The sequence below is a fragment of the Castor canadensis genome, chromosome 2 (assembly GCF_047511655.1).
Source record: "Castor canadensis chromosome 2, mCasCan1.hap1v2, whole genome shotgun sequence".
Taxonomy (NCBI): domain Eukaryota; kingdom Metazoa; phylum Chordata; class Mammalia; order Rodentia; family Castoridae; genus Castor; species Castor canadensis.
Genome location: NC_133387.1, coordinates 154656676 through 154728764, shown reverse-complemented (window position 1 = coordinate 154728764; position 72089 = coordinate 154656676).

The following is a 72089-nucleotide window of genomic DNA, read 5'->3' as shown; positions in this document are numbered from 1 at the left end:
CGGCTTGTTTTGTTCCAAATACGCCTGTTCAGCTGAGCAGACAAAACACATGTATGACTCGCAAGAAAACCATATGTTTTCGAAGTAGGAGCACTAGCACATTGTATCCCTGGGAGAACTGGTTTAGTTTTGAAAGCAATCCTTCCTGAAAATCCTAATTTCCAGGTGAGGAAAGGCTCATTTTGTTCCAAAGAAGCCTACTCAGCTATGTTATCAAAACACATGTATCTCATAAATGAAAACCGTCTGTGTTAGAAGCTTTAGCATGTGGCCCATTGTTTAACTATGAGAATTGAGTTCTTTTTTGAAAGGACTACTTCCTGAAACAGGTGTTTCAATGAGGAGATACGCTCTTATGTCCAAATTGACATATTCTGCAGAGCTGACAAGACGCATGTATCCCTTGGAAAAATAACCATGTGTGTTAGAAGCAGAGGCGTCTAGAAGCTTGTTCCCCTGTGACAATTCAGTTAATTCTTGAAAGGACTATGTCCTGTAACTAGGATTTTTCAACATTTAGAAAGGCTTTGATTGTTGCAAATAGGCCCATTCTGCTCAGCAGAAGAAAAATATATAACTATCCAAAGAAAGATACGTCTGTGAGAAGCTGCAACATCAAGCACATGGTTTCCCTGTGAGGATTGAGTTTGTTTTTGAAAGGCATACTTCCTGCATATCAGAGTTTTCAAGGTGGGAAAGGCTCACTGTGCTCCCAATAGGCCTATTCAGCTGAGTTGTGGAAGCACAGGTACCTCTCGATAGAAAACCATCTGTGTTAGAAGTAGCAGCATCTAGTATTTGTTTCCTTGTGAGAACTGAGTTAGGCTTTGTAAGGAATCCTTCCTGCAAATCATAATTGTCAACTTGGAGAAACACTCATGTTGTTCCCAACAGGCCTATTTAGCTGAGTTGAAGAAACACATATATCTCTCTAAGGAATATTTTCTGTGTTTGAAGCAGGAGTATGTTCCACATGGGTTCCCATTGAGAACTGAGTGATTTCTTGAAAGAACACTTCCTGCAAATCGAATTGTTCAAGGTGGAGATAGACTCATTTTCTTTCAAACATTCCTATTCAGCTGAGTTGACAAAACTCATGTATCCTCACACCAAAGACAAGCATATGTGTTAAAAGAAGGAGCATCCAGCACACACTTTCGCTAGGAGAATCGCATTAGTTTGGAAAGGAATACTTCCTGGGAATGTTAGTTTTCCAGGTGTAGAAACCCTCACTTTCTTCAAATAGGCCTATTCAGCTAACTTGAAAAAACACACACAGAACTTGAAAGAAAACCATCTCTGTTCAAAGTATTCGAATCTAGCGCATTGTTTCCCAGTGCGAATTGGATTATTTTTTGAAAGGACGACTTCCTGCGACATAGGTGTTTCAAGCTGGAGATAGGATCTTTTTCTCCACATTGGCATTTTCTGCTTGGTTGACAAAACACAGGTATCTCTCCCGAGAAAACAGTCTGTGTTTCAAGCAGGATGTTCTAGGACATGTTTTCCTGTGAAAATTGAGTTAATTCTTGAAAGGAATGTGTCCTGTCAATTAGGTTGTTCAACATCGAGATGGGCTTTTATTCTTCCCAATGGGCCGATGTATTCAGGTGAGTCGAAGGCATAATATATCTATTCAAAATAATATGCGTATATTGGAAGCAGGAGCATCCAGTACATGGTTTCTCTGTGAGAATTGCGTTAGTTTATGAAAGGCATACTTCCTGCAAATGAGAGTTTTCCAGGAGAAGAAACGTTCATTTTGTTCCAAATAGGCCTATTCAGCTGAGTTGTCCAAACATGTCACTCTCGATACAAAACCATCTGTGTTAGAAGTAGGAGCATCTAGCGAGTTCTTTCCTTGTGAGAGTTGGTGTAGTTTTTGAAAGGAATACCTCCTGAAACTGATGGGTTTCAAGCTGAGATAGGTTCTGTTTGCTGAAAACAGGCCTATTCTGCTGAGTTCAAGAAACACATGTATCTCTCCCAAGAAAACCATCTATGTTAGAAGCTGCAGCATCTAGCACACCATTTCCCTGTAAGAATTAAGTGCATTTTGAAAGAAAAAATCCCTGCAAATCGCAGATTTCAAGGTGGAGAAAGGCTCATTGTGTTTCAAAGAGGCCTATTCCCCAAAGTTGAAGAAACACATGTATCTCTTGAAAGAAAACCATCGGGTCACAAGCAACAACATCTAGTTCATTGTTTCTCTGTGACAATAGAGTTATTTTGGAAATTGAGTACATCCTGCAAATCATAGATTTCAAGAAGGGGACAGGCTCATTTTGTTCTAAATAGACCTAATCGTCTAAATTGAAGAAAAATATGTATCTCCAAAAAGAAAACCATACATTTTACTGGCAGGAGCCTCTAGCACGTTGTCTCCCAGTGACAATTGATGTAGTTTTTGAAAGGAATGCTTCCTGCAGAACATAATTTTCAAATTGGAGAAAGACTCATTTTTGCAAGTAGTCATATTCGTCTAACTGGAGGAAAGGCGAGTATCTCTCGAAACAAACCATCTGTGTTAGAGCCTGAGCTGCTCACACATTGTTTTCCTGGGAGTATTGCCTAACTTCTTGAAATGCATACTTCCTGGAGGTCACTGTTATCAAGGAGGAGAAAAGGTCATTTCGTTATATGTAGGCCTATACAGGTGAGTTGTAGAAACACATGCCGGTCTCGAAAGAAAACCATGTATGTGACAAGGTGCAGCATCAAAATTATTGTTCCTGGTGAGAATTTCGTTAGGCTTTGAAAGGAATAGTTACCGGAAATCACAGTTTGAAGGGGGAGAAAGGCTCATTTTGTGTCACTTATGCCTATTCAATTTAGGCAAAGAAAAACATGTAACTGCCAAAGGAAATCCATATGTGTGAGAAGCAGGAGCATTTAGCTTGTGCTTTCCCTGTGAGAACTGAGGAACTTTTTGTAAGGAATACTTCCAGAGAATGTTCGTTTTCCAGGAGGAGGAACACTCATTTTGTTTAAATAGGCCTATTCAGCTTAGTTGACAAAACACGACTATAACTTCACAGAAAAACATCTGGGTTACAAGTATTACCATCTAGGAACTCTGTTCCCCTGTGAGAATTGAGATATTTTTTGAAAGAAATACTTGTGACCATATGGGAGTTTCAAGGTGGAGATAGTCTCTTCGTCTCCAAATAGCCTTACTCTGCTGAGTTGAAGAAAGACATGTATCTCTCGAAGAAAACCATGTCTGTCAGAAAGTGCAGCATCTCGCACATTGTTTCCCTGTGAGAATTGAGTAAGTTTTCCAAAGCAATCCTTGGAGCAAATCATTATGTTAAGGTGGAGATAGGCTCATTTGGTTCCAAACAGGCCTATTCAGATCACGAGTCGAAACACACGTATCTCTCAAAAGAAAAACTTAGGTATTAGAAAGAGGAGAACCTAGTGAATGGTTTCCCTGTGAGAACTGAATAGGATTTTGAAGAGAATACTTCTTGCAAATGAGCGTTTTCAGCGTAGTGATAGACTCATTTTGTTCCTAACAGGCCTGTTGCTGAAAGTTGAAGGAACACAGGCATCATGCAAAAAAAACCATCTGTGTAAGAAGCAGCAGAATCAAGCACATTGTTTCCCTGTGAGAATTGAGTTAATTCTTGAAAGGAATACATCCTTCAAAATGAAAGGTTTCAAGGTGGACATCGGCTTGTTTTGTTCCAAATACGCCTGTTCAGCTGAGCAGACAAAACACATGTATGACTCGCAAGAAAACCATATGTTTTCGAAGCAGGAGCACTAGCACATTGTATCCCTGGGAGAACTGGTTTAGTTTTGAAAGCAATCCTTCCTGAAAATCCTAATTTCCAGGTGAGGAAAGGCTCATTTTGTTCCAAAGAAGCCTACTCAGCTATGTTATCAAAACACATGTATCTCATAAATGAAAACCGTCTGTGTTAGAAGCTTTAGCATGTGGCCCATTGTTTAACTATGAGAATTGAGTTCTTTTTTGAAAGGACTACTTCCTGAAACAGGTGTTTCAATGAGGAGATACGCTCTTATGTCCAAATTGACATATTCTGCAGAGCTGACAAGACGCATGTATCCCTTGGAAAAATAACCATGTGTGTTAGAAGCAGAGGCGTCTAGAACCTTGTTCCCCTGTGACAATTCAGTTAATTCTTGAAAGGACTATGTCCTGTAACTAGGATTTTTCAACATTTAGAAAGGCTTTGATTGTTGCAAATAGGCCCATTCTGCTCAGCAGAAGAAAAATATATAACTATCCAAAGAAAGATACGTCTGTGAGAAGCTGCAACATCAAGCACATGGTTTCCCTTTGAGGATTGAGTTTGTTTTTGAAAGGCATACTTCCTGCATATCAGAGTTTTCAAGGTGGGAAAGGCTCTCTGTGCTCCCAATAGGCCTATTCAGCTGAGTTGTGGAAGCACAGGTACCTCTCAATAGAAAACCATCTGTGTTAGAAGTAGCAGCATCTAGTATTTGTTTCCTTGTGAGAACTGAGTTAGGCTTTGTAAGGAATCCTTCCTGCAAATCATAATTGTCAACTTGGAGAAACACTCATGTTGTTCCCAACAGGCCTATTTAGCTGAGTTGAAGAAACACATATATCTCTCTAAGGAATATTTTCTGTGTTTGAAGCAGGAGTATGTTCCACATGGGTTCCCATTGAGAACTGAGTGATTTCTTGAAAGAACACTTCCTGCAAATCGAATTGTTCAAGGTGGAGATAGACTCATTTTCTTTCAAACATTCCTATTCAGCTGAGTTGACAAAACTCATGTATCCTCACACCAAAGACAAGCATATGTGTTAAAAGAAGGAGCATCCAGCACACAGTTTCGCTAGGAGAATCGCATTAGTTTGGAAAGGAATACTTCCTGTGAATGTTAGTTTTCCAGGTGTAGAAACCCTCACTTTCTTCAAATAGGCCTATTCAGCTAACTTGAAAAAACACACACAGAACTTGAAAGAAAACCATCTCTGTTCAAAGTATTCGAATCTAGCGCATTGTTTCCCAGTGCGAATTGGATTATTTTTTGAAAGGACGACTTCCTGCGACATAGGTGTTTCAAGCTGGAGATAGGATCTTTTTCTCCACATTGGCATTTTCTGCTTGGTTGACAAAACACAGGTATCTCTCCCGAGAAAACAGTCTGTGTTTCAAGCAGTATGTTCTAGGACATGTTTTCCTGTGAAAATTGAGTTAATTCTTGAAAGGAATGTGTCCTGTAAATTAGGTTGTTCAACATCGAGATGGGCTTTTATTCTTCCCAATGGGCCGATGTATTCAGGTGAGTCGAAGGCATAATATATCTATTCAAAATAATATGCGTATATTGGAAGCAGGAGCATCCAGTACATGGTTTCTCTGTGAGAATTGCGTTAGTTTATGAAAGGCATACTTCCTGCAAATGAGAGTTTTCCAGGAGAAGAAACGTTCATTTTGTTCCAAATAGGCCTATTCAGCTGAGTTGTCCAAACATGTCACTCTTGATACAAAACCATCTGTGTTAGAAGTAGGAGCATCTAGCGAGTTCTTTCCTTGTGAGAGTTGGTGTAGTTTTTGAAAGGAATACCTCCTGAAACTGATGGGTTTCAAGCTGAGATAGGTTCTGTTTGCTGAAAACAGGCCTATTCTGCTGAGTTCAAGAAACACATGTATCTCTCCCAAGAAAACCATCTATGTTAGAAGCTGCAGCATCTAGCACACCATTTCCCTGTAAGAATTAAGTGCATTTTGAAAGAAAAAATCCCTGCAAATCGCAGATTTCAAGGTGGAGAAAGGCTCATTGTGTTTCAAAGAGGCCTATTCCCCAAAGTTGAAGAAACACATGTATCTCTTGAAAGAAAACCATCGGGTCACAAGCAACAACATCTAGTTCATTGTTTCTCTGTGACAATAGAGTTATTTTGGAAATTGAGTACATCCTGCAAATCATAGATTTCAAGAAGGGGACAGGCTCATTTTGTTCTAAATAGACCTAATCGTCTAAATTGAAGAAAAATATGTATCTCCAAAAAGAAAACCATACATTTTACTGGCAGGAGCCTCTAGCACGTTGTCTCCCAGTGACAATTGATGTAGTTTTTGAAAGGAATGCTTCCTGCAGAACATAATTTTCAAATTGGAGAAAGACTCATTTTTGCAAGTAGTCATATTCGTCTAACTGGAGGAAAGGCGAGTATCTCTCGAAACAAACCATCTGTGTTAGAGCCTGAGCTGCTCACACGTTGTTTTCCTGGGAGTATTGCCTAACTTCTTGAAATGCATACTTCCTGGAGGTCACTGTTATCAAGGAGGAGAAAAGGTCATTTCGTTATATGTAGGCCTATACAGGTGAGTTGTAGAAACACATGCTGGTCTCGAAAGAAAACCATGTATGTGACAAGGTGCAGCATCAAAATTATTGTTCCTGGTGAGAATTTCGTTAGGCTTTGAAAGGAATAGTTACCGGAAATCACAGTTTGAAGGGGGAGAAAGGCTCATTTTGTGTCACTTATGCCTATTCAATTTAGGCAAAGAAACACATGTAACTGCCAAAGGAAATCCATATGTGTGAGAAGCAGGAGCATTTAGCTTGTGCTTTCCCTGTGAGAACTGAGGAACTTTTTGTAAGGAATACTTCCAGAGAATGTTCGTTTTCCAGGAGGAGGAACACTCATTTTGTTTAAATATGCCTATTCAGCTTAGTTGACAAAACACGACTATAACTTCACAGAAAAACATCTGGGTTACAAGTATTACCATCTAGGAACTCTGTTCCCCTGTGAGAATTGAGATATTTTTTGAAAGAAATACTTGTGACCATATGGGAGTTTCAAGGTGGAGATAGTCTCTTCGTCTCCAAATAGCCTTACTCTGCTGAGTTGAAGAAAGACATGTATCTCTCGAAGAAAACCATGTCTGTCAGAAAGTGCAGCATCTCGCACATTGTTTCCCTGTGAGAATTGAGTAAGTTTTCCAAAGCAATCCTTGGAGCAAATCATTATGTTAAGGTGGAGATAGGCTCATTTGGTTCCAAACAGGCCTATTCAGATCACGAGTCGAAACACACGTATCTCTCAAAAGAAAAACTTAGGTATTAGAAAGAGGAGAACCTAGTGAATGGTTTCCCTGTGAGAACTGAATAGGATTTTGAAGAGAATACTTCTTGCAAATGAGCGTTTTCAGCGTGGTGATAGACTCATTTTGTTCCTAACAGGCCTGTTGCTGAAAGTTGAAGGAACACAGGCATCATGCAAAACAAAACCATCTGTGTAAGAAGCAGCAGAATCAAGCACATTGTTTCCCTGTGAGAATTGAGTTAATTCTTGAAAGGAATACATCCTTCAAAATGAAAGGTTTCAAGGTGGACATCGGCTTGTTTTGTTCCAAATACGCCTGTTCAGCTGAGCAGACTAAACACATGTATGACTCGCAAGAAAACCATATGTTTTCGAAGCAGGAGCACTAGCACATTGTATCCCGGGGAGAACTGGTTTAGTTTTGAAAGCAATCCTTCCTGAAAATCCTAATTTCCAGGTGAGGAAAGGCTCATTTTGTTCCAAAGAAGCCTACTCAGCTATGTTATCAAAACACATGTATCTCATAAATGAAAACCGTCTGTGTTAGAAGCTTTAGCATGTGGCCCATTGTTTAACTATGAGAATTGAGTTCTTTTTTGAAAGGACTACTTCCTGAAACAGGTGTTTCAATGAGGAGATACGCTCTTATGTCCAAATTGACATATTCTGCAGAGCTGACAAGACGCATGTATCCCTTGGAAAAATAACCATGTGTGTTAGAAGCAGAGGCGTCTAGAACCTTGTTCCCCTGTGACAATTCAGTTAATTCTTGAAAGGACTATGTCCTGTAACTAGGATTTTTCAACATTTAGAAAGGCTTTGATTGTTGCAAATAGGCCCATTCTGCTCAGCAGAAGAAAAATATATAACTATCCAAAGAAAGATACGTCTGTGAGAAGCTGCAACATCAAGCACATGTTTTCCCTTTGAGGATTGAGTTTGTTTTTGAAAGGCATACTTCCTGCATATCAGAGTTTTCAAGGTGGGAAAGGCTCACTGTGCTCCCAATAGGCCTATTCAGCTGAGTTGTGGAAGCACAGGTACCTCTCGATAGAAAACCATCTGTGTTAGAAGTAGCAGCATCTAGTATTTGTTTCCTTGTGAGAACTGAGTTAGGCTTTGTAAGGAATCCTTCCTGCAAATCATAATTGTCAACTTGGAGAAACACTCATGTTGTTCCCAACAGGCCTATTTAGCTGAGTTGAAGAAACACATATATCTCTCTAAGGAATATTTTCTGTGTTTGAAGCAGGAGTATGTTCCACATGGGTTCCCATTGAGAACTGAGTGATTTCTTGAAAGAACACTTCCTGCAAATCGAATTGTTCAAGGTGGAGATAGACTCATTTTCTTTCAAACATTCCTATTCAGCTGAGTTGACAAAACTCATGTATCCTCACACCAAAGACAAGCATATGTGTTAAAAGAAGGAGCATCCAGCACACAGTTTCGCTAGGAGAATCGCATTAGTTTGGAAAGGAATACTTCCTGTGAATGTTAGTTTTCCAGGTGTAGAAACCCTCACTTTCTTCAAATAGGCCTATTCAGCTAACTTGAAAAAACACACACAGAACTTGAAAGAAAACCATCTCTGTTCAAAGTATTCGAATCTAGCGCATTGTTTCCCAGTGCGAATTGGATTATTTTTTGAAAGGACGACTTCCTGCGACATAGGTGTTTCAAGCTGGAGATAGGATCTTTTTCTCCACATTGGCATTTTCTGCTTGGTTGACAAAACACAGGTATCTCTCCCGAGAAAACAGTCTGTGTTTCAAGCAGGATGTTCTAGGACATGTTTTCCTGTGAAAATTGAGTTAATTCTTGAAAGGAATGTGTCCTGTAAATTAGGTTGTTCAACATCGAGATGGGCTTTTATTCTTCCCAATGGGCCGATGTATTCAGGTGAGTCGAAGGCATAATATATCTATTCAAAATAATATGCGTATATTGGAAGCAGGAGCATCCAGTACATGGTTTCTCTGTGAGAATTGCGTTAGTTTCTGAAAGGCATACTTCCTGCAAATGAGAGTTTTCCAGGAGAAGAAACGTTCATTTTGTTCCAAATAGGCCTATTCAGCTGAGTTGTCCAAACATGTCACTCTTGATACAAAACCATCTGTGTTAGAAGTAGGAGCATCTAGCGAGTTCTTTCCTTGTGAGAGTTGGTGTAGTTTTTGAAAGGAATACCTCCTGAAACTGATGGGTTTCAAGCTGAGATAGGTTCTGTTTGCTGAAAACAGGCCTATTCTGCTGAGTTCAAGAAACACATGTATCTCTCCCAAGAAAACCATCTATGTTAGAAGCTGCAGCATCTAGCACACCATTTCCCTGTAAGAATTAAGTGCATTTTGAAAGAAAAAATCCCTGCAAATCGCAGATTTCAAGGTGGAGAAAGGCTCATTGTGTTTCAAAGAGGCCTATTCCCCAAAGTTGAAGAAACACATGTATCTCTTGAAAGAAAACCATCGGGTCACAAGCAACAACATCTAGTTCATTGTTTCTCTGTGACAATAGAGTTATTTTGGAAATTGAGTACATCCTGCAAATCATAGATTTCAAGAAGGGGACAGGCTCATTTTGTTCTAAATAGACCTAATCGTCTAAATTGAAGAAAAATATGTATCTCCAAAAAGAAAACCATACATTTTACTGGCAGGAGCCTCTAGCACGTTGTCTCCCAGTGACAATTGATGTAGTTTTTGAAAGGAATGCTTCCTGCAGAACATAATTTTCAAATTGGAGAAAGACTCATTTTTGCAAGTAGTCATATTCGTCTAACTGGAGGAAAGGCGAGTATCTCTCGAAACAAACCATCTGTGTTAGAGCCTGAGCTGCTCACACGTTGTTTTCCTGGGAGTATTGCCTAACTTCTTGAAATGCATACTTCCTGGAGGTCACTGTTATCAAGGAGGAGAAAAGGTCATTTCGTTATATGTAGGCCTATACAGGTGAGTTGTAGAAACACATGCTGGTCTCGAAAGAAAACCATGTATGTGACAAGGTGCAGCATCAAAATTATTGTTCCTGGTGAGAATTTCGTTAGGCTTTGAAAGGAATAGTTACCGGAAATCACAGTTTGAAGGGGGAGAAAGGCTCATTTTGTGTCACTTATGCCTATTCAATTTAGGCAAAGAAACACATGTAACTGCCAAAGGAAATCCATATGTGTGAGAAGCAGGAGCATTTAGCTTGTGCTTTCCCTGTGAGAACTGAGGAACTTTTTGTAAGGAATACTTCCAGAGAATGTTCGTTTTCCAGGAGGAGGAACACTCATTTTGTTTAAATAGGCCTATTCAGCTTAGTTGACAAAACACGACTATAACTTCACAGAAAAACATCTGGGTTACAAGTATTACCATCTAGGAACTCTGTTCCCCTGTGAGAATTGAGATATTTTTTGAAAGAAATACTTGTGACCATATGGGAGTTTCAAGGTGGAGATAGTCTCTTCGTCTCCAAATAGCCTTACTCTGCTGAGTTGAAGAAAGACATGTATCTCTCGAAGAAAACCATGTCTGTCAGAAAGTGCAGCATCTCGCACATTGTTTCCCTGTGAGAATTGAGTAAGTTTTCCAAAGCAATCCTTGGAGCAAATCATTATGTTAAGGTGGAGATAGGCTCATTTGGTTCCAAACAGGCCTATTCAGATCACGAGTCGAAACACACGTATCTCTCAAAAGAAAAACTTAGGTATTAGAAAGAGGAGAACCTAGTGAATGGTTTCCCTGTGAGAACTGAATAGGATTTTGAAGAGAATACTTCTTGCAAATGAGCGTTTTCAGCGTGGTGATAGACTCATTTTGTTCCTAACAGGCCTGTTGCTGAAAGTTGAAGGAACACAGGCATCATGCAAAACAAAACCATCTGTGTAAGAAGCAGCAGAATCAAGCACATTGTTTCCCTGTGAGAATTGAGTTAATTCTTGAAAGGAATACATCCTTCAAAATGAAAGGTTTCAAGGTGGACATCGGCTTGTTTTGTTCCAAATACGCCTGTTCAGCTGAGCAGACAAAACACATGTATGACTCGCAAGAAAACCATATGTTTTCGAAGCAGGAGCACTAGCACATTGTATCCCTGGGAGAACTGGTTTAGTTTTGAAAGCAATCCTTCCTGAAAATCCTAATTTCCAGGTGAGGAAAGGCTCATTTTGTTCCAAAGAAGCCTACTCAGCTATGTTATCAAAACACATGTATCTCATAAATGAAAACCGTCTGTGTTAGAAGCTTTAGCATGTGGCCCATTGTTTAACTATGAGAATTGAGTTCTTTTTTGAAAGGACTACTTCCTGAAACAGGTGTTTCAATGAGGAGATACGCTCTTATGTCCAAATTGACATATTCTGCAGAGCTGACAAGACGCATGTATCCCTTGGAAAAATAACCATGTGTGTTAGAAGCAGAGGCGTCTAGAACCTTGTTCCCCTGTGACAATTCAGTTAATTCTTGAAAGGACTATGTCCTGTAACTAGGATTTTTCAACATTTAGAAAGGCTTTGATTGTTGCAAATAGGCCCATTCTGCTCAGCAGAAGAAAAATATATAACTATCCAAAGAAAGATACGTCTGTGAGAAGCTGCAACATCAAGCACATGGTTTCCCTGTGAGGATTGAGTTTGTTTTTGAAAGGCATACTTCCTGCATATCAGAGTTTTCAAGGTGGGAAAGGCTCACTGTGCTCCCAATAGGCCTATTCAGCTGAGTTGTGGAAGCACAGGTACCTCTCGATAGAAAACCATCTGTGTTAGAAGTAGCAGCATCTAGTATTTGTTTCCTTGTGAGAACTGAGTTAGGCTTTGTAAGGAATCCTTCCTGCAAATCATAATTGTCAACTTGGAGAAACACTCATGTTGTTCCCAACAGGCCTATTTAGCTGAGTTGAAGAAACACATATATCTCTCTAAGGAATATTTTCTGTGTTTGAAGCAGGAGTATGTTCCACATGGGTTCCCATTGAGAACTGAGTGATTTCTTGAAAGAACACTTCCTGCAAATCGAATTGTTCAAGGTGGAGATAGACTCATTTTCTTTCAAACATTCCTATTCAGCTGAGTTGACAAAACTCATGTATCCTCACACCAAAGACAAGCATATGTGTTAAAAGAAGGAGCATCCAGCACACAGTTTCGCTAGGAGAATCGCATTAGTTTGGAAAGGAATACTTCCTGTGAATGGTAGTTTTCCAGGTGTAGAAACCCTCACTTTCTTCAAATAGGCCTATTCAGCTAACTTGAAAAAACACACACAGAACTTGAAAGAAAACCATCTCTGTTCAAAGTATTCGAATCTAGCGCATTGTTTCCCAGTGCGAATTGGATTATTTTTTGAAAGGACGACTTCCTGCGACATAGGTGTTTCAAGCTGGAGATAGGATCTTTTTCTCCACATTGGCATTTTCTGCTTGGTTGACAAAACACAGGTATCTCTCCCGAGAAAACAGTCTGTGTTTCAAGCAGGATGTTCTAGGACATGTTTTCCTGTGAAAATTGAGTTAATTCTTGAAAGGAATGTGTCCTGTAAATTAGGTTGTTCAACATCGAGATGGGCTTTTATTCTTCCCAATGGGCCGATGTATTCAGGTGAGTCGAAGGCATAATATATCTATTCAAAATAATATGCATATATTGGAAGCAGGAGCATCCAGTACATGGTTTCTCCGTGAGAATTGCGTTAGTTTCTGAAAGGCATACGTCCTGCAAATGAGAGTTTTCCAGGAGAAGAAACGTTCATTTTGTTCCAAATAGGCCTATTCAGCTGAGTTGTCCAAACATGTCACTCTCGATACAAAACCATCTGTGTTAGAAGTAGGAGCATCTAGCGAGTTCTTTCCTTGTGAGAGTTGGTGTAGTTTTTGAAAGGAATACCTCCTGAAACTTATGGGTTTCTAGCTGAGATAGGTTCTGTTTGCTGAAAACAGGCCTATTCTGCTGAGTTCAAGAAACACATGTATCTCTCCCAAGAAAACCATCTATGTTAGAAGCTGCAGCATCTAGCACACCATTTCCCTGTAAGAATTAAGTGCATTTTGAAAGAAAAAATCCCTGCAAATCGCAGATTTCAAGGTGGAGAAAGGCTCATTGTGTTTCAAAGAGGCCTATTCCCCAAAGTTGAAGAAACACATGTATCTCTTGAAAGAAAACCATCGGGTCACAAGCAACAACATCCAGTTCATTGTTTCTCTGTGACAATAGAGTTATTTTGGAAATTGAGTACATCCTGCAAATCATAGATTTCAAGAAGGGGACAGGCTCATTTTGTTCTAAATAGACCTAATCGTCTAAATTGAAGAAAAATATGTATCTCTAAAAAGAAAACCATACATTTTACTGGCAGGAGCCTCTAGCACGTTGTCTCCCAGTGACAATTGATGTAGTTTTTGAAAGGAATGCTTCCTGCAGAACATAATTTTCAAATTGGAGAAAGACTCATTTTTGCAAGTAGTCATATTCGTCTAACTGGAGGAAAGGCGAGTATCTCTCGAAACAAACCATCTGTGTTAGAGCCTGAGCTGCTCACACGTTGTTTTCCTGGGAGTATTGCCTAACTTCTTGAAATGCATACTTCCTGGAGGTCACTGTTATCAAGGTGGAGAAAAGGTCATTTCGTTCCATGTAGGCCTATACAGGTGAGTTGTAGATACACATGCTGGTCTCGAAAGAAAACCATGTATGTGACAAGGTGCAGCATCAAAATTATTGTTCCTGGTGAGAATTTCGTTAGGCTTTGAAAGGAATAGTTACCGGAAATCACAGTTTGAAGGGGGAGAAAGGCTCATTTTGTGTCACTTATGCCTATTCAATTTAGGCAAAGAAACACATGTAACTGCCAAAGGAAATCCATATGTGTGAGAAGCAGGAGCATTTAGCTTGTGCTTTCCCTGTGAGAACTGAGGAACTTTTTGTAAGGAATACTTCCAGAGAATGTTCGTTTTCCAGGAGGAGGAACACTCATTTTGTTTAAATAGGCCTATTCAGCTTAGTTGACAAAACACGACTATAACTTCACAGAAAAACATCTGGGTTACAAGTATTACCATCTAGGAACTCTGTACCCCTGTGAGAATTCAGATATTTTTTGAAAGAAATACTTGTGACCATATGGGAGTTTCAAGGTGGAGATAGTCTCTTTGTCTCCAAATAGCCTTACTCTGCTGAGTTGAAGAAAGACATGTATCTCTCGAAGAAAACCATGTCTGTCAGAAAGTGCAGCATCTCGCACATTGTTTCCCTGTGAGAATTGAGTAAGTTTTCCAAAGCAATCCTTGGAGCAAATCATTATGTTAAGGTGGAGATAGGCTCATTTGGTTCCAAACAGGCCTATTCAGATCACGAGTCGAAACACACGTATCTCTCAAAAGAAAAACTTAGGTATTAGAAAGAGGAGAACCTAGTGAATGGTTTCCCTGTGAGAACTGAATAGGATTTTGAAGAGAATACTTCTTGCAAATGAGCGTTTTCAGCGTGGTGATAGACTCATTTTGTTCCTAACAGGCCTGTTGCTGAAAGTTGAAGGAACACAGGCATCATGCAAAACAAAACCATCTGTGTAAGAAGCAGCAGAATCAAGCACATTGTTTCCCTGTGAGAATTGAGTTAATTCTTGAAAGGAATACATCCTTCAAAATGAAAGGTTTCAAGGTGGACATCGGCTTGTTTTGTTCCAAATACGCCTGTTCAGCTGAGCAGACAAAACACATGTATGACTCGCAAGAAAACCATATGTTTTCGAAGCAGGAGCACTAGCACATTGTATCCCGGGGAGAACTGGTTTAGTTTTGAAAGCAATCCTTCCTGAAAATCCTAATTTCCAGGTGAGGAAAGGCTCATTTTGTTCCAAAGAAGCCTACTCAGCTATGTTATCAAAACACATGTATCTCATAAATGAAAACCGTCTGTGTTAGAAGCTTTAGCATGTGGCCCATTGTTTAACTATGAGAATTGAGTTCTTTTTTGAAAGGACTACTTCCTGAAACAGGTGTTTCAATGAGGAGATACGCTCTTATGTCCAAATTGACATATTCTGCAGAGCTGACAAGACGCATGTATCCCTTGGAAAAATAACCATGTGTGTTAGAAGCAGAGGCGTCTAGAACCTTGTTCCCCTGTGACAATTCAGTTAATTCTTGAAAGGACTATGTCCTGTAACTAGGATTTTTCAACATTTAGAAAGGCTTTGATTGTTGCAAATAGGCCCATTCTGCTCAGCAGAAGAAAAATATATAACTATCCAAAGAAAGATACGTCTGTGAGAAGCTGCAACATCAAGCACATGGTTTCCCTGTGAGGATTGAGTTTGTTTTTGAAAGGCATACTTCCTGCATATCAGAGTTTTCAAGGTGGGAAAGGCTCACTGTGCTCCCAATAGGCCTATTCAGCTGAGTTGTGGAAGCACAGGTACCTCTCGATAGAAAACCATCTGTGTTAGAAGTAGCAGCATCTAGTATTTGTTTCCTTGTGAGAACTGAGTTAGGCTTTGTAAGGAATCCTTCCTGCAAATCATAATTGTCAACTTGGAGAAACACTCATGTTGTTCCCAACAGGCCTATTTAGCTGAGTTGAAGAAACACATATATCTCTCTAAGGAATATTTTCTGTGTTTGAAGCAGGAGTATGTTCCACATGGGTTCCCATTGAGAACTGAGTGATTTCTTGAAAGAACACTTCCTGCAAATCGAATTGTTCAAGGTGGAGATAGACTCATTTTCTTTCAAACATTCCCATTCATCTGAGTTGACAAAACTCATGTATCCTCACACCAAAGACAAGCATATGTGTTAAAAGAAGGAGCATCCAGCACACATTTTCGCTAGGAGAATCGCATTAGTTTGGAAAGGAATACTTCCTGTGAATGTTAGTTTTCCAGGTGTAGAAACCCTCACTTTCTTCAAATAGGCCTATTCAGCTAACTTGAAAAAACACACACAGAACTTGAAAGAAAACCATCTCTGTTCAAAGTATTCGAATCTAGCGCATTGTTTCCCAGTGCAAATTGGATTATTTTTTGAAAGGACGACTTCCTGCGACATAGGTGTTTCAAGCTGGAGATAGGATCTTTTTCTCCACATTGGCATTTTCTGCTTGGTTGACAAAACACAGGTATCTCTCCCGAGAAAACAGTCTGTGTTTCAAGCAGGATGTTCTAGGACATGTTTTCCTGTGAAAATTGAGTTAATTCTTGAAAGGAATGTGTCCTGTAAATTAGGTTGTTCAACATCGAGATGGGCTTTTATTCTTCCCAATGGGCCGATGTATTCAGGTGAGTCGAAGGCATAATATATCTATTCAAAATAATATGCGTATATTGGAAGCAGGAGCATCCAGTACATGGTTTCTCCGTGAGAATTGCGTTAGTTTCTGAAAGGCATACGTCCTGCAAATGAGAGTTTTCCAGGAGAAGAAACGTTCATTTTGTTCCAAATAGGCCTATTCAGCTGAGTTGTCCAAACATGTCACTCTCGATACAAAACCATCTGTGTTAGAAGTAGGAGCATCTAGCGAGTTCTTTCCTTGTGAGAGTTGGTGTAGTTTTTGAAAGGAATACCTCCTGAAACTTATGGGTTTCAAGCTGAGATAGGTTCTGTTTGCTGAAAACAGGCCTATTCTGCTGAGTTCAAGAAACACATGTATCTCTCCCAAGAAAACCATCTATGTTAGAAGCTGCAGCATCTAGCACACCATTTCCCTGTAAGAATTAAGTGCATTTTGAAAGAAAAAATCCCTGCAAATCGCAGATTTCAAGGTGGAGAAAGGCTCATTGTGTTTCAAAGAGGCCTATTCCCCAAAGTTGAAGAAACACATGTATCTCTTGAAAGAAAACCATCGGGTCACAAGCAACAACATCCAGTTCATTGTTTCTCTGTGACAATAGAGTTATTTTGGAAATTGAGTACATCCTGCAAATCATAGATTTCAAGAAGGGGACAGGCTCATTTTGTTCTAAATAGACCTAATCGTCTAAATTGAAGAAAAATATGTATCTCCAAAACGAAAACCATACATTTTACTGGCAGGAGCCTCTAGCACGCTGTCTCCCAGTGACAATTGATGTAGTTTTTGAAAGGAATGCTTCCTGCAGAACATAATTTTCAAATTGGAGAAAGACTCATTTTTGCAAGTAGTCATATTCGTCTAACTGGAGGAAAGGCGAGTATCTCTCGAAACAAACCATCTGTGTTAGAGCCTGAGCTGCTCACACGTTGTTTTCCTGGGAGTATTGCCTAACTTCTTGAAATGCATACTTCCTGGAGGTCACTGTTATCAAGGTGGAGAAAAGGTCATTTCGTTCCATGTAGGCCTATACAGGTGAGTTGAAGAAACACATGCCGGTCTCGAAAGAAAACCATGTATGTTACAAGGTGCAGCATCAAAATTATTGTTCCTGGTGAGAATTTCGTTAGGCTTTGAAAGGAATAGTTACCGGAAATCACAGTTTGAAGGGGGAGAAAGGCTCATTTTGTGTCACTTATGCCTATTCAATTTAGGCAAAGAAACACAGGTAACTGCCAAAGGAAATCCAGATGTGTTAGAAGCAGGAGCATTTAGCTTGTGCTTTCCCTGTGAGAACTGAGGAACTTTTTGTAAGGAATCCTTCCAGAGAATGTTAGTTTTCCATACTACCAGAGAATGTTAGTTTTCCAGGAGGAGGAACACTCATTTTGTTTAAATAGGCCTATTCAGCTTAGTTGACAAAACACGACTATAACTTCACAGAAAAACATCTGGGTTAGAAGTATTACCATCTAGGAACTGTGTTTCCCTGTGAGAATTGAGATATTTTTTGAAAGAAATACTTGTGACCATATGGGAGTTTCAAGGTGGAGATAGGCTCTTTGTCGCCAAATAGCCGTACTCGGCTGAGTTGAAGAAAGACATGTATCTCTCGAAGAAAACCATGTCTGTCAGAAAGTGCAGCATCTCGCACATTGTTTCCCTGTGAGAATTGAGTAAGTTTTCCAAAGCAATCCTTGGAAGCAAATCATTATGTTAAGGTGGAGATAGGCTCATTTGGTTCCAAACAGGCTTATTCAGATCACGAGTCGAAACACACGTATCTCTCAAAGAAAAACTTAGGTATTAGAAAGAGGAGAACCTAGTGAGTGGTTTCCCTGTGAGAACTGAATAGGATTTTGAAGAGAATGCTTCTTGCAAATGAACGTTTTCAGCGTGGTGATAGACTCATTTTGTTCCTAACAGGCCTGTTGCTGAAAGTTGAAGGAACACAGGCATCATGCAAAACAAAACCATCTGTGTAAGAAGCAGCAGAATCAAGCACATTGTTTCCCTGTGAGAATTGAGTTAATTCTTGAAAGGAATACATCCTTCAAATGAAAGGTTTCAAGGTGGACATAGGCTTGTTTTGTTCCAAATACGCCTGTCCAGCTGAGCAGACAAAACACATGGATGACTCGCAAGAAAACCATATGTTTTCGAAGCAGGAGCCCTAGCACATTGTATCCCTGGGAGAACTGGTTTAGTTTTGAAAGCAATCCTTCCTGAAAATCCTAATTTCCTGGTGAGGAAAGGCTCCTTTTGTTCCAAAGAAGCCTACTCCGCTATGTTATAAAAACACATGTATCTCATAAATGAAAACCGCCTGTGTTAGAAGCTTTAGCATGTGGCCCATTGTTTCCCTAGGAGAATTGGGTTCTTTTTTGAAAGGAGTACTTCTTGAAACAGGTGTTTTCAATGAGGAGATACGCTCTTATGTCCAAATTGACATATGCTGCAGAGCTGACAAGACGCATGTATCCCTTGGAAAAATAACAATGTGTGCTAGAACCGGAGGCGTCTAGAACCTTGCTCCCCTGTGACAATTCAGTTAATTCTTGAAAGGACGATGTCCTGTAACTAGGATTTTTCAACATTTAGAAAGTTTTTGATTGTTGCAAATAGGCCCATTCTGCTCAGCAGAAGAAAAATATATAACTATCCTAAGAAAGATACGTCTGTGAGAAGCTGCAACATCAAGCACATGGTTTCCCTGTGAGGATTGAGTTTGTTTTTGAAAGGCATACTTCCTGCATATCAGAGTTTTCAAGGTGGGAAAGGCTCACTGTGCTCCCAATAGGCCTATTCAGCTGAGTTGTCGAAGCACAGGTACCTCTCGATAGAAAACCATCTGTGTTAGAAGTAGCAGCATCTAGTATTTGTTTCCTTGTGAGAATTGAGTTAGGCTTTGTAAGGAATCCTTCCTGCAAATCATAATTTTCAACTTGGAGAAACACTCATGTTGTACCCAACAGGCCTATTTAGCTGAGTTGAAGAAACACATATATCTCTCTAAAGAATATTTTCTGTGTTTGAAGCAGGAGCATGTTCCACATGGGTTCCCATTGAGAACTGAGTGATTTCTTGAAAGAACACTTCCTGCAAATCGAATTGTTCAATGTGGAGATAGACTCATTTTCTTTCAAACATTCCTATTCAGCCTTGTTGACAAAACACATGTATCCTCACACCAAAGACAAGCATATGTGTTAAAAGAAGGAGCATCCAGCACACAGTTTTGCTAGGAGAATCGCATTAGTTTGGAAAGGAATCCTTCCTGCGAATGTTAGTTTTCCAGGTGTAGAAACCCTCACTTTCTTCAAATAGGCCTATTCAGCTAACTTGAAAAAACACACACAGAACTTGAAAGAAAACCATCTCTGTTCAAAGTATTCGAATCTAGCGCATTGTTTCCCAGTGCGAATTGGATTATTTTTTGAAAGGACGACTTCCTGCGACATAGGTGTTTCAAGCTGGAGATAGGATCTTTTTCTCCACATTGGCATTTTCTGCTTACTTGACAAAACACAGGTATCTCTCCCGAGAAAACAGTCTGTGTTTCAAGCAGGATGTTGTAGGACATGTTTTCCTGTGAAAATTGAGTTAATTCTTGAAAGGAATGTGTCCTGTAAATTAGGTTGTTCAACATCGAGATGGGCTTTTATTCTTCCCAATGGGCTGATGTATTCAGGTGAGTCGAAGGCATAATATATCTATTCAAAATAATATGCGTATGTTGGAAGCAGGAGCATCCAGTACATGGTTTCTCTATGAGAACTGCGTTAGTTTCTAAAAGGCATACGTCCTGCAAATGAGAGTTTTCCAGGTGAAGAAAGGTTCATTTTGTTCCAAATAGGCCTATTCAGCTGAGTTGTCCAAACATGTCACTCTCGATACAAAACCATCTGTGTTAGAAGTAGGAGCATCTAGCGAGTTCTTTCCTTGTGAGAGTTGGTGTAGTTTTTCAAAGGAATACCTCCTGAAACTTATGGGTTTCAAGCTGAGATAGGTTCTGTTTGCTGAAAACAGGCCTATTCTGCTGAGTTCAAGAAACACATGTATCTCTCCCAAGAAAACCATCTATGTTAGAAGCTGCAGCATCTAGCACACCATTTCCCTGTAAGAATTAAGTGCATTTTGAAAGAAATAATCCCTGCAAATCGCAGATTTCAAGGTGGAGAAAGGCTCATTGTGTTTCAAAGAGGCCTATTCCCCAAAGTTGAAGAAACACATGTATCTCTTGAAAGAAAACCATCGGGTCACAAGCAACAACATCTAGTTCATTGTTTCTCTGTGACAATAGAGTTATTTTGGAAATGGAGTACATCTTGCAAATCATAGATTTCAAGAAGGGGACAGGCTCATTTTGTTCTAAATAGACCTAATCGTCTAAATTGAAGAAAAATATGTATCTCCAAAAAGAAAACCATACATTTTACTGGCAGGAGCCTCTAGCACGTTGTCTCCCAGTGACAATTGATGTAGTTTTTGAAAGGAATGCTTCCTGCAGAACATAATTTTCAAATTGGAGAAAGACTCATTTTTGCAAGTAGTCATATTCGTCTAACTGGAGGAAAGGCGAGTATCTCTCGAAACAAACCATCTGTGTTAGAGCCTGAGCTGCTCACACGTTGTTTTCCTGGGAGTATTGCCTAACTTCTTGAAATGCACACTTCCTGGAGGTCACTGTTATCAAGGTGGAGAAAAGGTCATTTCGTTCCATGTAGGATTATACAGGTGAGTTGAAGAAACACATGCCGGTCTCAAAAGAAAACCATGTATGTTACAAGGTGCAGCATCAAAATTATTCTTCCTGGTGGGAATTTCGTTAGGCTTTGAAAGGAATAGTTACCAGAAATCACAGTTTGAAGGGGGAGAAAGGCTCATTTTGTGTCACTTATGCCTATTCAATTTAGGCAAAGAAACACATGTAACTGCCAAAGGAAATCCATATGTGTTAGAAGCAGGAGCATTTAGCTGGTGCTTTCCCTGTGAGAACTGAGGAACTTTTTGTAAGGAATACTTCCAGAGAATGTTCGTTTTCCAGGAGTAGGAACACTCATTTTGTTTAAATAGGCCTATTCAGCTTAGTTGACAAAACACGACTATAACTTCACAGAAAAACATCTGGGTTAGAAGTATTACCATCTAGGAACTCTGTTCCCCTGTGAGAATTGAGATATTTTTTGAAAGAAATACTTGTGACCATATGGGAGTTTCAAGGTGGAGATAGGCTCTTTGTCTCCAAATAGCCTTTCTCTGCTGAGTTGAAGAAAGACATGTATCTCTCGAAGAAAACCATGTCTGTCAGAAAGTGCAGCATCTCGCACATTGTTTCCCTGTGAGAATTGAGTAAGTTTTCCAAAGCAATCCTTGGAGCAAATCATTATGTTAAGGTGGAGATAGGCTCATTTGGTTCCAAACAGGCCTATTCAGGTCACGAGTCGAAACACACGTATCTCTCAAAAGAAAAACTTAGGTATTAGAAAGAGGAGAACCTAGTGAATGGTTTCCCTGTGAGAACTGAATAGGATTTTGAAGAGAATACTTCTTGCAAATGAGCGTTTTCAGCATGGTGATAGACTCATTTTGTTCCTAACAGGCCTGTTGCTGAAAGTTGAAGGAACACAGGCATCATGCAAAACAAAACCATCTGTGTAAGAAGCAGCAGAATCAAGCACGTTGTTTCCTTGTGAGAATTGAGTTAATTCTTGAAAGGAATACATCCTTCAAATGAAAGGTTTCAAGGTGGACATCGACTTGTTTTGTTCCAAATACGCCTGTTCAGCTGAGCAGAAAAAACACATGTATGACTCGCAAGAAAACCATATGTTTTCAAAGCAGGAGCACTAGCACATTGTGTCCCGGGGAGAACTGGTTTAGTTTTGAAAGCAATCCTTCCTGAAAATCCTAATTTCCAGGTGAGGAAAGGCTCATTTTGTTCCAAAGAAGCCTACTCCGCTATGTTATCAAAACGTATGTATCTCATAAATGAAAACCGTCTGTGTTAGAAGCTTTAGCATGTGGCCCATTGTTTAGCTATGAGAATTGAGTTCTTTTTTGAAAGGACTACTTCCTGAAACAGGTGTTTCAATGAGGAGATATGCTCTTATGTCCAAATTGACATATTCTGCAGAGCTGACAAGACGCATGTATCCCTTGGAAAAATAACCATGTGTGTTAGAAGCTGAGGCGTCTAGAACCTTGTTCCCCTGTGACAATTCAGTTAATTCTTGAAAGGACTATGTCCTGTAACTAGGATTTTTCAACATTTAGAAAGGCTTTGATTGTTGCAAATAGGCCCATTCTGCTCAGCAGAAGAAAAATATATAACTATCCAAAGAAAGATACGTCTGTGAGAAGCTGCAATATCAAGCACATGGTTTCCCTGTGAGGATTGAGTTTGTTTTTGAAAGACATACTTCCTGCATATCAGAATTTTCAAGGTGGGAAATGCTCACTGTGCTCCCAATAGGCCTATTCAGCTGAGTTGTGGAAGCACAGGTACCTCTCGATAGAAAAACATCTGTGTTAGAAGTAGCAGCATCTAGTATTTGTTTCCTTGTGAGAACTGAGTTAGGCTTTGTAAGGAATCCTTCCTGCAAATCATAATTGTCAACTTGGAGAAACACTCATGTTGTTCCCAACAGGCCTATTTAGCTGAGTTGAAGAAACACATATATGTCTCTAAGGAATATTTTCTGTGTTTGAAGCAGGAGTATGTTCCACATGGGTTCCCATTGAGAACTGAGTGATTTCTTGAAAGAACACTTCCTGCAAATCGAATTGTTCAAGGTGGAGATAGACTCATTTTCTTTCAAACATTCCTATTCAGCTGAGTTGACAAAACTCATGTATCCTCACACCAAAGACAAGCATATGTGTTAAAAGAAGGAGCATCCAGCACACAGTTTCGCTAGGAGAATCGCATTAGTTTGGAAAGGAATCCTTCCTGCGAATGTTAGTTTTCCAGGTGTAGAAACCCTCACTTTCTTCAAATAGGCCTATTCAGCTAACTTGAAAAAACACACAAAGAACTTGAAAGAAAACCATCTCTATTCGAAGTATTCGAATCTAGCGCATTGTTTCCCAGTGCGAATTGGATTATTTTTTGAAAGGACGACTTCCTGCGACATAGGTGTTTCAAGCTGGAGATAGGATCTTTTTCTCCACATTGGCATTTTCTGCTTAGTTGACAAAACACAGGTATCTCCCCCGAGAAAACAGTCTGTGTTTCAAGCAGGATGTTCTAGGACATATTTTCCTGTGAAAATTGAGTTAATTCTTGAAAGGAATGTGTCCTGTAAATTAGGTTGTTCAACATCGAGATGGGCTTTTATCCTTCCCAATGGGCCGATGTATTCAGGTGAGTCGAAGGCATAATATATCTATTCAAAATAATATGCGTATGTTGGAAGCAGGAGTATCCAGTACATGGTTAATCTGTGAGAATTGCGTTAGTTTCTAAAAGGCATACGTCCTGCAAATGAGAGTTTTCCAGGAGAAGAAATGTTCATTTTGTTCCAAATAGGCCTATTCAGCTGAGTTGTCCAAACATGTCACTCTTGATACAGAACTATCTGTGTTAGAAGTAGGAGCATCTATTGAGTTCTTTCCTTGTGAGAGTTGGTGTAGTTTTTGAAAGGAATACCTCCTGAAACTTATGGGTTTCAAGCTGAGATAGGTTCTGTTTGCTGAAAACAGGCCTATTCTGCTGAGTTCAAGAAACACATGTATCTCTCCCAAGAAAACCATCTATGTTAGAAGCTGCAGCATCTAGCACACAATTTCCCTGTAAGAATTAAGTGCATTTTGAACGAAAAAATCCCTGCAAATCGCAGATTTCAAGGTGGAGAAAGGCTCATTGTGTTTCAAAGAGGCCTATTCCCCAAAGTTGAAGAAACACATGTATCTCTTGAAAGAAAACCATCGGGTCACAAGCAACAACATCTAGTTCATTGTTTCGCTGTGACAATAGAGTTATTTTGGAAATTGTGTACATCTTGCAAATCATAGATTTCAAGAAGGGGACAGGCTCATTTTGTTCTAAATGGACCTAATCGTGTAAATTGAAGAAAAATATGTATCTCCAAAAAGAAAACCATACATTTTACTGGCAGGAGCCTCTAGCACGTTGTCTCCCAGTGACAATTGATGTAGTTTTTGAAAGGAATGCTTCCTGCAGAACATAATTTTCAAATTGGAGAAAGACTCATTTTTGCAAGTAGTCATATTCGTCTAACTGGAGGAAAGGCGAGTATCTCTCAAAACAAACCATCTGTATTAGAGCCTGAGCTGCTCACACGTTGTTTTCCTGGGAGTATTGAATAACTTCTTGAAATGCATACTTCATGGAGGTCACTGTTATCAAGGTGGAGAAAAGGTAATTTCGTTCCATGTAGGCCTACACAGGTGAGTTAAAGAAACACATGCCGGTCTCGAAAGAAAACCATGTATGTTACAAGGTGCAGCATCAAAATTATTCTTCCTGGTGAGAATTTCGTTAGGCTTTGAAAGGAATAGTTACCGGAAATCACAGTTTGAAGGTGGAGAAAGGCTCATTTTGTGTCACTTATGCCTATTCAATTTAGGGAAAGAAACACAGGTAACCGCCAAAGGAAATCCATATGTGTTAGAAGCAGGAGCATTTAGCTGGTGCTTTCCCTGTGAGAACTGAGGAACTTTTTGTAAGGAATATTTCCAGAGAATGTTAGTTTTCCACGAGGAGGAACACTCATTTTGTTTAAATAGGCCTATTCAGCTTAGTTGACAAAACACGACTATAACTTCACAGAAAAACATCTGGGTTAGAAGTATTACCATCTAGGAACTCTGTTCTCCTGTGAGAATTGAGATATTTTTTGAAAGTAATACTTGTGACCATATGGGAGTTTCAAGGTGGAGATAGGCTCTTTGTCTCCAAAAAGCCTTACTCTGCTGAGTTGAAGAAAGACATGTATCTCTCGAAGAAAACCATGTCTGTCAGAAAGTGCAGCATCTCGCACATTGTTTCCCTGTGAGAATTGAGTAAGTTTTCCAAAGCAATCCTTGGAGCAAATCATTATGTTAAGGTGGAGATAGGCTCATTTGGTTCCAAACAGGCCTATTCAGATCACGAGTCGAAACACACGTATCTCTCAAAAGAAAAACTTAGGTATTAGAAAGAGGAGAACCTAGTGAATGGTTTCCCTGTGAGAACTGAATAGGATTTTGAAGAGAATACTTCTTGCAAATGAGCGTTTTCAGCGTGGTGATAGACTCATTTTGTTCCTAACAGGCCTGTTGCTGAAAGTTGAAGGAACACAGGCATCATGCAAAACCAAACCATCTGTGTAAGAAGCAGCAGAATCAAGCACATTGTTTCCCTGTGAGAATTGAGTTAATTCTTGGAAGGAATACATCCTTCAAATGAAAGGTTTCAAGATGGACATCGGCTTGTTTTGTTCCAAATACGCCTGTTCAGCTGAGCAGACAAAACACATGTATGACTCACAAGAAAACCATATGTTTTCAAAGCAGGAGCACTAGCACATTGTATCCCTGGGAGAACTGGTTTAGTTTTGAAAGCAATCCTTCCTGAAAATCCTAATTTCCAGGTGAGGAAAGGCTCACTTTGTTCCAAAGAAGCCTATTCCGCTATGTTATCAAAACACATGTATCTCATAAATGAAAACCGTCTGTGTTAGAAGCTTTAGCATGTGGCCCATTGTTTAACTATGAGAATTGAGTTCTTTGTTGAAAGGACTACTTCCTGAAACAGGTGTTTCAATGAGGAGATACGCTCTTATGTCCAAATTGACATATTCTGCAGAGCTGACAAGACGCATGTATGCCTTGGAAAAATAACCACGTGTGTTAGAAGCAGAGGCGTCTAGAACCTTGTTCCCCTGTGACAATTCAGTTAATTCTTGAAAGGACTATGTCCTGTAACTAGGATATTTCAACATTTAGAAAGGCTTTGATTGTTGCAAATAGGCCCATTCTGCTCAGCAGAGGAAAAATATATAACTATCCAAAGAAAGATATGTCTGTTAGAAGCAGCAACATCAAGCACATGGTTTCCCTGTGAGGATTGAGTTTGTTTTTGAAAAGCATACTTCCTGCATATCAGAGTTTTCAAGGTGGGAAAGGCTAACTGTGCTCCCAATAGGCCTATTCAGCTGAGTTGTGGAAGCACAGGTACCTCTCGATAGAAAACCATCTGTGTTAGAAGTAGCAGCATCTAGTATTTGTTTGCTTCTTAGAACTGAGTTAGGCTTTGTAAGGAATCCTTCCTGCAAATCATAATTGTCAACTTGGAGAAACACTCATGTTGTCCCCAACAGGCCTATTTAGCTGAGTTGAAGAAACACATATATCTCTCTAAGGAATATTTTCTGTGTTTGAAGCAGGAGTATGTTCCACATGGGTTCCCATTGAGAACTGAGTGATTTCTTGAAAGAACACTTCCTGCAAATCGAATTGTTCAAGGTGGAGATAGACTCATTTTCTTTCAAACATTCCTATTCAGCTGAGTTGACAAAACTCATGTATCCTCACACCAAAGACAAGCATATGTGTTAAAAGAAGGAGCATCCAGCACACAGTTTCGCTAGGAGAATCGCATTAGTTTGGAAAGGAATCCTTCCTGCGAATGTTAGTTTTCCAGGTGTAGAAACCCTCACTTTCTTCAAATAGGCCTATTCAGCTAACTTGAAAAAACACACACAGAACTTGAAAGAAAACCATCTCCGTTCGAAGTATTCGAATCTAGCGAATTGTTTCCCAGTGCGAATTGGATTATTTTTTGAAAGGACGACTTCCTGCGACATAGGTGTTTCAAGCTGGAGATAGGATCTTTTTCTCCACATTGGCATTTTCTGCTTACTTGACAAAACACAGGTATCTCTCCCGAGAAAACAGTCTGTGTTTCAAGCAGGATGTTCTAGGACATATTTTCCTGTGAAAATTGAGTTAATTCTTGCAAGGAATGTGTCCTGTAAATTAGGTTGTTCAACATAGAGATGGGATTTATCCTTCCCAATGGGCCGATGTATTCAGGTGAGTCGAAGGCATAATATATCTATTCAAAATAATATGCGTATGTTGGAAGCAGGAGCATCCAGTACATGGTTTCTCTGTTAGAATTGCGTTAGTTTTAAAAGGCATACGTCCTGCAAATGAGAGTTTTCCAGGTGAAGAAAGGTTCATTTTGTTCCAAATAGGCCTATTCAGCTGAGTTGTCCAAACATGTCACTCTTGATACAAAACCATCTGTGTTAGAAATAGGAGCATCTAGCGAGTGCTTTCCTTGTTAGAGTTGGTGTAGTTTTGAAAGGAATACCTCCTGAAACTTATGGGTTTCAAGCTGAGATAGGTTCTGTTTGCTGAAAACAGGCCTATTCTGCTGAATTCAAGAAACACATGTATCTCTCCCAAGAAAACCATCTATGTTAGAAGCTGCAGCATCTATCACACCATTTCCCTGTAAGAATTAAGTGCATTTTGAAAGAAAAAATCCCTGCAAATCGCAGATTTCAAGGTGGAGAAAGGCTCATTGTGTTTGAAAGAGGCCTATTCCCCAAAGTTGAAGAAACACATGTATCTCTTGAAAGAAAACCATCGGGTCACAAGCAACAACATCCAGTTCATTGTTTTTCTGTGACAATAGAGTTATTTTGGAAATGGAGTACATCCTGCAAATCATAGATTTCAAGAAGGGGACAGGCTCATTTTGTTCTAAATAGACCTAATCGTGTAAATTGAAGAAAAATATGTATCTCCAAAAAGAAAACCATACATTTTACTGGCAGGAGCCTCTAGCACGTTGTCTCCCAGTGACAATTGATGTAGTTTTTGAAAGGAATGCTTCCTGCAGAACATAATTTTCAAATTGGAGAAAGACTCATTTTTGCAAGTAGTCATATTCGTCTAAATGGAGGAAAGGCGAGTATCTCTCGAAACAAACCATCTGTGTTAGAGCCTGAGCTGCTCACACGTTGTTTTCCTGGGAGTATTGATTAACTTCTTGAAATGCATACTTCCTGGAGGTCACTGTTATCAAGGTGGAGAAAAGGTCATTTCGTTCCATGTAGGCCTATACAGGTGAGTTGAAGAAACACATGCTGGTCTCGAAAGAAAACCATGTATGTTACAAGGTGCAGCATCAAAATTATTGTTCCTGGTGAGAATTTCGTTAGGCTTTGAAAGGAATAGTTACCGGAAATCACAGTTTGAAGGGGGAGAAAGGCTCATTTTGTGTCACTTATGCCTATTCAATTTAGGCAAAGAAACACAGGTAACCGCCAAAGGAAATCCAGATGTGTTAGAAGCAGGAGCATTTAGCTTGTGCTTTCCCTGTGAGAACTGAGGAACTTTTTGTAAGGAATCCTTCCAGAGAATGTTAGTTTTCCATAGTACCAGAGAATGTTAGTTTTCCAGGAGGAGGAACACTCATTTTGTTTAAATAGGCCTATTCAGCTTAGTTGACAAAACAGGACTATAACTTCACAGAAAAACATCTGGGTTAGAAGTATTACCATCTAGGAACTCTGTTTCCCTGTGAGAATTGAGATATTTTTTGAAAGAAATACTTGTGACCATATGGGAGTTTCAAGGTGGAGATAGGCTCTTTGTCTCCAAATAGCCGTACTCGGCTGAGTTGAAGAAAGACATGTATCTCTCGAAGAAAACCATGTCTGTCAGAAAGTGCAGCATCTCGCACATTGTTTCCCTGTGAGAATTGAGTAAGTTTTCCAAAGCAATCCTTGGAAGCAAATCATTATGTTAAGGTGGAGATAGGCTCATTTGGTTCCAAACAGGCTTATTCAGATCACGAGTCGAAACACACGTATCTCTCAAAGAAAAACTTAGGTATTAGAAAGAGGAGAACCTAGTGAGTGGTTTCCCTGTGAGAACTGAATAGGATTTTGAAGAGAATGCTTCTTGCAAATGAACGTTTTCAGCATGGTGATAGACTCATTTTGTTCCTAACAGGCCTGTTGCTGAAAGTTGAAGGAACACAGGCATCATGCAAAACAAAACCATCTGTGTAAGAAGCAGCAGAATCAAGCACATTGTTTCCCTGTGAGAATTGAGTTAATTCTTGAAAGGAATACATCCTTCAAATGAAAGGTTTCAAGGTGGACATAGGCTTGTTTTGTTCCAAATACGCCTGTCCAGCTGAGCAGACAAAACACATGGATGACTCGCAAGAAAACCATATGTTTTCGAAGCAGGAGCCCTAGCACATTGTATCCCTGGGAGAACTGGTTTAGTTTTGAAAGCAATCCTTCCTGAAAATCCTAATTTCCTGGTGAGGAAAGGCTCCTTTTGTTCCAAAGAAGCCTACTCCGCTATGTTATAAAAACACATGTATCTCATAAATGAAAACCGTCTGTGTTAGAAGCTTTAGCATGTGGCCCATTGTTTCCCTAGGAGAATTGGGTTCTTTTTTGAAAGGAGTACTTCTTGAAACAGGTGTTTTCAATGAGGAGATACGCTCTTATGTCCAAATTGACATATGCTGCAGAGCTGACAAGACGCATGTATCCCTTGGAAAAATAACAATGTGTGCTAGAACCGGAGGCGTCTAGAACCTTGCTCCCCTGTGACAATTCAGTTAATTCTTGAAAGGACGATGTCCTGTAACTAGGATTTTTCAACATTTAGAAAGTTTTTGATTGTTGCAAATAGGCCCATTCTGCTCAGCAGAAGAAAAATATATAACTATCCAAAGAAAGATACGTCTGTGAGAAGCTGCAACATCAAGCACATGGTTTCCCTGTGAGGATTGAGTTTGTTTTTGAAAGGCATACTTCCTGCATATCAGAGTTTTCAAGGTGGGAAAGGCTCACTGTGCTCCCAATAGGCCTATTCAGCTGAGTTGTCGAAGCACAGGTACCTATCGATAGAAAACCATCTGTGTTAGAAGTAGCAGCATCTAGTATTTGTTTCCTTGTGAGAATTGAGTTAGGCTTTGTAAGGAATCCTTCCTGCAAATCATAATTTTCAACTTGGAGAAACACTCATGTTGTACCCAACAGGCCTATTTAGCTGAGTTGAAGAAACACATATATCTCTCTAAAGAATATTTTCTGTGTTTGAAGCAGGAGTATGTTCCACATGGGTTCCCATTGAGAACTGAGTGATTTCTTGAAAGAACACTTCCTGCAAATCGAATTGTTCAATGTGGAGATAGACTCATTTTCTTTCAAACATTCCTATTCAGCCTTGTTGACAAAACTCATGTATCCTCACACCAAAGACAAGCATATGTGTTAAAAGAAGGAGCATCCAGCACACAGTTTTGCTAGGAGAATCGCATTAGTTTGGAAAGGAATCCTTCCTGCGAATGTTAGTTTTCCAGGTGTAGAAACCCTCACTTTCTTCAAATAGCCCTATTCAGCTAACTTGAAAAAACACACACAGAACTTGAAAGAAAACCATCTCTGTTCAAAGTATTCGAATCTAGCGCATTGTTTCCCAGTGCGAATTGGATTATTTTTTGAAAGGACGACTTCCTGCGACATAGGTGTTTCAAGCTGGAGATAGGATCTTTTTCTCCACATTGGCATTTTCTGCTTACTTGACAAAACACAGGTATCTCTCCCGAGAAAACAGTCTGTGTTTAAAGCAGGATGTTGTAGGACATGTTTTCCTGTGAAAATTGAGTTAATTCTTGAAAGGAATGTGTCCTGTAAATTAGGTTGTTCAACATCGAGATGGGCTTTTATTCTTCCCAATGGGCTGATGTATTCAGGTGAGTCGAAGGCATAATATATCTATTCAAAATAATATGCGTATGTTGGAAGCAGGAGCATCCAGTACATGGTTTCTCTGTGAGAACTGCGTTAGTTTCTAAAAGGCATACGTCCTGCAAATGAGAGTTTTCCAGGTGAAGAAAGGTTCATTTTGTTCCAAATAGGCCTATTCAGCTGAGTTGTCCAAACATGTCACTCTCGATACAAAACCATCTGTGTTAGAAGTAGGAGCATCTAGCGAGTTCTTTCCTTGTGAGAGTTGGTGTAGTTTTTCAAAGGAATACCTCCTGAAACTTATGGGTTTCAAGCTGAGATAGGTTCTGTTTGCTGAAAACAGGCCTATTCTGCTGAGTTCAAGAAACACATGTATCTCTCCCAAGAAAACCATCTATGTTAGAAGCTGCAGCATCTAGCACACCATTTCCCTGTAAGAATTAAGTGCATTTTGAAAGAAATAATCCCTGCAAATCGCAGATTTCAAGGTGGAGAAAGGCTCATTGTGTTTCAAAGAGGCCTATTCCCCAAAGTTGAAGAAACACATGTATCTCTTGAAAGAAAACCATCGGGTCACAAGCAACAACATCTAGTTCATTGTTTCTCTGTGACAATAGAGTTATTTTGGAAATTGTGTACATCTTGCAAATCATAGATTTCAAGAAGGGGACAGGCTCATTTTGTTCTAAATAGACCTAATCGTCTAAATTGAAGAAAAATATGTATCTCCAAAAAGAAAACCATACGTTTTACTGGCAGGAGCCTCTAGCACATTGTCTCCCAGTGACAATTGATGTAGTTTTTGAAAGGAATGCTTCCTGCAGAACATAATTTTCAAATTGGAGAAAGACTCATTTTTGCAAGTAGTCATATTCGTCTAACTGGAGGAAAGGCGAGTATCCCTCGAAACAAACCATCTGTGTTAGAGCCTGAGCTGCTCACACGTTGTTTTCCTGGGAGTATTGCCTAACTTCTTGAAATGCATACTTCCTGGAGGTCACTGTTATCAAGGTGGAGAAAAGGTCATTTCGTTCCATATAGGCCTATTCAGGTGAGTTGAAGAAACACATGCCTGTCTCGAAAGAAAACCATGTATGTTACAAGGTGCAGCATCAAAATTATTGTTCCTGGTGAGAATTTCGTTAGGCTTTGAAAGGAATAGTTACCGGAAATCACAGTTTGAAGGGGGAGAAAGGCTCATTTTGTGTCACTTATGCCTATTCAATTTAGGCAAAGAAACACATGTAACTGCCAAAGGAAATCCATATGTGTTAGAAGCAGGAGCATTTAGCTTGTGCTTTCCCTGTGAGAACTGAGGAACTTTTTGTAAGGAATACTTCCAGAGAATGTTCGTTTTCCAGGAGGAGTAACACTCATTTTGTTTAAATAGGCCTATTCAGCTTAGTTGACAAAACACGACTATAACTTCACAGAAAAACATCTGGGTTAGAAGTATTACCATCTAGGAACTCTGTTCCCCTGTGAGAATTGAGATATTTTTTGAAAGAAATACTTGTGACCATATGGGAGTTTCAAGGTGGAGATAGGCTCTTTGTATCCAAAAAGCCTTACTCTGCTGAGTTGAAGAAAGACATGTATCTCTCGAAGAAAACCATGTCTGTCAGAAAGTGCAGCATCTCGCACATTGTTTCCCTGTGAGAATTGAGTAAGTTTTCCAAAGCAATCCTTGGAGCAAATCATTATGTTAAGGTGGAGATAGGCTCATTTGGTTCCAAACAGGCCTATTCAGATCACGAGTCGAAACACACGTATCTCTCAAAAGAAAAACTTAGGTATTAGAAAGAGGAGAACCTAGTGAATGGTTTCCCTGTGAGTACTGAATAGGATTTTGAAGAGAATACTTCTTGCAAATGAGCGTTTTCAGCGTGGTGATAGACTCATTTTGTTCGTAACAGGCCTGTTGCTGAAAGTTGAAGGAACACAGGCATCATGCAAAACAAAACCATCTGTGTAAGAAGCAGCAGAATCAAGCACATTGTTTCCCTGTGAGAATTGAGTTAATTCTTGAAAGGAATACATCCTTCAAAATGAAAAGTTTCAAGGTGGACATCGGCTTGTTTTGTTCCAAATACGCCTGTTCAGCTGAGCAGACAAAACACATGTATGACTCGCAAGAAACCATATGTTTTCGAAGCAGGAGCACTAGCACATTGTATCCCTGGGAGAAGTGGTTTAGTTTTGAAAGTAATCCTTCCTGAAAATCCTAATTTCCAGGTGAGGAAAGGCTCATTTTGTTCCAAAGAAGCCTACTCAGCTATGTTATCAAAACACATGTATCTCATAAATGAAAACCGTCTGTGTTAGAAGCTTTAGCATGTGGCCCATTGTTTAACTATGAGAATTGAGTTCTTTTTTGAAAGGACTACTTCCTGAAACAGGTGTTTCAATGAGGAGATACGCTCTTATGTCCAAATTGACATATTCTGCAGAGCTGACAAGACGCATGTATCCCTTGGAAAAATAACCATGTGTGTTAGAAGCAGAGGCGTCTAGAAGCTTGTTCCCCTGTGACAATTCAGTTAATTCTTGAAAGGACTATGTCCTGTAACTAGGATTTTTCAACATTTAGAAAGGCTTTGATTGTTGCAAATAGGCCCATTCTGCTCAGCAGAAGAAAAATATATAACTATCCAAAGAAAGATACGTCTGTGAGAAGCTGCAACATCAAGCACATGGTTTCCCTGTGAGGATTGAGTTTGTTTTTGAAAGGCATACTTCCTGCATATCAGAGTTTTCAAGGTGGGAAAGGCTCACTGTGCTCCCAATAGGCCTATTCAGCTGAGTTGTGGAAGCACAGGTACCTCTCGATAGAAAACCATCTGTGTTAGAAGTAGCAGCATCTAGTATTTGTTTCCTTGTGAGAACTGAGTTAGGCTTTGTAAGGAATCCGTTCTGCAAATAATAATTGTCAACTTGGAGAAACACTCATGTTGTTCCCAACAGGCCTATTTAGCTGAGTTGAAGAAACACATATATCTCTCTAAGGAATATTTTCTGTGTTTGAAGCAGGAGTATGTTCCACATGGGTTCCCATTGAGAACTGAGTGATTTCTTGAAAGAACACTTCCTGCAAATCGAATTGTTCAAGGTGGAGATAGACTCATTTTCTTTCAAACATTCCTATTCAGCTGAGTTGACAAAACTCATGTATCCTCACACCAAAGACAAGCATATGTGTTAAAAGAAGGAGCATCCAGCACACACTTTTGCTAGGAGAATCGCATTAGTTTGGAAAGGAATACTTCCTGTGAATGGTAGTTTTCCAGGTGTAGAAACCCTCACTTTCTTCAAATAGGCCTATTCAGCTAACTTGAAAAAACACACACAGAACTTGAAAGAAAACCATCTCTGTTCAAAGTATTCGAATCTAGCGCATTGTTTCCCAGTGCGAATTGGATTATTTTTTGAAAGGACGAATTCCTGCGACATAGGTGTTTCAAGCTGGAGATAGGATATTTTTCTCCACATTGGCATTTTCTGCTTGGTTGACAAAACACAGGTATCTCTCCCGAGAAAACAGTCTGTGTTTCAAGCAGGATGTTCTAGGACATGTTTTCCTGTGAAAATTGAGTTAATTCTTGAAAGGAATGTGTCCTGTAAATTAGGTTGTTCAACATCGAGATGGGCTTTTATTCTTCCCAATGGGCCGATGAATTCAGGTGAGTCGAAGGCATAATATATCTATTCAAAATAATATGCGTATATTGGAAGCAGGAGCATCCAGTACATGGTTTCTCTGTGAGAATTGCGTTAGTTTCTGAAAGGCATACGTCCTGCAAATGAGAGTTTTCAAGGAGAAGAAACGTTCATTTTGTTCCAAATAGCCCTATTCAGCTGAGTTGTCCAAACATGTCACTCTCGATACAAAACCATCTGTGTTAGAAGTAGGAGCATCTAGCGAGTTCTTTCCTTGTGAGAGTTGGTGTAGTTTTTGAAAGGAATACCTCCCGAAACTTATGGGTTTCAAGCTGAGATAGGTTCTGTTTGCTGAAAACAGGCCTATTCTGCTGAGTTCAAGAAACACATGTATCTCTCCCAAGAAAACCTGCTGAGTTCAAGAAACACATGTATCTCTCCCAAGAAAACCATCTATGTTAGAAGCTGCAGCATCTAGCACACCATTTCCCTGTAAGAATTAAGTGCATTTTGAAAGAAAAAATCCCTGCAAATCGCAGATTTCAAGGTGGAGAAAGGCTCATTGTGTTTCAAAGAGGCCTATTCCCCAAAGTTGAAGAAACACATGTATCTCTTGAAAGAAAACCATCGGGTCACAAGCAACAACATCCAGTTCATTGTTTCTCTGTGACAATAGAGTTATTTTGGAAATGGAGTACATCCTGCAAATCATAGATTTCAAGAAGGGGACAGGCTCATTTTGTTCTAAATAGACCTAATCGTCTAAATTGAAGAAAAATATGTATCTCCAAAAAGAAAACCATACATTTTACTGGCAGGAGCCTCTAGCACGTTGTCTCCCAGTGACAATTGATGTAGTTTTTGAAAGGAATGCTTCCTGCAGAACATAATTTTCAAATTGGAGAAAGACTCATTTTTGCAAGTAGTCATATTCGTCTAACTGGAGGAAAGGCGAGTATCTCTCGAAACAAACCATCTGTGTTAGAGCCTGAGCTGCTCACACGTTGTTTTCCTGGGAGTATTGCCTAACTTCTTGAAATGCATACTTCCTGGAGGTCACTGTTATCAAGGTGGAGAAAAGGTCATTTCGTTCCATGTAGGCCTATACAGGTGAGTTGAAGAAACACATGCAGGTCTCGAAAGAAAACCATGTATGTTACAAGGTGCAGCATCAAAATTATTGTTCCTGGTGAGAATTTCGTTAGGCTTTGAGAGGAATAGTTACCGGAAATCACAGTTTGAAGGGGGAGAAAGGCTCATTTTGTGTCACTTATGCCTATTCAATTTAGGCAAAGAAACACATGTAACTGCCAAAGTTAATCCATATGTGTTAGAAGCAGGAGCATTTAGCTTGTGCTTTCCCTGTGAGAACTGAGGAACTTTTTGTAAGGAATACTTCCAGAGAATGTTCGTTTTCCAGGAGGAGGAACACTCATTTTGTTTAAATAGGCCTATTCAGCTTAGTTGACAAAACACGACTATAACTTCACAGAAAAACATCTGGGTTACAAGTATTACCATGTAGGAACTCTGTTCCCCTGTGAGAATTGAGATATTTTTTGAAAGAAATACTTGTGACCATATGGGAGTTTCAAGGTGGAGATAGGCTCTTTGTCTCCAAATAGCCTTACTCTGCTGAGTTGAAGAAAGACATGTATCTCTCGAAGAAAACCATGTCTGTCAGAAAGTGCAGCATCTCGCACATTGTTTCCCTGTGAGAATTGAGTAAGTTTTCCAAAGCAATCCTGGGAGCAAATCATTATGTTAAGGTGGAGATAGGCTCATTTGGTTCCAAACAGGCCTATTCAGATCACGAGTCGAAACACACGTATCTCTCAAAAGAAAAACTTAGGTATTAGAAAGAGGAGAACCTAGTGAATGGTTTCCCTGTGAGAACTGAATAGGATTTTGAAGAGAATACTTCTTGCAAATGAGCGTTTTCAGCGTGGTGATAGACTCATTTTTTTCGTAACAGGCCTGTTGCTGAAAGTTGAAGGAACACAGGCATCATGCAAAACAAAACCATCTGTGTAAGAAGCAGCAGAATCAAGCACATTGTTTCCCTGTGAGAATTGAGTTAATTCTTGAAAGGAATACATCCTTCAAAATGAAAGGTTTCAAGGTGGACATCGGCTTGTTTTGTTCCAAATACGCCTGTTCAGCTGAGCAGACAAAACACATGTATGACTCGCAAGAAAACCATATGTTTTCGAAGCAGGAGCACTAGCACATTGTATCCCTGGGAGAAGTGGTTTAGTTTTGAAAGTAATCCTTCCTGAAAATCCTAATTTCCAGGTGAGGAAAGGCTCATTTTGTTCCAAAGAAGCCTACTCAGCTATGTTATCAAAACACATGTATCTCATAAATGAAAACCGTCTGTGTTAGAAGCTTTAGCATGTGGCCCATTGTTTAACTATGAGAATTGAGTTCTTTTTTGAAAGGACTACTTCCTGAAACAGGTGTTTCAATGAGGAGATACGCTCTTATGTCCAAATTGACATATTCTGCAGAGCTGACAAGACGCATGTATCCCTTGGAAAAATAACCATGTGTGTTAGAAGCAGAGGCGTCTAGAACCTTGTTCCCCTGTGACAATTCAGTTAATTCTTGAAAGGACTATGTCCTGTAACTAGGATTTTTCAACATTTAGAAAGGCTTTGATTGTTGCAAATAGGCCCATTCTGCTCAGCAGAAGAAAAATATATAACTATCCAAAGAAAGATACGTCTGTGAGAAGCTGCAACATCAAGCACATGGTTTCCCTGTGAGGATTGAGTTTGTTTTTGAAAGGCATACTTCCTGCATATCAGAGTTTTCAAGGTGGGAAAGGCTCACTGTGCTCCCAATAGGCCTATTCAGCTGAGTTGTGGAAGCACAGGTACCTCTCGATAGAAAACCATCTGTGTTAGAAGTAGCAGCATCTAGTATTTGTTTCCTTGTGAGAACTGAGTTAGGCTTTGTAAGGAATCCTTTCTGCAAATAATAATTGTCAACTTGGAGAAACACTCATGTTGTTCCCAACAGGCCTATTTAGCTGAGTTGAAGAAACACATATATCTCTCTAAGGAATATTTTCTGTGTTTGAAGCAGGAGTATGTTCCACATGGGTTCCCATTGAGAACTGAGTGATTTCTTGAAAGAACACTTCCTGCAAATCGAATTGTTCAAGGTGGAGATAGACTCATTTTCTTTCAAACATTCCTATTCAGCTGAGTTGACAAAACTCATGTATCCTCACACCAAAGACAAGCATATGTGTTAAAAGAAGGAGCATCCAGCACACAGTTTCGCTAGGAGAATCGCATTAGTTTGGAAAGGAATACTTCCTGTGAATGGTAGTTTTCCAGGTGTAGAAACCCTCACTTTCTTCAAATAGGCCTATTCAGCTAACTTGAAAAAACACACACAGAACTTGAAAGAAAACCATCTCTGTTCAAAGTATTCGAATCTAGCGCATTGTTTCCCAGTGCGAATTGGATTATTTTTTGAAAGGACGAATTCCTGAGACATAGGTGTTTAAAGCTGGAGATAGGATCTTTTTCTCCACATTGGCATTTTCTGCTTGGTTGACAAAACACAGGTATCTCTCCCGAGAAAACAGTCTGTGTTTCAAGCAGGATGTTCTAGGACATGTTTTCCTGTGAAAATTGAGTTAATTCTTGAAAGGAATGTGTCCTGTAAATTAGGTTGTTCAACATCGACATGGGTTTTATTCTTCCCAATGGGCCGATGAATTCAGGTGAGTCGAAGGCATAATATATCTATTCAAAATAATATGCGTATATTGGAAGCAGGAGCATCCAGTACATGGTTTCTCTGTGAGAATTGCGTTAGTTTCTGAAAGGCATACGTCCTGCAAATGAGAGTTTTCCAGGAGAAGAAACGTTCATTTTGTTCCAAATAGGCCTATTCAGCTGAGTTGTCCAAACATGTCACTCTCGATACAAAACCATCTGTGTTAGAAGTAGGAGCATCTAGCGAGTTCTTTCCTTGTGAAAGTTGGTGTAGTTTTTGAAAGGAATACCTCCCGAAACTTATGGGTTTCAAGCTGAGATAGGTTCTGTTTGCTGAAAACAGGCCTATTCTGCTGAGTTCGAGAAACACATGTATCTCTCCCAAGAAAACCTGCTGAGTTCAAGAAACACATGTATCTCTCCCAAGAAAACCATCTATGTTAGAAGCTGCAGCATCTAGCACACCATTTCCCTGTAAGAATTAAGTGCATTTTGAAAGAAAAAATCCCTGCAAATCGCAGATTTCAAGGTGGAGAAAGGCTCATTGTGTTTGAAAGAGGCCTCTTCCCCAAAGTTGAAGAAACACATGTATCTCTTGAAAGAAAACCATCGGGTCACAAGCAACAACATCCAGTTCATTGTTTCTCTGTGACAATAGAGTTATTTTGGAAATGGAGTACATCCTGCAAATCATAGATTTCAAGAAGGGGACAGGCTCATTTTGTTCTAAATAGACCTAATCGTCTAAATTGAAGAAAAATATGTATCTCCAAAAAGAAAACCATACATTTTACTGGCAGGAGCCTCTAGCACGTTGTCTCCCAGTGACAATTGATGTAGTTTTTGAAAGGAATGCTTCCTGCAGAACATAATTTTCAAATTGGAGAAAGACTCATTTTTGCAAGTAGTCATATTCGTCTAACTGGAGGAAAGGCGAGTATCTCTCGAAACAAACCATCTGTGTTAGAGCCTGAGCTGCTCACACGTTGTTTTCCGGGGAGTATTGCCTAACTTCTTGAAATGCATACTTCCTGGAGGTCACTGTTATCAAGTTGGAGAAAAGGTCATTTCGTTCCATGTAGGCCTATACAGGTGAGTTGAAGAAACACATGCCGGTCTCGAAAGAAAACCATGTATGTTACAAGGTGCAGCATCAAAATTATTGTTCCTGGTGAGAATTTCGTTAGGCTTTGAAAGGAATAGTTACCGGAAATCACAGTTTGAAGGGGGAGAAAGGCTCATTTTGTGTCACTTATGCCTATTCAATTTAGGCAAAGAAACACATGTAACTGCCAAAGTTAATCCATATGTGTTAGAAGCAGGAGCATTTAGCTTGTGCTTTCCCTGTGAGAACTGAGGAACTTTTTGTAAGGAATACTTCCAGAGATTGTTCGTTTTCCAGGAGGAGGAACACTCATTTTGTTTAAATAGGCCTATTCAGCTTAGTTGACAAAACACGACTATAACTTCACAGAAAAACATCTGGGTTACAAGTACTACCATGTAGGAACTCTGTTCCCCTGTGAGAATTGAGATATTTTTTGAAAGAAATACTTGTGACCATATGGGAGTTTCAAGGTGGAGATAGGCTCTTTGTCTCCAAATAGCCTTACTCTGCTGAGTTGAAGAAAGACATGTATCTCTCGAAGAAAACCATGTCTGTCAGAAAGTGCAGCATCTCGCACATTGTTTCCCTGTGAGAATTGAGTAAGTTTTCCAAAGCAATCCTGGGAGCAAATCATTATGTTAAGGTGGAGATAGGCTCATTTGGTTCCAAACAGGCCTATTCAGATCACGAGTCGAAACACACGTATCTCTCAAAAGAAAAACTTAGGTATTAGAAAGAGGAGAACCTAGTGAATGGTTTCCCTGTGAGAACTGAATAGGATTTTGAAGAGAATACTTCTTGCAAATGAGCGTTTTCAGCGTGGTGATAGACTCATTTTGTTCGTAACAGGCCTGTTGCTGAAAGTTGAAGGAACACAGGCATCATGCAAAACAAAACCATCTGTGTAAGAAGCAGCAGAATCAAGCACATTGTTTCCCTGTGAGAATTGAGTTAATTCTTGAAAGGAATACATCCTTCAAAATGAAAGGTTTCAAGGTGGACATCGGCTTGTTTTGTTCCAAATACGCCTGTTCAGCTGAGCAGACAAAACACATGTATGACTCGCAAGAAAACCATATGTTTTCGAAGCAGGAGCACTAGCACATTGTATCCCTGGGAGAAGTGGTTTAGTTTTGAAAGTAATCCTTCCTGAAAATCCTAATTTCCAGGTGAGGAAAGGCTCATTTTGTTCCAAAGAAGCCTACTCAGCTATGTTATCAAAACACATGTATCTCATAAATGAAAACCGTCTGTGTTAGAAGCTTTAGCATGTGGCCCATTGTTTAACTATGAGAATTGAGTTCTTTTTTGAAAGGACTACTTCCTGAAACAGGTGTTTCAATGAGGAGATACGCTCTTATGTCCAAATTGACATATTCTGCAGAGCTGACAAGACGCATGTATCCCTTGGAAAAATAACCATGTGTGTTAGAAGCAGAGGCGTCTAGAACCTTGTTCCCCTGTGACAATTCAGTTAATTCTTGAAAGGACTATGTCCTGTAACTAGGATTTTTCAACATTTAGAAAGGCTTTGATTGTTGCAAATAGGCCCATTCTGCTCAGCAGAAGAAAAATATATAACTATCCAAAGAAAGATACGTCTGTGAGAAGCTGCAACATCAAGCACATGGTTTCCCTGTGAGGATTGAGTTTGTTTTTGAAAGGCATACTTCCTGCATATCAGAGTTTTCAAGGTGGGAAAGGCTCATTGTGCTCCCAATAGGCCTATTCAGCTGAGTTGTGGAAGCACAGGTACCTCTCGATAGAAAACCATCTGTGTTAGAAGTAGCAGCATCTAGTATTTGTTTCCTTGTGAGAACTGAGTTAGGCTTTGTAAGGAATCCTTTCTGCAAATAATAATTGTCAACTTGGAGAAACACTCATGTTGTTCCCAACAGGCCTATTTAGCTGAGTTGAAGAAACACATATATCTCTCTAAGGAATATTTTCTGTGTTTGAAGCAGGAGTATGTTCCACATGGGTTCCCATTGAGAACTGAGTGATTTCTTGAAAGAACACTTCCTGCAAATCGAATTGTTCAAGGTGGAGATAGACTCATTTTCTTTCAAACATTCCTATTCAGCTGAGTTGACAAAACTCATGTATCCTCACACCAAAGACAAGCATATGTGTTAAAAGAAGGAGCATCCAGCACACAGTTTCGCTAGGAGAATCGCATTAGTTTGGAAAGGAATACTTCCTGTGAATGGTAGTTTTCCAGGTGTAGAAACCCTCACTTTCTTCAAATAGGCCTATTCAGCTAACTAAAAAAACACACACAGAACTTGAAAGAAAACCATCTCTGTTCAAAGTATTCGAATCTAGCGCATTGTTTCCCAGTGCGAATTGGATTATTTTTTGAAAGGACGAATTCCTGCGACATAGGTGTTTCAAGCTGGAGATAGGATCTTTTTCTCCACATTGGCATTTTCTGCTTGGTTGACAAAACACAGGTATCTCTCCCGAGAAAACAGTCTGTGTTTCAAGCAGGATGTTCTAGGACATGTTTTCCTGTGAAAATTGAGTTAATTCTTGAAAGGAATGTGTCCTGTAAATTAGGTTGTTCAACATCGAGATGGGCTTTTATTCTTCCCAATGGGCCGATGAATTCAGGTGAGTCGAAGGCATAATATATCTATTCAAAATAATATGCGTATATTGGAAGCAGGAGCATCCAGTACATGGTTTCTCTGTGAGAATTGCGTTAGTTTCTGAAAGGCATACGTCCTGCAAATGAGAGTTTTCAAGGAGAAGAAACGTTCATTTTGTTCCAAATAGCCCTATTCAGCTGAGTTGTCCAAACATGTCACTCTCGATACAAAACCATCTGTGTTAGAAGTAGGAGCATCTAGCGAGTTCTTTCCTTGTGAGAGTTGGTGTAGTTTTTGAAAGGAATACCTCCCGAAACTTATGGGTTTCAAGCTGAGATAGGTTCTGTTTGCTGAAAACAGGCCTATTCTGCTGAGTTCAAGAAACACATGTATCTCTCCCAAGAAAACCTGTTGAGTTCAAGAAACACATGTATCTCTCCCAAGAAAACCATCTATGTTAGAAGCTGCAGCATCTAGCACACCATTTCCCTGTAAGAATTAAGTGCATTTTGAAAGAAAAAATCCCTGCAAATCGCAGATTTCAAGGTCGAGAAAGGCTCATTGTGTTTCAAAGAGGCCTATTCCCCAAAGTTGAAGAAACACATGTATCTCTTGAAAGAAAACCATCGGGTCACAAGCAACAACATCCAGTTCATTGTTTCTCTGTGACAATAGAGTTATTTTGGAAATTGAGTACATCCTGCAAATCATAGATTTCAAGAAGGGGACAGGCTCATTTTGTTCTAAATAGACCTAATTGTCTAAATTGAAGAAAAATATGTATCTCCAAAACGAAAACCATACATTTTACTGGCAGGAGCCTCTAGCACGTTGTCTCCCAGTGACAATTGATGTAGTTTTTGAAAGGAATGCTTCCTGCAGAACATAATTTTCAAATTGGAGAAAGACTCATTTTTGCAAGTAGTCATATTCGTCTAACTGGAGGAAAGGCGAGTATCTCTCGAAACAAACCATCTGTGTTAGAGCCTGAGCTGCTCACACGTTGTTTTCCTGGGAGTATTGCCTAACTTCTTGAAATGCATACTTCCTGGAGGTCACTGTTATCAAGGTGGAGAAAAGGTCATTTCGTTCCATGTAGGCCTATACAGGTGAGTTGAAGAAACACATGCTGGTCTCGAAAGAAAACCATGTATGTTACAAGGTGCAGCATCAAAATTGTTGTTCCTGGTGAGAATTTCGTTAGGCTTTGAAAGGAATAGTTACCCGAAATCACAGTTTGAAGGGGGAGAAAGGCTCATTTTGTGTCACTTATGCCTATTCAATTTAGGCAAAGAAACACATGTAACTGCCAAAGGAAATCCATATGTGTTAGAAGCAGGAGCATTTAGCTTGTGCTTTCCCTGTGAGAACTGAGGAACTTTTTGTAAGGAATACTTCCAGAGAATGTTAGTTTTCCAGGAGGAGGAACACTCATTTTGTTTAAATAGGCCTATTCAGCTTAGTTGACAAAACACGACTATAACTTCACAGAAAAACATCTGGGTTACAAGTATTACCATCTAGGAACTCTGTTCCCCAGTGAGAATTGAGATATTTTTTGAAAGAAATACTTGTGACCATATGGGAGTTTCAAGGTGGAGATAGTCTCTTTGTCTCCAAATAGCCTTACTCTGCTGAGTTGAAGAAAGACATGTATCTCTCGAAGAAAACCATGTCTGTCAGAAAGTGCAGCATCTCGCACATTGTTTCCCTGTGAGAATTGAGTAAGTTTTCCAAAGCAATCCTTGGAGCAAATCATTATGTTAAGGTGGAGATAGGCTCATTTGGTTCCAAACAGGCCTATTCAGGTCACGAGTCGAAACACACGTATCTCTCAAAAGAAAAACTTTGGTATTAGAAAGAGGAGAACCTAGTGAATGGTTTCCCTGTGAGAACTGAATAGGATTTTGAAGAGAATACTTCTTGCAAATGAGCGTTTTCAGCGTGGTGATAGACTCATTTTGTTCCTAACAGGCCTGTTGCTGAAAGTTGAAGGAACACAGGCATCATGCAAAACAAAACCATCTGTGTAAGAAGCAGCAGAATCAAGCACATTGTTTCCCTGTGAGAATTGAGTTAATTCTTGAAAGGAATACATCCTTCAAAATGAAAGGTTTCAAGGTGGACATCGGCTTGTTTTGTTCCAAATACGCCTGTTCAGCTGAGCAGACAAAACACATGTATGACTCGCAAGAAAACCATATGTTTTCGAAGCAGGAGCACTAGCACATTGTATCCTTGGGAGAACTGGTTTAGTTTTGAAAGCAATCCTTCCTGAAAATCCTAATTTCCAGGTGAGGAAAGGCTCATTTTGTTCCAAAGAAGCATACTCAGCTATGTTATCAAAACACATGTATCTCATAAATGAAAACCGTCTGTGTTAGAAGCTTTAGCATGTGGCCCATTGTTTAACTATGAGAATTGAATTCTTTTTTGAAAGGACTACTTCCTGAAACAGGTGTTTCAATGAGGAGATACGCTCTTATGTCCAAATTGACATATTCTGCGGAGCTGACAAGACGCATGTATCCCTTGGAAAAATAACCATGTGTGTTAGAAGCAGAGGCGTCTAGAAGCTTGTTCCCCTGTGACAATTCAGTTAATTCTTGAAAGGACTATGTCCTGTAACTAGGATTTTTCAACATTTAGAAAGGCTTTGATTGTTGCAAATAGGCCCATTCTGCTCACCAGAAGAAAAATATATAACTATCCAAAGAAAGATACGTCTGTGAGAAGCTGCAACATCAAGCACATGGTTTCCCTGTGAGGATTGAGGTTGTTTTTGAAAGGCATACTTCCTGCATATCAGAGTTTTCAAGGTGGGAAAGGCTCACTGTGCTCCCAATAGGCCTATTCAGCTGAGTTGTGGAAGCACAGGTACCTCTAGATAGAAAACCATCTGTGTTAGAAGTAGCAGCATCTAGTATTTGTTTCCTTGTGAGAACTGAGTTAGGCTTTGTAAGGAATCCTTCCTGCAAATCATAATTGTCAACTTGGAGAAACACTCATGATGTTCCCAACAGGCCTATTTAGCTGAGTTGAAGAAACACATATATCTCTCTAAGGAATATTTTCTGTGTTTGAAGCAGGAGTATGTTCCACATGGGTTCCCATTGAGAACTGAGTGATTTCTTGAAAGAACACTTCCTGCAAATCGAATTGTTCAAGGTGGAGATAGACTCATTTTCTTTCAAACATTCCTATTCAGCTGAGTTGACAAAACTCATGTATCCTCACACCAAAGACAAGCATATGTGTTAAAAGAAGGAGCATCCAGCACACAGTTTCGCTAGGAGAATCGCATTAGTTTGGAAAGGAATACTTCCTGGGAATGTTAGTTTTCCAGGTGTAGAAACCCTCACTTTCTTCAAATAGGCCTATTCAGCTAACTTGAAAAAACACACACAGAACTTGAAAGAAAACCATCTCTGTTCAAAGTATTCGAATCTAGCACATTGTTTCCCAGTGCGAATTGGATTATTTTTTGAAAGGACGACTTCCTGCGACATAGGTGTTTCAAGCTGGAGATAGGATCTTTTTCTCCACATTGGCATTTTCTGCTTGGTTGACAAAACACAGGTATCTCTCCCGAGAAAACAGTCTGTGTTTCAAGCAGGATGTTCTAGGACATGTTTTCCTGTGAAAATTGAGTTAATTCTTGAAAGGAATGTGTCCTGTAAATTAGGTTGTTCAACATCGAGATGGGCTTTTATTCTTCCCAATGGGCCGATGTATTCAGGTGAGTCGAAGGCATAATATATCTATTCAAAATAATATGCGTATATTGGAAGCAGGAGCATCCAGTACATGGTTTCTCTGTGAGAATTGCGTTAGTTTCTGAAAGGCATACGTCCTGCAAATGAGAGATTTCCAGGAGAAGAAACGTTCATTTTGTTCCAAATAGGCCTATTCAGCTGAGTTGTCCAAACATGTCACTCTCGATACAAAACCATCTGTGTTAGAAGTAGGAGCATCTAGCGAGTTCTTTCCTTGTGAGAGTTGGTGTAGTTTTTGAAAGGAATACCTCCTGAAACTTATGGGTATCAAGCTGAGATAGGTTCTGTTTGCTGAAAACAGGCCTATTCTGCTGAGTTCAAGAAACACATGTATCTCTCCCAAGAAAACCATCTATGTTAGAAGCTGCAGCATCTAGCACACCATTTCCCTGTAAGAATTAAGTGCATTTTGAAAGAAAAAATCCCTGCAGATCGCAGATTTGAAGGTGGAGAAAGGCTCATTGTGTTTCAAAGAGGCCTATTCCCCAAACTTGAAGAAACACATGTATCTCTTGAAAGAAAACCATCGGGTCACAAGCAACAACATCTAGTTCATTGTTTCTCTGTGACAATAGAGTTATTTTGGAAATGGTGTACATCCTGCAAATCATAGATTTCAAGAAGGGGACAGGCTCATTTTGTTCTAAATAGACCTAATCGTCTAAATTGAAGAAAAATATGTATCTCCAAAACGAAAACCATACATTTTACTGGCAGGAGCCTCTAGCACATTGTCTCCCAGTGACAATTGATGTAGTTTTTGAAAGGAATGCTTCCTGCAGAACATAATTTTCAAATTGGAGAAAGACTCATTTTTGCAAGTAGTCATATTCGTCTAACTGGAGGAAAGGCGAGTATCTCTCGAAACAAACCATCTGTGTTAGAGCCTGAGCTGCTCACACGTTGTTTTCCTGGGAGTATTGCTTAACTTCTTGAAATGCATACTTCCTGGAGGTCACTGTTATCAAGGTGGAGAAAAGGTCATTTCGTTCCATGTAGGCCTATACAGGTGAGTTGAAGAAACACATGCCGGTCTCGAAAGAAAACCATGTATGTTACAAGGTGCAGCATCAAAATTATTGTTCCTGGTGAGAATTTCGTTAGGCTTTGAAAGGAATAGTTACCGGAAATCACAGTTTGAAGTGGGAGAAAGGCTCATTTTGTGTCACTTATGCCTATTCAATTTAGGCAAAGAAACACATGTAACTGCCAAAGGAAATCCATATGTGTTAGAAGCAGGAGCATTTAGCTTGTGCTTTCCCTGTGAGAACTGAGGAACTTTTTGTAAGGAATACTTCCAGAGAATGTTCGTTTTCCAGGAGGAGGAACACTCATTTTGTTTAAATAGGCCCATTCAGCTTAGTTGACAAAACACGACTATAACTTCACAGAAAAACATCTGGGTTACAAGTATTACCATCTAGGAACTCTGTTCCCCTGTGAGAATTGAGATATTTTTTGAAAGAAATACTTGTGACCATATGGGAGTTTCAAGGTGGAGACAGGCTCTTTGTCTCCAAATAGCCTTTCTCTGCTGAGTTGAAGAAAGACATGTATCTCTCGAAGAAAACCATGTCTGTCAGAAAGTGCAGCATCTCGCACATTGTTTCCCTGTGAGAATTGAGTAAGTTTTCCAAAGCAATCCTTGGAGCAAATCATTATGTTAAGGTGGAGATAGGCTCATTTGGTTCCAAACAGGCCTATTCAGGTCACGAGTCGAAACACACGTATCTCTCAAAAGAAAAACTTAGGTATTAGAAAGAGGAGAACCTAGTGAATGGTTTCCCTGTGAGAACTGAATAGGATTTTGAAGAGAATACTTCTTGCAAATGAGCGTTTTCAGCGTGGTGATAGACTCATTTTGTTCCTAACAGGCCTGTTGCTGAAAGTTGAAGGAACACAGGCATCATGCAAAACAAAACCATCTGTGTGAGAAGCAGCAGAATCAAGCACATTGTTTCCCTGTGAGAATTGAGTTAATTCTTGAAAGGAATACATCCTTCAAAATGAAAGGTTTCAAGGTGGACATCGGCTTGTTTTGTTCCAAATACGCCTGTTCAGCTGAGCAGACAAAACACATGTATGACTCGCAAGAAAACCATATGTTTTCGAAGCAGGAGCACTAGCACATTGTATCCCTGGGAGAACTGGTTTAGTTTTGAAAGCAATCCTTCCTGAAAATCCTAATTTCCAGGTGAGGAAAGGCTCATTTTGTTCCAAAGAAGCCTACTCAGCTATGTTATCAAAACACATGTATCTCATAAATGAAAACCGTCTGTGTTAGAAGCTTTAGCATGTGGCCCATTGTTTAACTATGAGAATTGAGTTCTTTTTTGAAAGGACTACTTCCTGAAACAGGTGTTTCAATGAGGAGATACGCTCTTATGTCCAAATTGACATATTCTGCAGAGCTGACAAGACGCATGTATCCCTTGGAAAAATAACCATGTGTGTTAGAAGCAGAGGCGTCTAGAACCTTGTTCCCCTGTGACAATTCAGTTAATTCTTGAAAGGACTATGTCCTGTAACTAGGATTTTTCAACATTTAGAAAGGCTTTGATTGTTGCAAATAGGCCCATTCTGCTCAGCAGAAGAAAAATATATAACTATCCAAAGAAAGATACGTCTGTGAGAAGCTGCAACATCAAGCACATGGTTTCCCTGTGAGGATTGAGTTTGTTTTTGAAAGGCATACTTCCTGCATATCAGAGTTTTCAAGGTGGGAAAGGCTCACTGTGCTCCCAATAGGCCTATTCAGCTGAGTTGTGGAAGCACAGGTACCTCTCGATAGAAAACCATCTGTGTTAGAAGTAGCAGCATCTAGTATTTGTTTCCTTGTGAGAACTGAGTTAGGCTTTGTAAGGAATCCTTCCTGCAAATCATAATTGTCAACTTGGAGAAACACTCATGTTGTTCCCAACAGGCCTATTTAGCTGAGTTGAAGAAACACATATATCTCTCTAAGGAATATTTTCTGTGTTTGAAGCAGGAGTATGTTCCACATGGGTTCCCATTGAGAACTGAGTGATTTCTTGAAAGAACACTTCCTGCAAATCGAATTGTTCAAGGTGGAGATAGACTCATTTTCTTTCAAACATTCCTATTCAGCTGAGTTGACAAAACTCATGTATCCTCACACCAAAGACAAGCATATGTGTTAAAAGAAGGAGCATCCAGCACACACTTTCGCTAGGAGAATCGCATTAGTTTGGAAAGGAATACTTCCTGGGAATGTTAGTTTTCCAGGTGTAGAAACCCTCACTTTCTTCAAATAGGCCTATTCAGCTAACTTGAAAAAACACACACAGAACTTGAAAGAAAACCATCTCTGTTCAAAGTATTCGAATCTAGCGCATTGTTTCCCAGTGCGAATTGGATTATTTTTTGAAAGGACGACTTCCTGCGACATAGGTGTTTCAAGCTGGAGATAGGATCTTTTTCTCCACATTGGCATTTTCTGCTTGGTTGACAAAACACAGGTATCTCTCCCGAGAAAACAGTCTGTGTTTCAAGCAGGATGTTCTAGGAGATGTTTTCCTGTGAAAATTGAGTTAATTCTTGAAAGGAATGTGTCCTGTAAATTAGGTTGTTCAACATCGAGATGGGCTTTTATTCTTCCCAATGGGCCGATGTATTCAGGTGAGTCGAAGGCATAATATATCTATTCAAAATAATATGCGTATATTGGAAGCAGGAGCATCCAGTACATGGTTTCTCTGTGAGAATTGCGTTAGTTTCTGAAAGGCATACGTCCTGCAAATGAGAGTTTTCCAGGAGAAGAAACGTTCATTTTGTTCCAAATAGGCCTATTCAGCTGAGTTGTCCAAACATGTCACTCTCGATACAAAACCGTCTGTGTTAGAAGTAGGAGCATCTAGCGAGTTCTTTCCTTGTGAGAGTTGGTGTAGTTTTTGAACGGAATACCTCCTGAAACTGATGGGTTTCAAGCTGAGATAGGTTCTGTTTGCTGAAAACAGGCCTATTCTGCTGAGTTCAAGAAACACATGTATCTCTCCCAAGAAAACCATCTATGTTAGAAGCTGCAGCATCTAGCACACCATTTCCCTGTAAGAATTAAGTGCATTTTGAAAGAAAAAATCCCTGCAAATCGCAGATTTCAAGGTGGAGAAAGGCTCATTGTGTTTCAAAGAGGCCTATTCCCCAAAGTTGAAGAAACACATGTATCTCTTGAAAGAAAACCATCGGGTCACAAGCAACAACATCTAGTTCATTGTTTCTCTGTGACAATAGAGTTATTTTGGAAATGGAGTACATCCTGCAAATCATAGATTTCAAGAAGGGGACAGGCTCATTTTGTTCTAAATAGACCTAATCGTCTAAATTGAAGAAAAATATGTATCTCCAAAAAGAAAACCATACATTTTACTGGCAGGAGCCTCTAGCACGTTGTCTCCCAGTGACAATTGATGTAGTTTTTGAAAGGAATGCTTCCTGCAGAACATAATTTTCAAATTGGAGAAAGACTCATTTTTGCAAGTAGTCATATTCGTCTAACTGGAGGAAAGGCGAGTATCTCTCGAAACAAACCATCTGTGTTAGAGCCTGAGCTGCTCACACGTTGTTTTCCTGGGAGTATTGCCTAACTTCTTGAAATGCATACTTCCTGGAGGTCACTGTTATCAAGGTGGAGAAAAGGTCATTTCGTTCCATGTAGGCCTATACAGGTGAGTTGAAGAAACACATGCCGGTCTCGAAAGAAAACCATGTATGTTACAAGGTGCAGCATCAAAATTATTCTTCCTGGTGGGAATTTCGTTAGGCTTTGAAAGGAATAGTTACCAGAAATCACAGTTTGAAGGGGGAGAAAGGGTCATTTTGTGTCACTTATGCCTATTCAATTTAGGCAAAGAAACACATGTAACTGCCAAAGGAAATCCATATGTGTTAGAAGCAGGAGCATTTAGCTTGTGCTTTCCCTGTGAGAACTGAGGAACTTTTTGTAAGGAATACTTCCAGAGAATGTTCGTTTTCCAGGAGGAGGAACACTCATTTTGTTTAAATAGGCCCATTCAGCTTAGTTGACAAAACACGACTATAACTTCACAGAAAAACATCTGGGTTACAAGTATTACCATCTAGGAACTCTGTTCCCCTGTGAGAATTGAGATATTTTTTGAAAGAAATACTTGTGACCATATGGGAGTTTCAAGGTGGAGACAGGCTCTTTGTCTCCAAATAGCCTTTCTCTGCTGAGTTGAAGAAAGACATGTATCTCTCGAAGAAAACCATGTCTGTCAGAAAGTGCAGCATCTCGCACATTGTTTCCCTGTGAGAATTGAGTAAGTTTTCCAAAGCAATCCTTGGAGCAAATCATTATGTTAAGGTGGAGATAGGCTCATTTGGTTCCAAACAGGCCTATTCAGGTCACGAGTCGAAACACACGTATCTCTCAAAAGAAAAACTTAGGTATTAGAAAGAGGAGAACCTAGTGAATGGTTTCCCTGTGAGAACTGAATAGGATTTTGAAGAGAATACTTCTTGCAAATGAGCGTTTTCAGCGTGGTGATAGACTCATTTTGTTCCTAACAGGCCTGTTGCTGAAAGTTGAAGGAACACAGGCATCATGCAAAACAAAACCATCTGTGTGAGAAGCAGCAGAATCAAGCACATTGTTTCCCTGTGAGAATTGAGTTAATTCTTGAAAGGAATACATCCTTCAAAATGAAAGGTTTCAAGGTGGACATCGGCTTGTTTTGTTCCAAATACGCCTGTTCAGCTGAGCAGACAAAACACATGTATGACTCGCAAGAAAACCATATGTTTTCGAAGCAGGAGCACTAGCACATTGTATCCCTGGGAGAACTGGTTTAGTTTTGAAAGCAATCCTTCCTGAAAATCCTAATTTCCAGGTGAGGAAAGGCTCATTTTGTTCCAAAGAAGCCTACTCAGCTATGTTATCAAAACACATGTATCTCATAAATGAAAACCGTCTGTGTTAGAAGCTTTAGCATGTGGCCCATTGTTTAACTATGAGAATTGAGTTCTTTTTTGAAAGGACTACTTCCTGAAACAGGTGTTTCAATGAGGAGATACGCTCTTATGTCCAAATTGACATATTCTGCAGAGCTGACAAGACGCATGTATCCCTTGGAAAAATAACCATGTGTGTTAGAAGCAGAGGCGTCTAGAACCTTGTTCCCCTGTGACAATTCAGTTAATTCTTGAAAGGACTATGTCCTGTAACTAGGATTTTTCAACATTTAGAAAGGCTTTGATTGTTGCAAATAGGCCCATTCTGCTCAGCAGAAGAAAAATATATAACTATCCAAAGAAAGATACGTCTGTGAGAAGCTGCAACATCAAGCACATGGTTTCCCTGTGAGGATTGAGTTTGTTTTTGAAAGGCATACTTCCTGCATATCAGAGTTTTCAAGGTGGGAAAGGCTCACTGTGCTCCCAATAGGCCTATTCAGCTGAGTTGTGGAAGCACAGGTACCTCTCGATAGAAAACCATCTGTGTTAGAAGTAGCAGCATCTAGTATTTGTTTCCTTGTGAGAACTGAGTTAGGCTTTGTAAGGAATCCTTCCTGCAAATCATAATTGTCAACTTGGAGAAACACTCATGTTGTTCCCAACAGGCCTATTTAGCTGAGTTGAAGAAACACATATATCTCTCTAAGGAATATTTTCTGTGTTTGAAGCAGGAGTATGTTCCACATGGGTTCCCATTGAGAACTGAGTGATTTCTTGAAAGAACACTTCCTGCAAATCGAATTGTTCAAGGTGGAGATAGACTCATTTTCTTTCAAACATTCCTATTCAGCTGAGTTGACAAAACTCATGTATCCTCACACCAAAGACAAGCATATGTGTTAAAAGAAGGAGCATCCAGCACACACTTTCGCTAGGAGAATCGCATTAGTTTGGAAAGGAATACTTCCTGGGAATGTTAGTTTTCCAGGTGTAGAAACCCTCACTTTCTTCAAATAGGCCTATTCAGCTAACTTGAAAAAACACACACAGAACTTGAAAGAAAACCATCTCTGTTCAAAGTATTCGAATCTAGCGCATTGTTTCCCAGTGCGAATTGGATTATTTTTTGAAAGGACGACTTCCTGCGACATAGGTGTTTCAAGCTGGAGATAGGATCTTTTTCTCCACATTGGCATTTTCTGCTTGGTTGACAAAACACAGGTATCTCTCCCGAGAAAACAGTCTGTGTTTCAAGCAGGATGTTCTAGGACATGTTTTCCTGTGAAAATTGAGTTAATTCTTGAAAGGAATGTGTCCTGTAAATTAGGTTGTTCAACATCGAGATGGGCTTTTATTCTTCCCAATGGGCCGATGTATTCAGGTGAGTCGAAGGCATAATATATCTATTCAAAATAATATGCGTATATTGGAAGCAGGAGCATCCAGTACATGGTTTCTCTGTGAGAATTGCGTTAGTTTCTGAAAGGCATACGTCCTGCAAATGAGAGTTTTCCAGGAGAAGAAACGTTCATTTTGTTCCAAATAGGCCTATTCAGCTGAGTTGTCCAAACATGTCACTCTCGATACAAAACCGTCTGTGTTAGAAGTAGGAGCATCTAGCGAGTTCTTTCCTTGTGAGAGTTGGTGTAGTTTTTGAACGGAATACCTCCTGAAACTGATGGGTTTCAAGCTGAGATAGGTTCTGTTTGCTGAAAACAGGCCTATTCTGCTGAGTTCAAGAAACACATGTATCTCTCCCAAGAAAACCATCTATGTTAGAAGCTGCAGCATCTAGCACACCATTTCCCTGTAAGAATTAAGTGCATTTTGAAAGAAAAAATCCCTGCAAATCGCAGATTTCAAGGTGGAGAAAGGCTCATTGTGTTTCAAAGAGGCCTATTCCCCAAAGTTGAAGAAACACATGTATCTCTTGAAAGAAAACCATCGGGTCACAAGCAACAACATCTAGTTCATTGTTTCTCTGTGACAATAGAGTTATTTTGGAAATGGAGTACATCCTGCAAATCATAGATTTCAAGAAGGGGACAGGCTCATTTTGTTCTAAATAGACCTAATCGTCTAAATTGAAGAAAAATATGTATCTCCAAAAAGAAAACCATACATTTTACTGGCAGGAGCCTCTAGCACGTTGTCTCCCAGTGACAATTGATGTAGTTTTTGAAAGGAATGCTTCCTGCAGAACATAATTTTCAAATTGGAGAAAGACTCATTTTTGCAAGTAGTCATATTCCTCTAACTGGAGGAAAGGCGAGTATCTCTCGAAACAAACCATCTGTGTTAGAGCCTGAGCTGCTCACACGTTGTTTTCCTGGGAGTATTGCCTAACTTCTTGAAATGCATACTTCCTGGAGGTCACTGTTATCAAGGTGGAGAAAAGGTCATTTCGTTCCATGTAGGCCTATACAGGTGAGTTGAAGAAACACATGCCGGTCTCGAAAGAAAACCATGTATGTTACAAGGTGCAGCATCAAAATTATTCTTCCTGGTGGGAATTTCGTTAGGCTTTGAAAGGAATAGTTACCAGAAATCACAGTTTGAAGGGGGAGAAAGGGTCATTTTGTGTCACTTATGCCTATTCAATTTAGGCAAAGAAACACATGTAACTGCCAAAGGAAATCCATATGTGTTAGAAGCAGGAGCATTTAGCTTGTGCTTTCTCTGTGAGAACTGAGGAACTTTTTGTAAGGAATACTTCCAGAGAATGTTCGTTTTCCAGGAGGAGGAACACTCATTTTGTTTAAATAGGCCTATTCAGCTTAGTTGACAAAACACGACTATAACTTCACAGAAAAACATCTGGGTTAGAAGTATTACCATCTAGGAACTCTGTTCCCCTGTGAGAATTGAGATATTTTTTGAAAGAAATACTTGTGACCATATGGGAGTTTCAAGGTGGAGATAGGCTCTTTGTCTCCAAATAGCCTTTCTCTCCTGAGTTGAAGAAAGACATGTATCTCTCGAAGAAAACCATGTCTGTCAGAAAGTGCAGCATCTCGCACATTGTTTCCCTGTGAGAATTGAGTAAGTTTTCCAAAGCAATCCTTGGAGCAAATCATTATGTTAAGGTGGAGATAGGCTCATTTGGTTCCAAACAGGCCTATTCAGGTCACGAGTCGAAACACACGTATCTCTCAAAAGAAAAACTTAGGTATTAGAAAGAGGAGAACCTAGTGAATCGTTTCCCTGTGAGAACTGAATAGGATTTTGAAGAGAATACTTCTTGCAAATGAGCATTTTCAGCGTGGTGATAGACTCATTTTGTTCCTAACAGGCCTGTTGCTGAAAGTTGAAGGAACACAGGCATCATGCAAAACAAAACCATCTGTGTGAGAAGCAGCAGAATCAAGCACATTGTTTCCCTGTGAGAATTGAGTTAATTCTTGAAAGGAATACATCCTTCAAAATGAAAGGTTTCAAGGTGGACATCGGCTTGTTTTGTTCCAAATACGCCTGTTCAGCTGAGCAGACAAAACACATGTATGACTCGCAAGAAAACCATATGTTTTCGAAGCAGGAGCACTAGCACATTGTATCCCTGGGAGAACTGGTTTAGTTTTGAAAGCAATCCTTCCTGAAAATCCTAATTTCCAGGTGAGGAAAGGCTCATTTTGTTCCAAAGAAGCCTACTCAGCTATGTTATCAAAACACATGTATCTCATAAATGAAAACCGTCTGTGTTAGAAGCTTTAGCATGTGGCCCATTGTTTAACTATGAGAATTGAGTTCTTTTTTGAAAGGACTACTTCCTGAAACAGGTGTTTCAATGAGGAGATACGCTCTTATGTCCAAATTGACATATTCTGCGGAGCTGACAAGACGCATGTATCCCTTGGAAAAATAACCATGTGTGTTAGAAGCAGAGGCGTCTAGAAGCTTGTTCCCCTGTGACAATTCAGTTAATTCTTGAAAGGACTATGTACTGTAACTAGGATTTTTCAACATTTAGAAAGGCTTTGATTGTTGCAAATAGGCCCATTCTGCTCAGCAGAAGAAAAATATATAACTATCCAAAGAAAGATACGTCTGTGAGAAGCTGCAACATCAAGCACATGGTTTCCCTGTGAGGATTGAGTTTGTTTTTGAAAGGCATACTTCCTGCATATCAGAGTTTTCAAGGTGGGAAAGGCTCACTGTGCTCCCAATAGGCCTATTCAGCTGAGTTGTGGAAGCACAGGTACCTCTCGATAGAAAACCATCTGTGTTAGAAGTAGCAGCATCTAGTATTTGTTTCCTTGTGAGAACTGAGTTAGGCTTTGTAAGGAATACTTCCTGCAAATCATAATTGTCAACTTGGAGAAACACTCATGTTGTTCCCAACAGGCCTATTTAGCTGAGTTGAAGAAACACATATATCTCTCTAAGGAATATTTTCTGTGTTTGAAGCAGGAGTATGTTCCACATGGGTTCCCATTGAGAACTGAGTGATTTCTTGAAAGAACACTTCCTGCAAATCGAATTGTTCAAGGTGGAGATAGACTCATTTTCTTTCAAACATTCCTATTCAGCTGAGTTGACAAAACTCATGTATCCTCACACCAAAGACAAGCATATGTGTTAAAAGAAGGAGCATCCAGCACACAGTTTCGCTAGGAGAATCGCATTAGTTTGGAAAGGAATACTTCCTGGGAATGTTAGTTTTCCAGGTGTAGAAACCCTCACTTTCTTCAAATAGGCCTATTCAGCTAACTTGAAAAAACACACACAGAACTTGAAAGAAAACCATCTCTGTTCAAAGTATTCGAATCTAGCGCATTGTTTCCCAGTGCGAATTGGATTATTTTTTGAAAGGACGACTTCCTGCGACATAGGTGTTTCAAGCTGGAGATAGGATCTTTTTCTCCACATTGGCATTTTCTGCTTGGTTGACAAAACACAGGTATCTCTCCCGAGAAAACAGTCTGTGTTTCAAGCAGGATGTTCTAGGACATGTTTTCCTGTGAAAATTGAGTTAATTCTTGAAAGGAATGTGTCCTGTAAATTAGGTTGTTCAACATCGAGATGGGCTTTTATTCTTCCCAATGGGCCGATGTATTCAGGTGAGTCGAAGGCATAATATATCTATTCAAAATAATATGCGTATATTGGAAGCAGGAGCATCCAGTACATGGTTTCTCTGTGAGAATTGCGTTAGTTTCTGAAAGGCATACGTCCTGCAAATGAGAGTTTTCCAGGAGAAGAAACGTTCATTTTGTTCCAAATAGGCCTATTCAGCTGAGTTGTCCAAACATGTCACTCTCGATACAAAACCGTCTGTGTTAGAAGTAGGAGCATCTAGCGAGTTCTTTCCTTGTGAGAGTTGGTGTAGTTTTTGAAAGGAATACCTCCTGAAACTGATGGGTTTCAAGCTGAGATAGGTTCTGTTTGCTGAAAACAGGCCTATTCTGCTGAGTTCAAGAAACACATGTATCTCTCCCAAGAAAACCATCTATGTTAGAAGCTGCAGCATCTAGCACACCATTTCCCTGTAAGAATTAAGTGCATTTTGAAAGAAAAAATCCCTGCAAATCGCAGATTTCAAGGTGGAGAAAGGCTCATTGTGTTTGAAAGAGGCCTATTCCCCAAAGTTGAAGAAACACATGTATCTCTTGAAAGAAAACCATCGGGTCACAAGCAACAACATCTAGTTCATTGTTTCTCTGTGACAATAGAGTTATTTTGGAAATGGAGTACATCCTGCAAATCATAGATTTCAAGAAGGGGACAGGCTCATTTTGTTCTAAATAGACCTAATCGTCTAAATTGAAGAAAAATATGTATCTCCAAAAAGAAAACCATACATTTTACTGGCAGGAGCCTCTAGCACATTGTCTCCCAGTGACAATTGATGTAGTTTTTGAAAGGAATGCTTCCTGCAGAACATAATTTTCAAATTGGAGAAAGACTCATTTTTGCAAGTAGTCATATTCGTCTAACTGGAGGAAAGGCGAGTATCTCTCGAAACAAACCATCTGTGTTAGAGCCTGAGCTGCTCACACGTTGTTTTCCTGGGAGTATTGCCTAACTTCTTGAAATGCATACTTCCTGGAGGTCACTGTTATCAAGGTGGAGAAAAGGTCATTTCGTTCCATGTAGGCCTATACAGGTGAGTTGAAGAAACACATGCCGGTCTCGAAAGAAAACCATGTATGTTACAAGGTGCAGCATCAAAATTATTCTTCCTGGTGGGAATTTCGTTAGGCTTTGAAAGGAATAGTTACCGGAAATCACAGTTTGAAGGGGGAGAAAGGCTCATTTTGTGTCACTTATGCCTATTCAATTTAGGCAAAGAAACACATGTAACTGCCAAAGGAAATCCATATGTGTTAGAAGCAGGAGCATTTAGCTTGTGCTTTCCCTGTGAGAACTGAGGAACTTTTTGTAAGGAATACTTCCAGAGAATGTTCATTTTCCACGAGGAGGAACACTCATTTTGTTTAAATAGGCCTATTCAGCTTAGTTGACAAAACACGACTATAACTTCACAGAAAAACATCTGGGTTACAAGTATTACCATCTAGGAACTCTGTTCCCCTGTGAGAATTGAGATATTTTTTGAAAGAAATACTTGTGACCATATGGGAGTTTCAAGGTGGAGATAGGCTCTTTGTCTCCAAATAGCCTTTCTCTGCTGAGTTGAAGAAAGACATGTATCTCTCGAAGAAAACCATGTCTGTCAGAAAGTGCAGCATCTCGCACATTGTTTCCCTGTGAGAATTGAGTAAGTTTTCCAAAGCAATCCTTGGAGCAAATCATTATGTTAAGGTGGAGATAGGCTCATTTGGTTCCAAACAGGCCTATTCAGATCACGAGTCGAAACACACGTATCTCTCAAAAGAAAAACTTAGGTATTAGAAAGAGGAGAACCTAGTGAATGGTTTCCCTGTGAGAACTGAATAGGATTTTGAAGAGAATACTTCTTGCAAATGAGCGTTTTCAGCGTGCTGATAGACTCATTTTGTTCCTAACAGGCCTGTTGCTGAAAGTTGAAGGAACACAGGCATCATGCAAAACAAAACCATCTGTGTAAGAAGCAGCAGAATCAAGCACATTGTTTCCCTGTGAGAATTGAGTTAATTCTTGAAAGGAATACATCCTTCAAAATGAAAGGTTTCAAGGTGGACATCGGCTTGTTTTGTTCCAAATACGCCTGTTCAGCTGAGCAGACAAAACACATGTATGACTCGCAAGAAAACCATATGTTTTCGAAGCAGGAGCACTAGCACATTGTATCCCTGGGAGAACTGGTTTAGTTTTGAAAGCAATCCTTCCTGAAAATCCTAATTTCCAGGTGAGGAAAGGCTCATTTTGTTCCAAAGAAGCCTACTCAGCTATGTTATCAAAACACATGTATCTCATAAATGAAAACCGTCTGTGTTAGAAGCTTTAGCATGTGGCCCATTGTTTAACTATGAGAATTGAATTCTTTTTTGAAAGGACTACTTCCTGAAACAGGTGTTTCAATGAGGAGATACGCTCTTATGTCCAAATTGACATATTCTGCGGAGCTGACAAGACGCATGTATCCCTTGGAAAAATAACCATGTGTGTTAGAAGCAGAGGCGTCTAGAACCTTGTTCCCCTGTGACAATTCAGTTAATTCTTGAAAGGACTATGTCCTGTAACTAGGTTTTTTCAACATTTAGAAAGGCTTTGATTGTTGCAAATAGGCCCATTCTGCTCAGCAGAAGAAAAATATATAACTATCCAAAGAAAGATATGTCTGTGAGAAGCTGCAACATCAAGCACATGGTTTCCCTGTGAGGATTGAGTTTGTTTTTGAAAGGCATACTTCCTGCATATCAGAGTTTTCAAGGTGGGAAAGGCTCACTGTGCTCCCAATAGGCCTATTCAGCTGAGTTGTGGAAGCACAGGTACCTCTCGATAGAAAACCATCTGTGTTAGAAGTAGCAGCATCTAGTATTTGTTTCCTTGTGAGAACTGAGTTAGGCTTTGTAAGGAATCCTTCCTGCAAATCATAATTGTCAACTTGGAGAAACACTCATGTTGTTCCCAACAGGCCTATTTAGCTGAGTTGAAGAAACACATATATCTCTCTAAGGAATATTTTCTGTGTTTGAAGCAGGAGTATGTTCCACATGGGTTCCCATTGAGAACTGAGTGATTTCTTGAAAGAACACTTCCTGCAAATCGAATTGTTCAAGGTGGAGATAGACTCATTTTCTTTCAAACATTCCTATTCAGCTGAGTTGACAAAACTCATGTATCCTCACACCAAAGACAAGCATATGTGTTAAAAGAAGGAGCATCCAGCACACACTTTCGCTAGGAGAATCGCATTAGTTTGGAAAGGAATACTTCCTGGGAATGTTAGTTTTCCAGGTGTAGAAACCCTCACTTTCTTCAAATAGGCCTATTCAGCTAACTTGAAAAAACACACACAGAACTTGAAAGAAAACCATCTCTGTTCAAAGTATTCGAATCTAGTGCATTGTTTCCCAGTGCGAATTGGATTATTTTTTGAAAGGAAGACTTCCTGCGACATAGGTGTTTCAAGCTGGAGATAGGATCTTTTTCTCCACATTGGCATTTTCTGCTTGGTTGACAAAACACAGGTATCTCTCCCGAGAAAACAGTCTGTGTTTCAAGCAGGATGTTCTAGGACATGTTTTCCTGTGAAAATTGAGTTAATTCTTGAAAGGAATGTGTCCTGTAAATTAGGTTGTTCAACATCGAGATGGGCTTTTATTCTTCCCAATGGGCCGATGTATTCAGGTGAGTCGAAGGCATAATATATCTATTCAAAATAATATGCGTATATTGGAAGCAGGAGCATCCAGTACATGGTTTCTCTGTGAGAATTGCGTTAGTTTCTGAAAGGCATACGTCCTGCAAATGAGAGTTTTCCAGGAGAAGAAACGTTCATTTTGTTCCAAATAGGCCTATTCAGCTGAGTTGTCCAAACATGTCACTCTCGATACAAAACCATCTGTGTTAGAAGTAGGAGCATCTAGCGAGTTCTTTCCTTGTGAGAGTTGGTGTAGATTTTGAAAGGAATACCTCCTGAAACTGATGGGTTTCAAGCTGAGATAGGTTCTGTTTGCTGAAAACAGGCCTATTCTGCTGAGTTCAAGAAACACATGTATCTCTCCCAAGAAAACCATCTATGTTAGAAGCTGCAGCATCTAGCACACCATTTCCCTGTAAGAATTAAGTGCATTTTGAAAGAAAAAATCCCTGCAAATCGCAGATTTCAAGGTGGAGAAAGGCTCATTGTGTTTCAAAGAGGCCTATTCCCCAAACTTGAAGAAACACATGTATCTCTTGAAAGAAAACCATCGGGTCACAAGCAACAACATCTAGTTCATTGTTTCTCTGTGACAATAGAGTTATTTTGGAAATGGAGTACATCCTGCAAATCATAGATTTCAAGAAGGGGACAGGCTCATTTTGTTCTAAATAGACCTAATCGTCTAAATTGAAGAAAAATATGTATCTCCAAAAAGAAAACCATACATTTTACTGACAGGAGCCTCTAGCACGTTGTCTCCCAGTGACAATTGATGTAGTTTTTGAAAGGAATGCTTCCTGCAGAACATAATTTTCAAATTGGAGAAAGACTCATTTTTGCAAGTAGTCATATTCGTCTAACTGGAGGAAAGGCGAGTATCTCTCGAAACAAACCATCTGTGTTAGAGCCTGAGCTGCTCACACGTTGTTTTCCTGGGAGTATTGCCTAACTTCTTGAAATACATACTTCCTGGAGGTCACTGTTATCAAGGTGGAGAAAAGGTCATTTCGTTCCATGTAGGCCTATACAGGTGAGTTGAAGAAACACATGCCGGTCTCGAAAGAAAACCATGTATGTTACAAGGTACAGCATCAAAATTATTCTTCCTGGTGGGAATTTCGTTAGGCTTTGAAAGGAATAGTTACCGGAAATCACAGTTTGAAGTGGGAGAAAGGCTCATTTTGTGTCACTTATGCCTATTCAATTTAGGCAAAGAAACACAGGTAACTGCCAAAGGAAATCCATATGTGTTAGAAGCAGGAGCATTTAGCTTGTGCTTTCCCTGTGAGAACTGAGGAACTTTTTGTAAGGAATACTTCCAGAGAATGTTCGTTTTCCAGGAGGGGGAACACTCATTTTGTTTAAATAGGCCTATTCAGCTTAGTTGACAAAACACGACTATAACTTCACAGAAAAACATCTGGGTTACAAGTATTACCATCTAGGAACTCTGTTCCCCTGTGAGAATTGAGATATTTTTTGAAAGAAATACTTGTGACCATATGGGAGTGTCAAGGTGGAGATAGGCTCTTTGTCTCCAAATAGCCTTACTCTGCTGAGTTGAAGAAAGACATGTATCTCTCGAAGAAAACCATGTCTGTCAGAAAGTGCAGCATCTCGCACCGTGTTTCCCTGTGAGAATTGAGTAAGTTTTCCAAAGCAATCCTGGGAGCAAATCATTATGTTAAGGTGGAGATAGGCTCATTTGGTTCCAAACAGGCCTATTCAGATCACGAGTCGAAACACACGTATCTCTCAAAAGAAAAACTTAGGTATTAGAAAGAGGAGAACCTAGTGAATGGTTTCCCTGTGAGAACTGAATAGGATTTTGAAGAGAATACTTCTTGCAAATGAGCGTTTTCAGCGTGGTGATAGACTCATTTTGTTCCTAACAGGCCTGTTGCTGAAAGTTGAAGGAACACAGGCATCATGCAAAACAAAACCATCTGTGTGAGAAGCAGCAGAATCAAGCACATTGTTTCCCTGTGAGAATTGAGTTAATTCTTGAAAGGAATACATCCTTCAAAATGAAAGGTTTCAAGGTGGACATCGGCTTGTTTTGTTCCAAATACGCCTGTTCAGCTGAGCAGACAAAACACATGTATGACTCGCAAGAAAACCATATGTTTTCGAAGCAGGAGCACTAGCACATTGTATCCCTGGGAGAACTGGTTTAGTTTTGAAAGCAATCCTTCCTGAAAATCCTAATTTCCAGGTGAGGAAAGGCTCATTTTGTTCCAAAGAAGCCTACTCAGCTATGTTATCAAAACACATGTATCTCATAAATGAAAACCGTCTGTGTTAGAAGCTTTAGCATGTGGCCCATTGTTTAACTATGAGAATTGAGTTCTTTTTTGAAAGGACTACTTCCTGAAACAGGTGTTTCAATGAGGAGATACGCTCTTATGTCCAAATTGACATATGCTGCAGAGCTGACAAGACGCATGTATCCCTTGGAAAAATAACCATGTGTGTTAGAAGCAGAGGCGTCTAGAACCTTGTTCCCCTGTGACAATTCAGTTAATTCTTGAAAGGACTATGTCCTGTAACTAGGATTTTTCAACATTTAGAAAGGCTTTGATTGTTGCAAATAGGCCCATTCTGCTCAGCAGAAGAAAAATATATAACTATCCAAAGAAAGATACGTCTGTGAGAAGCTGCAACATCAAGCACATGGTTTCCCTGTGAGGATTGAGTTTGTTTTTGAAAGGCATACTTCCTGCATATCAGAGTTTTCAAGGTGGGAAAGGCTCACTGTGCTCCCAATAGGCCTATTCAGCTGAGTTGTGGAAGCACAGGTACCTCTCGATAGAAAACCATCTGTGTTAGAAGTAGCAGCATCTAGTATTTGTTTCCTTGTGAGAACTGAGTTAGGCTTTGTAAGGAATCCTTCCTGCAAATCATAATTGTCAACTTGGAGAAACACTCATGTTGTTCCCAACAGGCCTATTTACCTGAGTTGAAGAAACACATATATCTCTCTAAGGAATATTTTCTGTGTTTGAAGCAGGAGTATGTTCCACATGGGTTCCCATTGAGAACTGAGTGATTTCTTGAAAGAACACTTCCTGCAAATCGAATTGTTCAAGGTGGAGATAGACTCATTTTCTTTCAAACATTCCTATTCAGCTGAGTTGACAAAACTCATGTATCCTCACACCAAAGACAAGCATATGTGTTAAAAGAAGGAGCATCCAGCACACACTTTCTCTAGGAGAATCGCATTAGTTTGGAAAGGAATACTTCCTGGGAATGTTAGTTTTCCAGGTGTAGAAACCCTCACTTTCTTCAAATAGGCCTATTCAGCTAACTTGAAAAAACACACACAGAACTTGAAAGAAAACCATCTCTGTTCAAAGTATTCGAATCTAGCGCATTGTTTCCCAGTGCGAATTGGATTATTTTTTGAAAGGACGACTTCCTGCGACATAGGTGTTTCAAGCTGGAGATAGGATCTTTTTCTCCACATTGGCATTTTCTGCTTGGTTGACAAAACACAGGTATCTCTCCCGAGAAAACAGTCTGTGTTTCAAGCAGGATGTTCTAGGACATGTTTTCCTGTGAAAATTGAGTTAATTCTTGAAAGGAATGTGTCCTGTAAATTAGGTTGTTCAACATCGAGATGGGCTTTTATTCTTCCCAATGGGCCGATGTATTCAGGTGAGTCGAAGGCATAATATATCTATTCAAAATAATATGCGTATATTGGAAGCAGGAGCATCCAGTACATGGTTTCTCTGTGAGAATTGCGTTAGTTTCTGAAAGGCATACGTCCTGCAAATGAGAGTTTTCCAGGAGAAGAAACGTTCATTTTGTTCCAAATAGGCCTATTCAGCTGAGTTCTCCAAACATGTCACTCTCGATACAAAACCGTCTGTGTTAGAAGTAGGAGCATCTAGCGAGTTCTTTCCTTGTGAGAGTTGGTGTAGTTTTTGAACGGAATACCTCCTGAAACTGATGGGTTTCAAGCTGAGATAGGTTCTGTTTGCTGAAAACAGGCCTATTCTGCTGAGTTCAAGAAACACATGTATCTCTCCCAAGAAAACCATCTATGTTAGAAGCTGCAGCATCTAGCACACCATTTCCCTGTAAGAATTAAGTGCATTTTGAAAGAAAAAATCCCTGCAAATCGCAGATTTCAAGGTGGAGAAAGGCTCATTGTGTTTCAAAGAGGCCTATTCCCCAAAGTTGAAGAAACACATGTATCTCTTGAAAGAAAACCATCGGGTCACAAGCAACAACATCTAGTTCATTGTTTCTCTGTGACAATAGAGTTATTTTGGAAATGGAGTACATCCTGCAAATCATAGATTTCAAGAAGGGGACAGGCTCATTTTGTTCTAAATAGACCTAATCGTCTAAATTGAAGAAAAATATGTATCTCCAAAAAGAAAACCATATATTTTACTGGCAGGAGCCTCTAGCACGTTGTCTCCCAGTGACAATTGATGTAGTTTTTGAAAGGAATGCTTCCTGCAGAACATAATTTTCAAATTGGAGAAAGACTCATTTTTGCAAGTAGTCATATTCGTCTAACTGGAGGAAAGGCGAGTATCTCTCGAAACAAACCATCTGTGTTAGAGCCTGAGCTGCTCACACGTTGTTTTCCTGGGAGTATTGCCTAACTTCTTGAAATGCATACTTCCTGGAGGTCACTGTTATCAAGGTTGAGAAAAGGTCATTTCGTTCCATGTAGGCCTATACAGGTGAGTTGAAGAAACACATGCCGGTCTCGAAAGAAAACCATGTATGTTACAAGGTGCAGCATCAAAATTATTCTTCCTGGTGGGAATTTCGTTAGGCTTTGAAAGGAATAGTTACCAGAAATCACAGTTTGAAGGGGGAGAAAGGGTCATTTTGTGTCACTTATGCCTATTCAATTTAGGCAAAGAAACACATGTAACTGCCAAAGGAAATCCATATGTGTTAGAAGCAGGAGCATTTAGCTTGTGCTTTCTCTGTGAGAACTGAGGAACTTTTTGTAAGGAATACTTCCAGAGAATGTTCGTTTTCCAGGAGGAGGAACACTCATTTTGTTTAAATAGGCCTATTCAGCTTAGTTGACAAAACACGACTATAACTTCACAGAAAAACATCTGGGTTAGAAGTATTACCATCTAGGAACTCTGTTCCCCTGTGAGAATTGAGATATTTTTTGAAAGAAATACTTGTGACCATATGGGAGTTTCAAGGTGGAGATAGGCTCTTTGTCTCCAAATAGTCTTTCTCTGCTGAGTTGAAGAAAGACATGTATCTCTCGAAGAAAACCATGTCTGTCAGAAAGTGCAGCATCTCGCACATTGTTTCCCTGTGAGAATTGAGTAAGTTTTCCAAAGCAATCCTTGGAGCAAATCATTATGTTAAGGTGGAGATAGGCTCATTTGGTTAAAAACAGGCCTATTCAGGTCACGAGTCGAAACACACGTATCTCTCAAAAGAAAAACTTAGGTATTAGAAAGAGGAGAACCTAGTGAATGGTTTCCCTGTGAGAACTGAATAGGATTTTGAAGAGAATACTTCTTGCAAATGAGCATTTTCAGCATGGTGATAGACTCATTTTGTTCCTAACAGGCCTGTTGCTGAAAGTTGAAGGAACACAGGCATCATGCAAAACAAAACCATCTGTGTGAGAAGCAGCAGAATCAAGCACATTGTTTCCCTGTGAGAATTGAGTTAATTCTTGAAAGGAATACATCCTTCAAAATGAAAGGTTTCAAGGTGGACATCGGCTTGTTTTGTTCCAAATACGCCTGTTCAGCTGAGCAGACAAAACACATGTATGACTCGCAAGAAAACCATATGTTTTCGAAGCAGGAGCACTAGCACATTGTATCCCTGGGAGAACTGGTTTAGTTTTGAAAGCAATCCTTCCTGAAAATCCTAATTTCCAGGTGAGGAAAGGCTCATTTTGTTCCAAAGAAGCCTACTCAGCTATGTTATCAAAACACATGTATCTCATAAATGAAAACCGTCTGTGTTAGAAGCTTTAGCATGTGGCCCATTGTTTAACTATGAGAATTGAGTTCTTTTTTGAAAGGACTACTTCCTGAAACAGGTGTTTCAATGAGGAGATACGCTCTTATGTCCAAATTGACATATTCTGCAGAGCTGACAAGACGCATGTATCCCTTGGAAAAATAACCATGTGTGTTAGAAGCAGAGGCGTCTAGAAGCTTGTTCCCCTGTGACAATTCAGTTAATTCTTGAAAGGACTATGTACTGTAACTAGGATTTTTCAACATTTAGAAAGGCTTTGATTGTTGCAAATAGGCCCATTCTGCTCAGCAGAAGAAAAATATATAACTATCCAAAGAAAGATACGTCTGTGAGAAGCTGCAACATCAAGCACATGGTTTCCCTGTGAGGATTGAGTTTGTTTTTGAAAGGCATACTTCCTGCATATCAGAGTTTTCAAGGTGGGAAAGGCTCACTGTGCTCCCAATAGGCCTATTCAGCTGAGTTGTGGAAGCACAGGTACCTCTCGATAGAAAACCATCTGTGTTAGAAGTAGCAGCATCTAGTATTTGTTTCCTTGTGAGAACTGAGTTAGGCTTTGTAAGGAATACTTCCTGCAAATCATAATTGTCAACTTGGAGAAACACTCATGTTGTTCCCAACAGGCCTATTTAGCTGAGTTGAAGAAACACATATATCTCTCTAAGGAATATTTTCTGTGTTTGAAGCAGGAGTATGTTCCACATGGGTTCCCATTGAGAACTGAGTGATTTCTTGAAAGAACACTTCCTGCAAATCGAATTGTTCAAGGTGGAGATAGACTCATTTTCTTTCAAACATTCCTATTCAGCTGAGTTGACAAAACTCATGTATCCTCACACCAAAGACAAGCATATGTGTTAAAAGAAGGAGCATCCAGCACACACTTTCGCTAGGAGAATCGCATTAGTTTGGAAAGGAATACTTCCTGGGAATGTTAGTTTTCCAGGTGTAGAAACCCTCACTTTCTTCAAATAGGCCTATTCAGCTAACTTGAAAAAACACACACAGAACTTGAAAGAAAACCATCTCTGTTCAAAGTATTCGAATCTAGCGCATTGTTTCCCAGTGCGAATTGGATTATTTTTTGAAAGGACGACTTCCTGCGACATAGGTGTTTCAAGCTGGAGATAGGATCTTTTTCTCCACATTGGCATTTTCTGCTTGGTTGACAAAACACAGGTATCTCTCCCGAGAAAACAGTCTGTGTTTCAAGCAGGATGTTCTAGGACATGTTTTCCTGTGAAAATTGAGTTAATTCTTGAAAGGAATGTGTCCTGTAAATTAGGTTGTTCAACATCGAGATGGGCTTTTATTCTTCCCAATGGGCCGATGTATTCAGGTGAGTCGAAGGCATAATATATCTATTCAAAACAATATGCGTATATTGGAAGCAGGAGCATCCAGTACATGGTTTCTCTGTGAGAATTGCGTTAGTTTCTGAAAGGCATACGTCCTGCAAATGAGAGTTTTCCAGGAGAAGAAACGTTCATTTTGTTCCAAATAGGCCTATTCAGCTGAGTTGTCCAAACATGTCACTCTCGATACAAAACCGTCTGTGTTAGAAGTAGGAGCATCTAGCGAGTTCTTTCCTTGTGAGAGTTGGTGTAGTTTTTGAAAGGAATACCTCCTGAAACTGATGGGTTTCAAGCTGAGATAGGTTCTGTTTGCTGAAAACAGGCCTATTCTGCTGAGTTCAAGAAACACATGTATCTCTCCCAAGAAAACCATCTATGTTAGAAGCTGCAGCATCTAGCACACCATTTCCCTGTAAGAATTAAGTGCATTTTGAAAGAAAAAATCCCTGCAAATCGCAGATTTCAAGGTGGAGAAAGGCTCATTGTGTTTGAAAGAGGCCTCTTCCCCAAAGTTGAAGAAACACATGTATCTCTTGAAAGAAAACCATCGGGTCACAAGCAACAACATCTAGTTCATTGTTTCTCTGTGACAATAGAGTTATTTTGGAAATGGAGTACATCCTGCAAATCATAGATTTCAAGAAGGGGACAGGCTCATTTTGTTCTAAATAGACCTAATCGTCTAAATTGAAGAAAAATATGTATCTCCAAAAAGAAAACCATACATTTTACTGGCAGGAGCCTCTAGCACGTTGTCTCCCAGTGACAATTGATGTAGTTTTTGAAAGGAATGCTTCCTGCAGAACATAATTTTCAAATTGGAGAAAGACTCATTTTTGCAAGTAGTCATATTCGTCTAACTGGAGGAAAGGCGAGTATCTCTCGAAACAAACCATCTGTGTTAGAGCCTGAGCTGCTCACACGTTGTTTTCCTGGGAGTATTGCCTAACTTCTTGAAATGCATACTTCCTGGAGGTCACTGTTATCAAGGTTGAGAAAAGGTCATTTCGTTCCATGTAGGCCTATACAGGTGAGTTGAAGAAACACATGCCGGTCTCGAAAGAAAACCATGTATGTTACAAGGTGCAGCATCAAAATTATTCTTCCTGGTGGGAATTTCGTTAGGCTTTGAAAGGAATAGTTACCGGAAATCACAGTTTGAAGGGGGAGAAAGGCTCATTTTGTGTCACTTATGCCTATTCAATTTAGGCAAAGAAACACATGTAACTGCCAAAGGAAATCCATATGTGTTAGAAGCAGGAGCATTTAGCTTGTGCTTTCCCTGTGAGAACTGAGGAACTTTTTGTAAGGAATACTTCCAGAGAATGTTCATTTTCCACGAGGAGGAACACTCATTTTGTTTAAATAGGCCTATTCAGCTTAGTTGACAAAACACGACTATAACTTCACAGAAAAACATCTGGGTTACAAGTATTACCATCTAGGAACTCTGTTCCCCTGTGAGAATTGAGATATTTTTTGAAAGAAATACTTGTGACCATATGGGAGTTTCAAGGTGGAGATAGGCTCTTTGTCTCCAAATAGCCTTTCTCTGCTGAGTTGAAGAAAGACATGTATCTCTCGAAGAAAACCATGTCTGTCAGAAAGTGCAGCATCTCGCACATTGTTTCCCTGTGAGAATTGAGTAAGTTTTCCAAAGCAATCCTTGGAGCAAATCATTATGTTAAGGTGGAGATAGGCTCATTTGGTTCCAAACAGGCCTATTCAGATCACGAGTCGAAACACACGTATCTCTCAAAAGAAAAACTTAGGTATTAGAAAGAGGAGAACCTAGTGAATGGTTTCCCTGTGAGAACTGAATAGGATTTTGAAGAGAATACTTCTTGCAAATGAGCGTTTTCAGCGTGCTGATAGACTCATTTTGTTCCTAACAGGCCTGTTGCTGAAAGTTGAAGGAACACAGGCATCATGCAAAACAAAACCATCTGTGTAAGAAGCAGCAGAATCAAGCACATTGTTTCCCTGTGAGAATTGAGTTAATTCTTGAAAGGAATACATCCTTCAAAATGAAAGGTTTCAAGGTGGACATCGGCTTGTTTTGTTCCAAATACGCCTGTTCAGCTGAGCAGACAAAACACATGTATGACTCGCAAGAAAACCATATGTTTTCGAAGCAGGAGCACTAGCACATTGTATCCCTGGGAGAACTGGTTTAGTTTTGAAAGCAATCCTTCCTGAAAATCCTAATTTCCAGGTGAGGAAAGGCTCCTTTTGTTCCAAAGAAGCCTACTCAGCTATGTTATCAAAACACATGTATCTCATAAATGAAAACCGTCTGTGTTAGAAGCTTTAGCATGTGGCCCATTGTTTAACTATGAGAATTGAATTCTTTTTTGAAAGGACTACTTCCTGAAACAGGTGTTTCAATGAGGAGATACGCTCTTATGTCCAAATTGACATATTCTGCGGAGCTGACAAGACGCATGTATCCCTTGGAAAAATAACCATGTGTGTTAGAAGCAGAGGCGTCTAGAACCTTGTTCCCCTGTGACAATTCAGTTAATTCTTGAAAGGACTATGTCCTGTAACTAGGTTTTTTCAACATTTAGAAAGGCTTTGATTGTTGCAAATAGGCCCATTCTGCTCAGCAGAAGAAAAATATATAACTATCCAAAGAAAGATATGTCTGTGAGAAGCTGCAACATCAAGCACATGGTTTCCCTGTGAGGATTGAGTTTGTTTTTGAAAGGCATACTTCCTGCATATCAGAGTTTTCAAGGTGGGAAAGGCTCACTGTGCTCCCAATAGGCCTATTCAGCTGAGTTGTGGAAGCACAGGTACCTCTCGATACAAAACCATCTGTGTTAGAAGTAGCAGCATCTAGTATTTGTTTCCTTGTGAGAACTGAGTTAGGCTTTGTAAGGAATCCTTCCTGCAAATCATAATTGTCAACTTGGAGAAACACTCATGTTGTTCCCAACAGGCCTATTTAGCTGAGTTGAAGAAACACATATATCTCTCTAAGGAATATTTTCTGTGTTTGAAGCAGGAGTATGTTCCACATGGGTTCCCATTGAGAACTGAGTGATTTCTTGAAAGAACACTTCCTGCAAATCGAATTGTTCAAGGTGGAGATAGACTCATTTTCTTTCAAACATTCCTATTCAGCTGAGTTGACAAAACTCATGTATCCTCACACCAAAGACAAGCATATGTGTTAAAAGAAGGAGCATCCAGCACACACTTTCGCTAGGAGAATCGCATTAGTTTGGAAAGGAATACTTCCTGGGAATGTTAGTTTTCCAGGTGTAGAAACCCTCACTTTCTTCAAATAGGCCTATTGAGCTAACTTGAAAAAACACACACAGAACTTGAAAGAAAACCATCTCTGTTCAAAGTATTCGAATCTAGCGCATTGTTTCCCAGTGCGAATTGGATTATTTTTTGAAAGGACGACTTCCTGCGACATAGGTGTTTCAAGCTGGAGATAGGATCTTTTTCTCCACATTGGCATTTTCTGCTTGGTTGACAAAACACAGGTATCTCTCCCGAGAAAACAGTCTGTGTTTCAAGCAGGATGTTCTAGGACATGTTTTCCTGTGAAAATTGAGTTAATTCTTGAAAGGAATGTGTCCTGTAAATTAGGTTGTTCAACATCGAGATGGGCTTTTATTCTTCCCAATGGGCCGATGTATTCAGGTGAGTCGAAGGCATAATATATCTATTCAAAATAATATGCGTATATTGGAAGCAGGAGCATCCAGTACATGGTTTCTCTGTGAGAATTGCGTTAGTTTCTGAAAGGCATACGTCCTGCAAATGAGAGTTTTCCAGGAGAAGAAACGTTCATTTTGTTCCAAATAGGCCTATTCAGCTGAGTTGTCCAAACATGTCACTCTCGATACAAAACCATCTGTGTTAGAAGTAGGAGCATCTAGCGAGTTCTTTCCTTGTGAGAGTTGGTGTAGATTTTGAAAGGAATACCTCCTGAAACTGATGGGTTTCAAGCTGAGATAGGTTCTGTTTGCTGAAAACAGGCCTATTCTGCTGAGTTCAAGAAACACATGTATCTCTCCCAAGAAAACCATCTATGTTAGAAGCTGCAGCATCTAGCACACCATTTCCCTGTAAGAATTAAGTGCATTTTGAAAGAAAAAATCCCTGCAAA